We start from the raw sequence: 70,096 nt of genomic DNA, 5'->3' as shown, positions 1-70,096 counted from the left end.
TCTGCCTTTTATTTCGCATTGCCTCTTTCGCTATGTTGGATGAATTTCTTTGATCCACTAATGTCCAGTAGCATTATGCAATGTCCAGAAGTGTTAAGAATGAGTGTGTCACCTCTGAATATGTCAATTTATATTGTGCACTAACCCTCTAATGAGTTGTTTCGAGTTTGGTGTGGAGGAAGTTTTCAAGGATCAAGAGAGGAGTATGATGCAACATGATCAAGGAGAGTGAAAAGCTCTAAGCTTGGGGATGCACCCGGCGGTTCACCCCTGCATATATCAAGAAGACTCAAGCGTCTAAGCTTGGGGATGCCCAAGGCATCCCCTTCTTCATCAACAAATTATCGAGTTCCTCCCCTGAAACTACATTTTTATTCGGCCACATCTTATGTGCTTTTTCTTGGAGCGTCGTTTTGTTTTTATTTTTGTTTTGTTTGAATAAAATGGATCCTAGCATTCACTTTATGGGAGAGATACACACTCCGCTGTAGCATATGGACAAATATGTCCTTGGTTTCTACTCATAGTATTCATGGCGAAGTTTCTCCTTCGTTAAATTGTTATATGGTTGGAATTGGAAAATGATACATGTAGTAATTGCTATAAATGTTTTGGGTAATGTGATACTTGGCAATTGTTGTGCTCATGTTTAAGCTCTTGCATCATATGCTTTGCACCCATTAATGAAGAAATACATAGAGCATGCTAAAATTGGGTTTGCATATTTGGTTTCTCTAAGGTCTAGATAATTTCTAGTCTTGAGTTTGAACAACAAGGAAGACGGTATAGAGTATTATAATGCTTTCAATATGTCTTTTATGTGAGTTTTGCTGTACTAGTTCATCCTTGTGTTTGCCTCAAATAACCTTGCTAGCCTAAACCTTGTATCGAGAGGGAATACTTCTCATGCATCCAAAATACTTGAGCCAACCACTATGCCATTTGTGTCCACCATACCTACCTACTACATGGTATTTTCCAGCCATTCCAAAGTAAATTGCTTGAGTGCTACCTTTAAAATTCCATCATTCACCTTTGCAATATATAGCTCATGGGACAAATAGCTTAAAAACTATTGTGGTATTGAATATGTAATTATGCACTTTATCTCTTATTAAGTTGCTTGTTGTGCGATAACCATGTTTATCGGGGAACGCCATCAACTCGTTGTTGAATATCATGTGAGTTGCTATGCATGTTCGTCTTGTCTCGAAGTAAGGGCGATCTACACCGAGTTGAATGGTTTGAGCATGCATATTGTGAGAGAAGAACATTGGGCCGCTAACTAAAGCCATGTTCCATGGTGGAAGTTTCAGTTTTGGACAAACATCCTCAAATCTCTAATGAGAAAAGAATTAATTGTTGTTGAATGCTTAAAGCATTAAAAGAGGAGTCCATTATCTGTTGTCTATGTTGTCCCGGTATGGATGTCTAAGTTGAGAATAATCAAAAGCGAGAAATCCAAATGCGAGCTTTCTCCTTAGACCTTTGTACAGGCGGCATAGAGGTACCCCTTTGTGATACTTGGTTAAAGCATATGTATTGCGGTGATAATCCAAGTAGTCCAAGCTAATTAGGACAAGGTGCGAGCACTATTAGTACACTATGCATGAGGCTTGCAACTTATAAGATATAATTTACATGATGCATATGCTTTATTACTACCGTTGACAAAATTGTTTCATGTTTTCAAAATCAAAGCTCTAGCACAAATATAGCAATCGATGCTTTTCCTCTATGAGGACCATTCTTTTACTTTCAATGTTGAGTCAGTTCACCTATTTCTCTCCACCTCAAGAAGCAAACACTTGTGTGAACTGTGCATTGATTCTTACATACTTGCTTATTGCACTTATTATGTTACTCTATGTTGACAATATCCATGAGATATACATGTTACAAGTTGAAAGCAACCGCTGAAACTTAATCTTCTTTTGTGTTGCTTCAATACCTTTACTTTGAATTATTGCTTTATGAGTTAACTCTTATGCAAGACTTATTGATGCTTGTCTTGAAGTGCTATTCATGAAAAGTCTTTGCTTTATGATTCACTTGTTTACTCATGTCATACACATTGTTTTGATCGCTGCATTCTCTACATATGCTTTACAAATAGTATGATCAAGTTTATGATGGCATGTCACTCCAGAAATTATCTTTGTTATCGTTTTACCCGCTCGGGACGAGCGAGAACTAAGCTTGGGGATGCTGATACGTCTCCAACGTATCGATAATTTCTTGTGTTCCATGCCACATTATTGATGTTATCTACATGTTTTATGCACACTTTATATCATATTCGTGCATTTTCCGGAACTAACCTATTAACAAGATGCCGAAGTGCCGACTTGTTTTCTCGCTGTTTTTGGTTTCAGAAATCCTAGTAAAGAAATATTCTCGGAATTGGACGAAATAAAAGCCCAGAGGCCTATTTTCTCACGAAGCTTCCAGAAGTCCGAAGGAGAGACGAAGAGGGGCCACAGGGGCGCCAAACCCTAGGGCGGCGCGGCCCCCCCCTTGGCCGCGCCGGCCTGTGGTGTGGGCCCCCTGCGCCGCCTCTTGACCTGCCCTTCCGCCTACAAATAGCCTCCGTGACGAAACCCCCGATACCGAGAGCCACGATACGGAAAACATTACGAGACGCCGTCGCCGCCGATCCCATCTCGGGGGATCCTCGGAGATCGCCTCCGGCACCTCCGCCGGAGAGGGGAATCATCTCCCGGAGGACTCTACACCGCCATGGTCGCCTCCGGAGTGATGAGTGAGTAGTCTACCCCTGGACTATGGGTCCATAGCAGTAGCTAGATGGTTGTCTTCTCCCCATTGTGCTATCATTGTCGGATCTTGTGAGCTGCCTATCATGATCAAGATCATCTATATGTAATTCTATATGTTGCGTTTGTTGGGATCCGATGAATAGAGAATACTTGTTATGTTGATTATCAAAGCTATGCTTATGTGTTGTTTATGATCTTGCATGCTCTCCGTTATTAGTAGATGCTCTGGCCAAGTAGATGCTTTTAACTCCAAGAGGGAGTACTTATGCTCGATAGTGGGTTCATGCCCGCATTGACACCTGGGACAGATGACGAGAAAGTTCTAAGGTTGTGTTGTGCTCGTTGCCACTAGGGATAAAACATTGATGCTATGTCTAAGGATGTAGTTGTTGATTACATTACGCACCATACTTAATGCAATTGTCTGTTGCTTAGCAACTTAATACTGGAGGGGTTCGGATGATAACCTCGAAGGTGGACTTTTTAGGCATAGATGCGGTTGGATGGCGGTCTATGTACTTTGTCGTAATGCCCAATTAAATCTCACTATACTCATCATGATATGTATGTGCATGGTCATGCTCTCTTTATTTGTCAATTGCCCAACCGTAATTTGTTCACCCAACATGCTTGTTCGTCTTATGGGAGAGACACCTCTAGTGAACTGTGGACCCCGGTCCAATTCTCTTTACTTGAAATACAATCTACTGCAATACTTGTTTCTACTGTTTTCTCTGCAAACAATCATCTTCCACACAATACGGTTAATCCTTTGTTACAGACAAGCCGGTGAGATTGACAACCTCACTTGTTTCGTTGGGGCAAAGTAGCTTGGTTGTGTTGTGCAGGTTCCACGTTGGCGCCGGAATCTCCGGTGTTGCGCCGCACTACATCCCGCCGCCATCAACCTTCAACGTGCTTCTTGGCTCCTCCTGGTTCGATAAACCTTGGTTTCTTTCTGAGGGAAAACTTGCTGCTGTGCTCATCATACCTTCCTCTTGGGGTTGCCCAACGAACGTGTGAAATACACGCCATCATTGACATAGTAATCAATATTCATCGGATCCCAACAAACACAACATGTAGCATTACAAATAGATGATCTTGATCATGATAGGCAGCTCACAAGATCTAACATGATAGCACAATGAGGAGAAGACAACCATCTAGCTACTGCTATGGACCCATAGTCCAGGGGTGGACTACTCACACATCGATCCGGAGGCGATCATGGCGATGAAGAGACCTCCGGGAGATGATTCCCCTCTCCGGCAGGGTGCCGGAGGCGATCTCCTGAATCCCCCGAGATGGGATTGGCGGTGGTGGCGTCTCAGTAAGGTTTCCGTATCGTGGCTCTCGGTACTGGGGGTTTCGCGGTGAAGTCTTTAAGTAGGCGGAAGGGTAGGTCAAGGGGCGTCACGAGGGGCCCACACAACAGGCCGGCGCGGCCAGGGCTTGGGCCACGCCGCCCTGTCGTGTCGCCGCCTCGTGGCCCCACTTCGTTTCCTCTTCGGACTTCTGGAAGCTTCGTGAAAAAATAGGACCCTGGGCGTTGATTTCGTCCAATTCCGAGAATATTTCCTTACTAGGATTTCTGAAACCAAAAACAGCAGAAAACAACAACTGGCTCTTCGGCATCTCGTCAATAGGTTTGTGCCGGAAAATGCATAATAACGACATATAATGTGTATAAAACATGTGAGTATCATCAATAAAGTAGCATGGAACATAAGAAATTATAGATACGTTTGAGACGTATCAAGCATCCCCTAAGCTTAGTTCCTACTCGCCCTCGAGTAGGTAAACGATAACAAAGATAATTTCTGAAGTGACATGCTATCATAATCTTGATCATACTATTGTAAAGCATATGAGATGAATGCAGCGATTCGAAGCAATGGTGAAGATAATGAGTAAACAAATGAATCATATAGCAAAGACTTTTCATGAATAGTACTTTCAAGACAAGCATCAATAAGACTTGCATAAGAGTTACTCATAAAGCAATAAATTCAAAGTAAAGGCATTGAAGCAACACAAAGGAAGATATAAGTTTCAGCGGTTGCTTTCAACTTCAACATATTTATCTCATGGATAATTGTCAACACAAAGTAATATAACAGGTGCAATAGGTAATGTAAGATTCAATGCACACAGTTGATACAAGTGTTTGCTTCTGGGATAGAAAGAATAGGTGAACTGACTCAACAATAAAGTAGAAGATAGGCCCTTCGCAGAGGGAAGCATGGATTACTATTTTTGTGCTAGAGCTTTTCATTTTGAAAACAAGAAACAATTTTGTCAACGGTAGTAATAAATCATATGTGTTATGCATAATACATCTTATAAGTTGCAAGCCTCATGCATAGATTACCAATAGTGCTCGCACCTTGTCCTAATTAGCTTGGATTAACACGGATTATCATTGCATAACATATGTTTCAACCAAGTGTCACAAAGGGGTACCTCTATGCCGCTCGTACAAAGGTCTAAGGAGAAAGTTCGCATTGGATTTCTCGCTTTTGATTATTCTCAACTTAGACATCCATACCTGGGACAACATAGACAACAGATAATGGACTCCTCTTTAATGCATAAGCATTTAACAACAGATAATATTCTCATAATAGATTGAGGATTGATTGTCCAAACTGAAACTTCCACCATGAATCATGGCTTTAGTTAGCGGCCCAATGTTCTTCTCTAACATTATGCATACTCAAACCATTTGATCATGAAAATCTCCCTTACTTCAGACAAGACGAACATGCATAGCAACTCACATGATATTCAACAAAGGTGAAAGTTGATGGCGTCCCCAGAAACATGGTTACCGCTCAACAAGCAACTTATTAAGAAATAAGACACATAAGTACATATTCTTCACCACAATAGTTTTTAAGGCTATTTTTTCCATGAGCTATATATTGCAAAGACAAAGAATAGAATTTTAAAGGTAGCACTCAAGTAATGTACTTTGGCATGGCGGAGAAATACCATGTGGTAGGTAGGTATGGTGGACACAAATGGCATAGTATTTGGCTCAAGGATTTGGATGCATGAGAAGAATTCCTCTCAATACAAGGCTAGGCTAACAAGGTTGTTTGAAGCAAACTCAAGTGTAAAAGGTGCAGCAAAGCTCACATATGAACATATTGTAACTATTATAAGACTTTACATTGTCTCCTTGTTGTTCAAACACCTTAACCGGAAAATATCTAGACTCTAGAGATCAATCATGCAAACCAAATTTTAACAAGCTCTATGTAGTTATTCATTAATAGGTACAAAGTACATGATGCAAGAGCTTAAACATGATCTATATGAGCACAACAATTGCCAAGTATCACATTATTCAAGGCATTATACCATTTACCACATGCGGCATTTTCCTTTTCCAACCATATAACAATGAATGAAATAGTCCAACTTTCGCAATGAACATTAAAGATAAAGCTAAGAACACATGTGTTCATACGAAACAGCGGAGCGTGTCTCTCTCCCACACAAGGAATGCTAGGATCCGATTTTATTCAAAAAAAACAAAAACAAAAACAAACAGACGCTCCAAGTAAAGCACATAAGATGTGACGGAATAAAAATATAGTTTCACTAGAGGTGACCTGATAAGTTGTCGATGAAGAAGGGATGCCTTGGGCATCCCCAAGCTTAGACGCTTGGGTCTTCTTAAAATATGCAGGGATGAACCACGGGGGCATCCCCAAGCTTAAACTCTTCACTCTTCTTGATCATAGTATATCATCCTCCTCTCTTGACCCTTGAAAACTTCCTCCACACCAAACTCAAAACAAACTCATTAGAGGGTCAGTGCATAATTCATATATTCAGAGGTGACATAATCATTCTTAACACTTCTGGACATTGCACAAAGCTACCGAAAGTTAATGGAACAAAGAAATCCATCAAACATAGCAAAACGAGCAATGCGAAATAAAAGGCAGAATCTGTCAAAACAGAACAGTCCGTAAAGAAGAATTTTGTAGAGGCACCAGACTTGCTCAGATGAAAATGCCCAAATTGAATGAAAGTTGCGTACATATCTGAGGATCACGCACGTAAATTGGCAGATTTTTCTGAGTTACCTACAGAGAACCATGCCCAAATTTGTGACAGCAAGAAATCTGTTTACTCGCGAGAATCCAAATCTAGTATTGACTTTACTATCAAAGACTTTACTTGGCACAACAATGCAATAAACTAAAGATAAGGAGAGGTTGCTACAGTAGTAACAACTTCCAAGACTCAAATATAAAACAAAGTGCAGAAGTAAAATAATGGGTTGTCTCCCATAAGCGCTTTCTTTAACGCCTTTCAGCTAGGCGCAGAAAGTGTGAATCAAGTATTGTCAAGAGACGAAGCATCGACATCATAATTTGTTCTAATAATAGAATCATAAGGTAACTTCATTCTCTTTCTAGGAAAGTGTTCCATACCTTTCTTGAGAGGAAATTGATATTTAATATTACCTTCCTTCATATCAATAGTAGCACCAACAGTTCGAAGAAAAGGTCTTCCCAATATAACGGGACAAGATGCATTGCATTCAATATCCAAGACAACAAAATCAACGGGGACAAGGTTATTGTTAAACATAATGCGAACATTATCAATCCTCCCAAAAGGTTTCTTTATAGCATTATCAGCAAGATTAACATCCAAATAACAATTTTTCAATGGTGGCAAGTCAAGCATATCATAGATTTTCTTAGGCATAACAGAAATACTTGCACCAAGATCACATAAAGCATTACAATCAAAATCATTGACCCTCATCTTAATGATGGGCTCCCAACCATCTTCTAACTTCCTAGGAATAGAAGTTTCAAGTTTTAGTTTCTCTTCTCTAGCTTTTATGAGAGCATTTGTAATATGTTTTGTAAAGGCCAAATTTATAGCACTAGCATTGGGACTTTTAGAAATTTTTGTAAGAACTTTATAACTTCAGAGATGTGACAATCATCAAAGTCTAAATCATTATGACCTACAGAAATGGAATCATTGTTCCCAACATTTTGAAAAATTTCAGCAGTTTTATCAGTTTCAGCAGTTTCAGCAGTTTTAGCAGTTTCAGGCAATTTTGCACGCTTTGCACTAGGAGTAGAAACATTGCCAACACCAATTATTTTACCATTGATAGTAGGAGGTGTAGCAACATGTGAAGCATTAACATTACTAGTGGTGGTAATAGTCCAAACTTTAGCTACATTATTCTCTTTAGCTAGTTTTTCGTTTTCTTCTCTTTCCCACCTAGCATGCAATTCAGCCATCAATCTAATATTCTCATTAATTCGAACTTGGATGGCATTTGCTGTAGTAACAATTTTATTATGAATATCCTTATTAGGCATAACTTTCAATTTTAAAAGATCAACATCAGAAGCAAGTCTATCAACCTTGGAAGCAAGAATATCAATTTTATCAAGCTTTTCTTCAACAGATTTGTTAAAAGCAGTTTGTGTACTAATAAATTCTTCAAGCATGGCTTCAAGACCAGGGGGTACACTCCTATTATTGTTGTAAGAATTCCCATAAGAATTACCATAACCATTACCATTAGCAGAAGGATATGGCCTATAGTTGTTACCAGAATTATTCCTATAAGCATTGTTGTTGAAATTATTAATTTTAATGAAATTCACATCAACATGTTCTTCTTGGGCAACCAATGAAGCTAAAGGAACATTATTAGGATCAATATTAGATCTACCATTCACAAGCATAGACATAATAGCATCAATCTTATCACTCAAGGAAGAGGTTTCTTCGATAGAATTTACCTTCTTACCTTGTGGAGCCCTTTCCGTGTGCCATTCAGAATAAAGGTACCTCCAGCAGCTGAATCCAATAGGTTCCGCGAAGAAAAATTCAGTCCTGCATAAAAGATTTGGATGATCATCCAAGTAGTTAGTCCATGGGTTGGGCAATTCTTTACCAAAGATTTCATTCTCTCCCATGCTTGAGCAACATGTTCATTATCTAATTGCTTAAAATTCATTATGCTACTTCTCAAAGATATAATTTTAGCGGGAGGATAATATCTACCAATAAAAGCATCCTTACATTTAGTCCATGAATCAATACTATTTCTAGGCAGAGATAGCAACCAATCTTTAGCTCTTCCACTTAAGGAGAAAGGAAACAATTTTAATTTTATAATGTCACCATCTACATCCTTATACTTTTGCATTTCACATAGTTCAACAAAATTATTAAGATGGGCAGCAGCATCATCAGAACTAACACCAGAAAATTGCTCTCTCATAACAAGATTCAGTAAAGCAGGTTTAATTTCAAAGAATTCTGCCGTAGTAGCAGGTGAAGCAATAGGTGTGCATAAAAAATCATTATTATTTGTGCTAGTGAAATCACACAACTTAGTATTCTCAACAGTACCCATTTTAGCAGTAGTAAATAAAGCAAACTAAATAAAGTAAATGCAAGTAACTAATTTTTTTGTGTTTTTCATATGGAGAACAAGACAGTAAATAAAGTAAAACTAGCAACTATTTTTTGTGTGTTTTGTTTTAGTGCAGCAAACAAAGTAGTAAATAAAATAAAGCAAGACAAAAACAAAGTAAAGAGATTGGAAGTGGAAATTCCCCTTGCAGCGTGTCTTGATCTCCCCGGCAACGGCGCCAGAAAATATGCTTGATGCGTGCAGTTAACACACGTCCATTGGGAACCCCAAGAGGAAGGTGTGATGCGTACAGTAGCAAGTTTTCCCTCAGAAAGAAACCAAGGTTTATCGAACCAGTAGGAGCCAAGAAGCACGTTGAAGGTTGATGGCGGCAAAGTGTAGTGCGACGCAACACCAGGGATTCCGGCGCCAACGTGGAACCTGCACAACACAATCAAAGTACTTTGCCCCAACGTAACAGTGAGGTTGTCAATCTCACCGGCTTGCTGTAAACAAAGGATTAAACGTATTGTGTGGAAGATGATGTTTGTTTGCAAAGAACAGTAGAGAACAATTGCAGTAGATTGTATTTCAGATGTAAAGAATAGGACCGGGGTCCACAGTTCACTAGTGGTGTCTCTCCCATAAGATAAACAGATGTTGGGTGAACAAATTACAGTTGGGAAATTGACAAATAAAGAAGGCATAACAATGCACATACATATATCATGATGAGTACTATGAGATTTAATCGAGGCATTACGACAAAATACATAGACCGCTATCCAGACATGCATCTATGCCTAAAAGTCCACCTTCAGTTATCATCCGAACCCCTCCAGTATTAAGTTGCAAACAATAGACAATTGCATTAAGTATGGTGCGTAATGTAATCAACACAAATATCCTTAGACAAAGCATCGATGTTTTATCCCTAGTGGCAACAAGACATCCACAACCTTAGAACTTTCTGCCATCGTCCCAGATTTAATGGAGGCATGAACCCACTATCGAGCATAAATACTCCCTCTTGGAGTCACAAGTATCAACTTGGCCAGAGCCTCTACTAGCAACAGAGAGCATGCAAGAACATAAATAACATATATGATAGATTGATAATCAACTTGACATAGTATTCAATATTCATCGGATCCCAACAAACACAACATGTAGCATTACAAATAGATGATCTTGATCATGATAGGCAGCTCACAAGATCTAACATGATAGCACAATGAGGAGAAGACAACCATCTAGCTATCGCTATGGACCCATAGTCCAGGGGTGGACTACTCACACATCGATCCGGAGGCGATCATGGCGATGAAGAGACGTCCGGAGATGATTCCCTCTCCGGTAGGGTGCCGGAGGCGATCTCTGAATCCCCGAGATGGGATTGCGGCGGCGGCATCTCGGTAAGGTTTTCCGTATCGTGGCTCTCGGATCGGGGGTTTCGCGACGAAGGCTTTAAGTAGGCGGAAGGGCAGGTCAAGGGGCGTCACGAGGGGCCCACACAACAGGCCGGCGCGGCCAGGGCTTGGGCCGCGCCGCCCTTTCGTGTCGCCGCCTCGTGGCCCCACTTAGTTTCCTCTTCGGACTTCTGGAAGTTTCGTGCAAAAATAGGACCCTGGACATTGATTTCGTCCAATTCCGAGAATATTTCCTTACTAGGATTTCTGAAACCAAAAACAGAAAACAAGCTGGCTCTTCGGCATCTCGTTAATAGGTTAGTGCCGGAAAATGCATAGTAACGACATATAATGTGTATAAAACATGTGAGTATCATCAATAAAGTAGCATGGAACATAAGAAATTATAGATACGTTTGAGACGTATTGATACGTCTCCGACGTATCGATAATTTCTTATGTTCCATGCCACATTATTGATGATATCTACATGTTTATACACATTATATGTCGTATTTATGCATTTTCCGGCACTAACCTATTAACGAGATGCCGAAGAGCCAGTTGCAGTTTTCGCTGTTTTTGGTTTCGAAAATCCTAGTAAAGAAATATTCTCGGAATTGGACGAAATCAACGCCCGGGTCCTATTTTTGCACGAAGCTTCCGTAAGTCCGAGGGAGAGTCGAAGTGGGGCCACGAGGTGGCGACACACCAGGCGGCGCGGCCCGAGCCCCGGCCGCGCCGGCCGTGGTGTGGGCCCTCGTGACGCCCTTTACCCGCCCTTCCGCCTACAAATAGCCTTCGTCGCGAAACCCCCAGCACCGAGAGCCACGATACGGAAAGCCTTACCGAGACGCCGCCGCCGCTAATCCCATCTCGGGGATTCAGAGATCGCCTCCGGCACCCTGCCGGAGAGGGGATTCATCTCCCGGAGGACTCTTCACCGCCATGGTCGCCTCCGGAGTGATGAGTGAGTAGTTCACCCCTGGACTATGGGTCCATAGCAGTAGCTAGATGGTCGTCTTCTCCTTATGTGCTTCATTGTCGGATCTTGTGAGCTGCCTAACATGATCAAGATCATCTATCCGTAATGCTATATGTTGTGTTTGTCGGGATCCGATGGATAGAGAATACTATGTTATGTTGATTATCAATCTATTACCTATGTGTTGTTTATGATCTTGCATGCTCTCCGTTATTAGTAGAGCTCGGCCAAGTTTTTGCTCTTAACTCCAAGAGGGAGTATTTATGCTCGATAGTGGGTTCATGCCTCCATTAAATCTGGGACAGATGACGTAAAAGTTCTAAGGTTGTGGATGTGTCGTTGCCACTAGGGATAAAACATTGATGCTATGTCCAAGGATGTAGTTATTGATTACATTACGCACCATAGTTAATGCAATTGTCTGTTGTTTACAACTTAATACGGGAAGGGGTTCGGATGATAACCTGAAGGTGGACTTTTAGGCATAGATGCATGCTGGATAGCGGTCTATGTACTTTGTCGTAATGCCCAATTAAATCTCACTATACTCATCATATCATGTATGTGCATGGTCATGCCCTCTCTATTTGTCAATTGCTCGACTGTAATTTGTTCACCCAACATGCTATTTATCTTATGGGAGAGACACCTCTAGTGAACTGTGGACCCCGGTCCATTCTTTTACATCGAATACAATCTACTGCAATACTTGTTTTACTGTTTTCTCTGCAAACAATCATCTTCCACACTATACATCTAATCCTTTGTTACAACAAGCCGGTGAGATTGACAACCTCACTGTTTCGTTGGGGCAAAGTACTTTGGTTGTGTTGTGCAGGTTCCACGTTGGCACCGAATCTCCGGTGTTGCGCCGCACTACATCCCGCCGCCATCAACCTTCAACGTGCTTCTTGGCTCCTCCTGGTCCGATAAACCTTGGTTTCTTTCTGAGGGAAAACTTGCCGCTGTACGCATCACACCTTCCTCTTGGGGTTCCCAACGGACGCGTGCTGTACGCGTATCACGTATCAGTGGCCGGCCCACTTAGGTGGAGTCCACCTGGGACTCCTCCTCCCTTTGGCTGGCCGGCCAAGCTTGGTGGAGTCCCCTTCCATGGTGATTTTTTCCGAACTTTTCTAGAACCTTCTAGAACCTTCCATAAATACACTGGATCATTTTCAAACTTAGAAAATGACTTCCTATATATGAATCTTATTCTCCGGACCGTTCCGGACCTCCTCGTGATGTCCTGGATCCCATCCGAGACTCCGAACAAACATTCGAACTCCATTCCATATTCCATATCTACTTAAAACGACATCAAACCTTAAGTGTGTCACCCTACGGTTCGTGAACTATGCAGACATGGTTGAGACTCTTCTCCGACCAATAACCAATAGCGGGATCTGGAGATCCATAATGGCTCCCACATATTCAACGATAACTTAGTGATCGATTGAACCATTTACATACGATACCGATTCCCTTTGTCACGCGATATTTTACTTGTCCGAGGTTTGATCATCGGTATCTCTATACCTTGTTCAACCTCGTCTCCGACAAGTACTCTTTACTCGTATCGTGGCATATCATCTCTTGTGAACCATTCACATGCTTGCAAGCTAATTAGACGACATTCCACCGAGAGGGCCCAGAGTATATCTATCCGTCATCGGGATGGACAATATCCCACTCTTGATCCATATGCCTCAACTCATACTTTCCGAATACTTAATCCCACCTTTATAACCACCCACTTACGCAGTGGCGTTTGATGTAATCAAAGTACCTTTCCAGTATATGTGATTTACATGATCTCATGGCCGAAGGACTAGGTAACTATGTATCGAAAGGTTATAGCAAATTGAACTTAATGACGTGATCTTATGCTACGCTTAATTGGGTGTGTCCATTACATCATTCATCTAATGACATAACCTTGTTATTAATAGCATCCAATGTTCATGATCATGAAACTATGATCATCCATTAATCAGCAAGCTAGTTATACAAGAGGCTTACTAGGGACTCCTTGTTGTTTACATAACACACATGTATCAATGTTTCGGTTAATACAATTATAGCATGGTATGCAAACATTTATCATAAACACAAAGATATATAATAACCACTTTATTATTGCCTCTTGGGCATATCTCCAACAGTGCGTCCACGCCTCGTAGTTGTCGGGCCAGAAGCGCTCCTCCGCGCGCTGCTCGTCACTGAGAGTGACGAGTACCGCGTCGATCTCCGCCTCCAGGGCGGCGCGACCGATCGGCGGTTGCGGGATCTGGACGCCGCCCGCGCTGAGTCGCCATTCTCCGAGCGCACGGAAGTCCGGCGGCGTTGGTTAGCCCGCCACGTGGAGGAGCCACCCTCCCATTGGTGGAGAGAGCGTCGGCCGAAGCCACTGTATGTCACGCCATCGTTCGCCATTGATGATCGCCGCTAGCTCTCGCTCGATGAGATTGGGGAAGATTGGTGGTGTGAGAACAGGGAGACGGCGTGGTGAATGCGGCCAGACGCGGTAGTTCGGAGATAATAGAGGGCAACACGCGTGAAACCGAGGCGACGGCATTAACTCGCCGCGTGGAAGCTACGTGTCCGGCGAAGACTGACCGGCGGCTGGCTTTTACAGCGCGCGGAAGACAATGCGATGAGGACGACGATCGGACTTTCTCACCGACAAGTCGGGGCCACCAGCCAAGCGGGAAGTTTTATGCCGTTTCCCGCGCTTTCGTTTCGTCCGGAGTCCCCGAGCGCTCCCCGGGGGCCGGGGATTACCTGGGCTCCCCGGATGGATGAAAGCCCAATCCGGAAGAAAAACGAGGATCCCGGGGCGCGACTGGGCCGTTTTCGTCCATCCGGATAAAAAAAAGGCGTCCTGGGGGCCTTCCCGGGGAGACGGCTGGAGATGCTCTAATTGATTGCTCGCATGTTTTTTCGCGTTTCTTTCTCTCTCATGCAACTTGACCCAACAACTATGTATGAGTGGAAACGAGGCTTAGGCCAACTTTGTCACTATGTTTGGATGACACCAATTCACTTCGGTTCGTTGGAGAAACCAGAGGCAGTTCGTTTGGTAGGCTTTTTTGTGCTTGGAAGAAATATAACAACGTGTTTGGTTATGTGTGAAACGAGAAATGTGATAACCTCTTTCCTAAATGGTGAGGATACCACCCCTTTACAGCATCAACCACACATTCTTCAGTGGCACACACCAAACATTCTTCAGCGGGACATAGCACACATTGTTCAGAACGACACAACATACATTGTTGAACACGACATAGCAGACACAGTTCATCACGAATTTAAGCAAGGCACGAGACAATACAAACACAGATTATAGTCGTCAATCATGGCAAAGGCTGGATGATGTTGTGGGCACCTCTGGACAACCTCCGTCATGGAGTAGTCAAAGATGGTGACCTTGAAGACGTCGTTCCTCATCACGTTGAAGGTCATGAAGTAGCATATCTTCACCTGGTGGGGAAATGGCAAATCCAGGCCACCCCTGATCTAGGCAGACAGTGTCCTTTGACGTCCCTCAGCTTCACCTTCTAGGAGTAGCCGGTGTTCATCTTAAGGGCCAAGGTAGGGGCGAAAGCCTGTGGGAATTGGCAGCATTTCCAACTCGAGAGACAACACCACTTTGGTAAAGTGGGTTGGTCTGATGAAGTCGTCCAGTGTCCAGGTGTTCAATAACAAGCACACATCACCCTCAGTGATCTTCCAAAAGATAAAGTTAGAAGCTAGTCTTTAGGTGCTTTTGGGAGACAAATGTTTGAGTAATTTGATATCGCGAGAGTACTGTTCTTTGTATTCAGGTGCCTTTGGGTTTTTTGTAAAAAATCTCTTCTCAATTAATGGAACTAGTAAAGGTGCACGTGCAATGCACGTCTCTATAAGGCTCACTTTCATCTAGCCGAATGCCATCTCTTACATACACAATACAATACAATACAGAGTACATGTAAGTTTTACAAAAAGAATATGCATATAAACCTTCATCCACAGGCCCATCTTGACAAACTGTTTAGGTAAAGTTTATTTGCAGGTGAATGAATACGGAGGAATTTTCAAGGATGCACCTCACGTTCTCTATCAGAATAGCATACAAAATATAACAGTGTAGGTGCTCATTTTTCTGGAAAGAAATACACCAGCGTTGAGGTAGTGCTTACTGCGTTGCGTCCCTGAAGCATCCTTGTCTACATCACCATCAGCAGAACATATACAACCCAAAATATTTAGTGAAAAAATACGACCCAAGAGCTATTACATTGACCTTCACAAATCGTTTATGAACAACATTTTACAAAAGGCCATATTGACTACTCCCTTCATCCGGAGGTGATTATGTATGTATGTGTAATCATCATAAGACAATATTACAAGATACATAAGAAATGAGGTAATGTGCAATTGATGTAACATCACAGTAATATACGATCATATCCATGGTTGATACATTTGAGTTGAAAACATCAGCCTATATGTTCATGTCAACAGAAATGTATAGTTAAATAGGAAAGCACTTGTATCTTCTCACTCAGCCAATATCTGGGGAGCATAATGCAAAGGTAATAGAACAAACAGAGCTATAAGAACATAATGAAGTCGGTATTTACATTTGATCCAAGATAGAGCCATACCGACTTCAAATGTAAATACCGACTTCATTATGCAAAAAGTTAGATAGTTGAATACACCACTACACAAAACCGATAACAAGAAAAATTTATGTCAGTTCTAAAGTTCGCGACTTCGACACTGTGGCAATTCTGGTGCATTGGAGGATCTGGAAGGAGCGGAATTCACGCATCTTCCAGCAGGAGTGTAGCACGGCTGACCGTGTGTTTGAGCTAATCATTGAGGATATTCATTCCTGGAAGGCCGCCGGCTGTATTTCTGAGTTTTAGGCTCCTGAGGTTTTTTGCTGTTGATGTAGTTTGTTGCCTCTGTCTCTTCATCTAGAGTTCTGTTGGGACCAGGATAGGTCTTCTTTTGCTCGGCCATCTTGGGCGTGATTTGCCACGCTGTGGCTCTCTTGTAAAAAACTTTCTCTTCTATCTTAATGAAGTTCGGCCTAAGGCCCTTCGAGTTCTAAAGTTCAGCAGCAGACAGAACCAACCAATTTATGCTTTAGTGAACAGACAAAGCAGTGATGCAAGATAGACATTATTTATAATCGCAAGCATGTACTCCCTCCGTCCATAAAAGGATGTCGGACATTTGTCTATATTCCGATGTATCTATATACTAAAGAGTGTCTAGGTACATCTAAATTTAGACAAACTTACGACATCTTTTTATGGACAGAGGTAGTAGTATAATCATGGTTTTACAGCACACAAGCTTAGATTCACTTAAATATTCTAGGAGGTCATGCTACTAAAACGAAGTCTGGGAAGTGATCACCATCTTAAGCTTCAATATTATGAAAATGAACATGTCAAAAAAAAAATCTGAAACTAAGCGGCAAAAACATACTCATAATCCATGTCTGAAACTTCCATTTAAACTTAAGGTTGTATCTTATACTAACCTAACCATGTTTTGCACATGCATCTGTCAACTATTAGGAGGTAGTATTAATTTGGTCTTACAGCCATAATTGCACAGAACTATATTTATGCAAGACATAAGCAGAAAACAAGGACCAAAGAATCTATACAACGAACGTGGCTAGGTGTTGTGTGGTCAGGTTACAATTGCCCTGTGCAAACCATTGTGGTTGAAAACGTGCACAATTCCCTTGTCCAAACCATGGCTAGGTAGGATTAAAAGTTCTGGAAGGTCATGCTGCTAAAATGAAGTCTGGTAGGTGAGCACCATCTTAAGTTTCAATATTATGAAACTAAACATGTCCAAAAAAATCTGAAACTAAAGGGCAAAAGCATACTCATAATCCATGTCTGAAACTTCCATTTAAACTTAAGGTTGTATCTTATACTAACCAAACCATCAGATATGGCACATCTCATCCTCCTTGAAATTGAGCTCCAAGCATGCGCAAATAAATGCAATGGAAGACATGGGGCGTGGGGTACCTTGTCAGTCAGCTGAATCGCTCTTGAGTAGCTCCAAGAAAACAAGCCAGTCATTCCCCATCTCCCCTCGCTACTGTGTCATGCGCCTTCCACTGGTTCTCCGTCACATGGATAAAGTAGCATTGGCCCCTGGTTGAAAACACAGTACATGGAATGTATTAGTATGAGTACAATATCTTAAGTGTCTCTCTAAAATAAATAAGATGTGTAGAAAGAAAAACCTATATTGCGCTCATATAAGAGATTCTTATATAATTTGTTGGTTATAAGATGAGCATGTCTCTTAGAAGAAGCACATATGACAGGTTTTGAATGTTAGATCGGAAAAGCTAAGTTTTTCCAGTTGTGCCTTGGTGGGGAAGGGGGTGTCCCTAGCTAGATAAGAATTAGCAAATCAATTGATATCTGATTTCAACATAAACACCAGAAACTTTTAGTACACATAGCCTCATTCAAGTTGGTACATTTGCCAGAACTGTAATTAGGTTTAAGACAAATGCTTGATGTATGGATGGAGTTCAATACAACACGTGGCTAGAAGAAGACGATCGAAGCCCTTGACACAGGGACAATCAAGTTTGTGTGATCCTCAGCCTGGGGCCTTGGCAGCAGCATAAGGAGCAAATATCAATCACCGTAGAGCTTTACATTAAAATTGCAAAAATAATTTATATATGACAACCCAGATTCAGTTCATGATTGAAATACGAAAATACACTACATGAATGGTGCGCTGCGCCGACGGCCGTGGCGTACGCCGACGGCCAAATGTCGGGGCCGTCGGCGTACTGCCTGGCCAACCCAGCCGCTCGACGTGCCCCTCGGCGTACAAACACCCTCCGCACATGACACGCTATGCCGAGGGTGGCGCTCGGCATAGGTTGAGGGTGCACCCCCGGCCCGTCGCCCCGCAGCCGGCCCTCTCCATCTACGCCGACGGGCGACGCTATGCCGAGGGCCACGTGGGCTCCGCCGAGGCCAACCTTCCCCGAGGAGCTACGCCGAGGCCCCCGTCGGCGTAGCGTACGCCGAGGGCGAGGTGGTGCTACGCCGAGGGCCGGCGGCCGTCGGCATCTCGCCAGATTCCTGTAGTGATAGAATGTGACGCATAGTTGTAAGAAAGAAAAGCCATCAGACTTGGCGTGACTGGTCATTACCCTTTGGCAGTGAGATATTCTTGCAGATATAGACTTGGGTATCATGCCAACATAATTCCATGGTCATCTCCTACTCGAACAAATGTATTTTGACTGGTCATTACCCATATTCTTCATTGAATAATATAGATTCTTTTTGCGAAGAGAATAATATAGAATTTAATGTCTCGCCACTGGGAAGTATAAGAGAAAAAAAGATTGGAACCGAAAGAAGATGAGTAGTGTCCATGGAAAAAATTAGAAACAAACTCTAGGAAACAAAAGGGCATCAAGGATGCAGGGACGACCAGATCAGACTGATAATACACAATTTTGTTGAGAAAAAAATTAGATCCTCAAACCAAGAACTTAATTTACCTCTCTAGTTGTAGGTATAGATCCATCATCACAAGCCAAAGGAGTGGGGCAGACAGGGGGGTACTTGGAGCAGACCATAGTTACATGTTCAAGTTCCAGTAGTCAAGAAGATATATCATCTAGTGTAGAGCATTGTATGCATCCACTTGTGCAGAAACTTCAGTCTTTGAGGCAGACCTACTATTCAACCGATGCGGCAGCCCGACACCGGATGATTCAACTTCCACTTATGTATTACCAAATTGTGTCTCCTCATCTTTGACACAAGACAATCCTCAACAGAATTGATATACACCATACAAACTATAGGTGGGAAACAGCCTGAATGGATAAATTCAACACGCAAAGAAGTTCATTTGCATGGCTAGCAATAAGTATCCTAATTCTATTCATTTCTCCAATTAAGTACTACTGATATTATAAGGTTATTACCTTGCAGTAGAATGCAATATAGATGACTAATGAAATTTGCTGTCATCCTTCTAGGAGGACCACAAACCTGACCAAGAGAAAACCATGAAATTCAAAAGGACTCTGAAAATGCAACAATAACAATGAAATTAATGATATCCAAAGATGAGGATTAGCTATATAGAGATAACAAACAAGCTAACATGGGCAAAATTATTTGAATGTCTACAATCAGATCCATTCTTAATATAACTCTTAAAGAAAAGAAAAATTCAGAAACTACTCACAAGAATAAGAGAATCCTCCGCTTGGCCTGGAAAACCTTTCGATACCATGTTTTTGATATGTTGACAGCGCATCACCGTCCATCCCATAATTTCCGTAAATATGCATTAAGAGGCCTAAGCATCAAAGGAATGCATGGAAGTCTATGTAAAGAAGCAAAATTGTAATGACAACTTACCTGAGTGTTGTCATCAAACTGACAAGACACGCTTTATTGGCTTTTAAGCAAACAGACGTGACAAACTTTAGCCTTTTCACTTATACATATAGAACATATTTTTTGCACATCCAGATTGAAAGCGTGAAAAAGGAACATGTAAATAAGATCAGATCCAACCCTGCATTACTACTTGCAGTATGCTAAAAGAGACTCGAACAACATCTCAAGATTCGTAAATGACAAGCAATTGGAGCATGCCAAGTTGTACTGGGTGCATGATAAATCTCCCAATGTCGGCATCCCTTTCACCTATGTCTCTATCGCAATAGGCAAAACAAAAGTAATGAGAAATTTCAGTATTTATTTTTGCTGGGGGAGTAGCAATTGAAGAGTTAGAGCATCTACCTTAAGCTGTCGAGGGAGGAGAGGCTGTCTAATCATGAATCAGTATGGATTATTTCCTTGCTCTTCCTTTTTTCTGTCTTTGAAAATCACTATGTTGTAGTACTGTTCTACCTTTCTTTTCTCGACCTCCATCTTTCTTTTGCAAGTTCTAATCACTCGTCTAATGTCAAATCATACATAGCAAAGTCGAGTGCTTCTAACTGCAGCAGTTTCGGAAACAAGAACTACAGCTGGTTCAACATCAAAACCATATGAAAAATCACCCAGAAAAGGAATGTGTTGTGCACATCACCGTGGGATTGAAGTCTATGGCATAGAACACGCCAGCACCGCTAGCGACCTCGCCGTCGGGTGGGGAATAATGGCGTCGTGGTGGCCAGGGCCGTGGTGGTGGCCTGCGCGATGACGGCGATGCCCTTGGGGGATCCCGTCTGGCAGGGGCGGGGGGTTGCAGGGGCAGTAGCGTGCAGAAGATGCTGCCTCCCTGGCGGCGTCCGCGGGGGGCGGCGCGACGGCTTGCAGCAGCATGCGAGGGATCCTGTCTTAGAGCAGGATGTTTTCCAGCGAAGTTCCGGCGCTGGTATGGGACGGGCAGAGGAGACCGGGTGTGTGGTTGCTGGCGTGCGACAGGGCAGACGCCGCCGGGTGCGTGTGAGAGGGCCGCCGGCGTAGCAGGGGACGGGCGATGATTGAGGGGCAGGTCGGCGCTTGCTGGGGGGCGGCGCAGCGATTGCGGCGGGTGGCGGGCGGCGCGGGGTGGGGATTGTGGGGGAGCGGCTTGCAGGTCGTGCGCGGGGCGGGGATTGTGGGTGTCGAGGGAGGCGGACTGCGCGGGGCGTGCAGTGGGAGTAGCAGTTTGATTTGATGTGTTGATCAGGCGTGGGGGTGGTGGGCGTCTAACACTGTTTTAACATAAAATCTGAACCATTGGTTTTGGTGATTGTACGGTCAAGATTATTTGGATCTACCGCTCTGGCTCTTTTAATTTTACTAGTAAGCGTGCACGTGCAATGCACGTCTTGTCCTATGTCATAAAAACATATATTGTGATCGTTTGTCATATATTTTACCGAACCATTTATGCCTAAGAGGTGTGAGAGCGCCTAAAACACACAATCCACACTTACATAAAATTTACAATCACATAAATGTATTTAGAATTAGTTGTAAAAATACTTTAAAACATAAACTAAGCAACAATATGTATTATGTTTCTTCTTGAAGGTCCATCTATGTATTCTTGATATATGGCGAAATATGAGTGACAGATAAAATAACTAAGCAACATTGTATCTTCTATTTATTCGCGGATGACGGTTCTTTCTTGAAGGTCCACTTTTTTATGCGATCAATAAGGCTTCGTGCAATGGCTGGGATATTGTTTAAAGCTTCATTTGCTTCATACTTCAGGATGTGAACCAAAAATCGCTTCCTTAGTTGAAAACCGTCCTATATATATGCATTATACAACATTGTTATAAAAAAACATGTGCAAAGTGTATGCAAATGAACATGTGTAAATACTCACCGTGGGTACTGGAAAATGTAGCAATCCATCGTACCATGAATGCATGAACTCAAAAACCAAATAACCCGACAGAGCACTGCATGCATATAATGTTACATTGCGGGTCGAATAAATACGTTAAGATTGTAGCACATTGTTAAAATTCTTACTCGTCTAGATTTGTTGGAACTTTGGGAGCCTTGCAACCCCATTTAGTTATGTCATCCTTTGATGCAGGGTTTGCAACTTCGAGGGCAGGATTAAAATTATCGGCCACATTTTTGAGTATAGTCTTCGCCAAATATGGTATTGGAAGTGGGTCCAAAAAAAAGATAACTTTTTTGTGCCGATCCAAGACGAACAACTGGAATAACCCAACAATATCCCAAGGCAATAAAATCTGCACCGATACATTTAAAAATATAGCAATCATTATAACAGATAATTGACTCTTAAGAATGAAGGATTGAATTCTTACCATATTGCATTCAGATATATGATACTCATTGCTGTCAGGCCAGCTAAGAAACAACTGAGCCAACCGAGCAACATCAGGATAGTCACTACGACTTGGATCTCGTGCACATTGAGACATCAACTATAATAATAATAATAAAAATCATTAGTATATGCCACAAATGAGTCACATATAAATAGATAGATTTAGTATGTAGTTATAGTAACTTACACAGAAGTTCAAGTCCATGTAGTGGACTGGGACATCCCTAGCAAGCTGGATGTCGTGCCACGCCAGTATCCGTACAGCCATATTAAAGCAACTAACGTCCATATTTTCATTCATTTTTAGTATGCTACTTATTTGTCTTAAATTAAGACTAATAGGATAAGGACTCGAACTTTTAACCCATTCGGTCCTATAAAATAAGAATTATGTCAATTACAATTACAAGTATGCTATCGCAATTTATTAGAACAATACAATAAAATGAAAAAAATGTTGCTTACTCTAGTGAAGGGATATCATCAACTGTGCTGATGTAAAGGCAAAGTTCATCTATTAATTCCTGGTCTGTTGGATTGGCAGATGGTAACAGAAGCAATGATTGCGAGATGAACCCAATTTCCGACGCTAGTTTCGATGTTTTGTTGTTTTTAGGAGGTCCATCCACAATGACACAATCAGTAGGATCAAATGTATATTCTTCATCATCTTTCAAGTCTCGATTCCTTATATTATCATCGTTCAAATGTGAATCCACTAAAATTATGGCTAGTTTGTTTCTAAAATCTGTCATATTGACCTATTAATCAAGCAGTAAATAAAGTTAGTTTTCAAGTAATAATGATACAACCTGGAATAAGTATCGCGATATGGAGCAAATATACCTGTTCAGGAATGTCGGATAAAATATCCCCCGTGAAATATTCCATGAAATTTAACATCCATAGACCACACGATGACCTGCATGATTATAATTTCTTAATGATACATAAATTAGTATTTATTCAATAAGGATAATCATTCCTCACCAAAAACGACCTTCAAAATCATTAAAAATGAAAATTTGAGGGCAATTTGTTTTTCTGAATTGTAGCAGAGACAAGAGCAGTCCACGGCCCACGGCCCACGCACACCCGACGGCCGACAGGCCCGAGATTAACTCGCCGACCTCACTCCTTGTCGTCCTCTCATCACCGTCAAAAACAGAAATTCGCACACAGTACTCGCTGGCTCTCCCCCCGCCCCCACCCACCGCCGTCGATCGGACCCCCGCTCTCCTGCCTCGCCGCCGATGGCCTGGACGGCAACCTCCTCCGTCCTCTTCGTCCAGGCGACCTGAAGCCAACGGAAGGCCAGGGCACCCAGCGGGAGGGGCAAAAGGAGGTGGATGGGCGCTCCCCGTCTCCACTGGATCCGCAGCCGCGGCCACCCGCCTTCGCCACCGGGGCCTCCCCGTCCCTCTATTAACCATGGGTCCTCTTCACTCGGCGGAATCTGAGCGGGGGATGAGGGTGCTGGAGGTCTACGTGGGGGCGCTGAATCGGGGGCTCGAGAAGGCCATCGCCGGCGCCAGGTATCCCCTTCACCATTTCCTTCCTCGCCACAGTTTTTTTTTTACCTGTGCATGCTAGTTAAAATATGGAATACGTATAGGGTGAACTTATTTATCTTCTTAATACTTTGTAATAGAGTTCCAAATTCGTGAATTCTTACTGCCACAGAATATTGAGAAAACAGAATGGCAAGATAAACATACTACAAATGCATTAGAAGATGACAATAAAATTTAAAGAACAGACATGTATAATGTAACTGCAAGTTTGCAATACAATATTCTTTGTATGAACAAAGGCTTAACACCGTGCTTTTATATATAGCGGCATTACAACAATTTTCTTTTCCATTACTTGGTATCAAGGTCGAATATTTTTTGCTTGTGTGACGTAAATGTGTGAACTGAACTATGAAGTAACTAATCTTGGTTATGAATGATGTCCTTGTATAGTTTATTTTCTGTAGGGATGGATGATGAGGACGATCCATCAGCAACTCTTGATCAGGTCCTAAATGACACAAAGAGGGTTGGTTTCTTCAAAGCATATGTTGGTGCGGTGGCAGAAGCGATAAAGTAAGCCTGTTTCTGTTTGGCCCATAACTGGTACCGTGTAGTCAAAACAAGTGATGCCCACTAATTTTGATTATTATTGACGTACAGGGATGGTGCCGATGTTCGTGGATACTTTGCATGGTCATTCTTGGATAACTTTGAGTGGGCAATGGGATTCACCAAGAGGTTTGGGCTTGTCTATGTTGATTACAAGAACGGGCTCTCCCGACACCCTAAAGCATCAGCCATGTGGTTCTCACGCTTCTTGAACGGCGAGGCTGCTTACAACAAACCTGACACAAATTAAGCCCGCTTTCACCAAGGTGCATTAAACTTTAGTTGTTTCTAGCAATGCTATATCTATCCAGTATTCACATTAACTTTCAGAACCGTTATTTGTTGGTGTGCCATGCTGCATGTATTTGATCCAACGTTTACTCAATATAATGCTTAAAAAATCACGAGCCCTACCAATATGTTAAGGCCTTCTGGGTTCTTGTCAGACAATGCTTCATTGCTGATAACTTACACATCTAATCTGAACCCCACCAATATGTTATCTTCAAAAAATAAGCAGTAATTTTGTATGTAGCCGTTCGTAGACCCCAGTAAGCAATTACCAAAGAGGAGGTTCGTTTCTGTTTGAGGTTTTAGCATATAACACCACTTGTTGGTGCCCTTTTTGCACCAAACCACAACCCAAACTTTTTGTTGCAAGGAACACCAATGTTTGAGTTAATTATTTGCATGGAGCACAAACACCATAGTTAGCTACTTTAATGAATAATTAGATCGTTGGGCCCACTGTTAGCAGACGTGGCATCACTTACCGCCCAACCCCGCCGCCTATGTCATTCACATCCAGCCCTGTCGCCTACTAGCATAGCTCTTCAGCCTCGGTCACCTGCGTGACCCCTGCTGCACCTGGCCCTAGCCAGCCTCGGCTACTTGTCGGCGAGGAACCGCACAGGTCTCTGCCACCCCGCCTGAGGTGCACTCCCAACCTAGATGTGACGCCGAGCCGTTGTCGTGGTATCGTCAGGGCATATGCCATAGGGTGGCTAAAGAGAGTGGTTCCTACTATGGTCTTACGGTGGTATCCGGATGCGGGTATGGGCACGAGCGACACGGCAACATACCAGGTTCGAGGCACTCCTATGGAGGTAACACCTCTACTCCTGCTATGAGTGTATAAGAAATATCACGTTATAATGGTGCTCCTTGAGCTGTATCCGGCTGCTCGGGGAGGCTAAGGTAGACGAAGGTCTCTCTCCCAGAGTAGCGCTAAGACTAGAGTGGCTAAAGGATCGATCGTCCCCTCGCACGAGAGGGGTGGCCCAGCTTATATAGGCGCTGGCAATATACAAAGAAGTCCCTATGACCTAGTGGCCGGCTGCGCCGGCTTCAGCTTCCCGCTCCTTCCCGAGGTGCTGATGTCAGGAGCCGTTGAGGCGTTGAGGCCCGTCCCATCCTGCTGCCAAAGTCAGCGGGCCAGGACGTGCCAGGCGTCGTGGGTGAAATGTCTCCATCGCCGTTGGTAGCCTGTAGCAGTACGGCGCAGCGTGAGCCATGATGGCATGTTCGGCGGGGGCACTGTTGCTCCACAGTGCCCCTTACTTTACGGAGGATGAGATCATCGTGGACTTTAGCAGCCGGATCGCCCTTCCAGTTCCTTCTCCTGCAAGGCTCACCAGCTTCGAGCCGGTCAGGGGAGAGACAAACCAAGCCGGATATGGCAAGTAGAAATCGGCCCAGCCACAGCGCAGGCGGCCATGGCCAGACCAACGTAAACTTTGAACCAGCCGGCTCCCAAGGCAGCCGGCCACGGCTCCAGCCGGCTGCTCCTCAGCCGGCCTTTGCCGCGGGCCAGCCGGCCTTGAGCCAGCTGTTCCCAGTCTTTTGCCCTACCCGGGGTCTTCCCCCCGACAGCCGTGAGACGACACCTCTAGGTGCATCTCCGCTACGCTTGCGTCGCCCAGCTAGTCTCCTCCATCTCCATCCTCTGCACGAGCCGAGCGAGCCTCCTCTGCCACCACGAGTCTAGTGCACATGCACACTATTTTAAACCTTGTTTGCAACCAATGCGAAGGCGTCGGAGGAAAACACGGCACCCCGTACAAGCTTTTGATGTACACAACATGCAAAAACACATGAATCACTGAGAATCAATTGATGGCCACACTCGGCACTCTCCTCCATATTGGCCAGCACCTTGTCCTCGCCCGCTTGATCTATTCAGCCAATATGTGGTCTCCGTCCATTGGCATGCCGTAGTTCACCGCCATTTCAGCTTTGTCCCCTTTCTGTCCTCCTAGCCGTCGGCAGGCAACTACCCCCGCCACTGCAATCTACCACTGGAACGAGGCTCTGTTTGTCGAATTGGTTCGCTCGACCACAGTGGCTGCCACATATGTCCTAACAGTGGGTCCGGCGAGCTAATTATTTGTCAAACAAGCAAATTACACATTTTGTGTTCTGTGCAAATAATTAACCCAAATGTTGGTGTTTCTTGCAACAAGAAGCTAATGTTGTGGTTCTGTGCAAAAGGAGCACCAACATCTGGTGTTATATGCTAAAACCTCTTTCTGTTTGCAACTGATGCAACTACCTTTTGCTACAAGGATGGCATTGATGTTTGTAGATAGTTTGTCATTCCTTGACAACTTTGAGTGGACTACAGGATACACCAATAGAGGTTTTATAGTGTCCATGAATTGGCTTTTGTGACATCCCAAAGTATCATCCCTGTGGTTATCACGCTTATCATTGAAAACAAAGCTGGCATGAACTGAGCCACCCCTAAACAAGTAAATAAACATTACACAGAAATTGTTTTCCCTGTTGTTGTATTATACTGCAACTGACAGCGTATCTACTCAAAATATAGTTGTATCCCATCTCTGATGCTCTTTACAGCCTGTCATTGATCCAATTATTATGTTTTCTGCGTAAGTGCTGCTGATGTATTAACCGTGTAGATTGGGCCTTAATATGTCCCAATAGTTACCAATCACCGGAAAGTTTGTTTCTGTTTTACTTAAGTTTTCACCAGGGGAGTTCAACTGTCTAGGGTAAAAAATATATGAAAATGGAAATAATCTGTTGATGAGGATGGTGAATCTTGGCCTAGCTCCTGGTACTGCCGAGTTCAACTTTGTTATTTGTCTAAAGAGGGAGCATTGTAGGATTTAAAGGCTTTGATAGGAGAGCCCAGGATGGCCTCCTCGTGTTTATATTTTTTCAGCCTTTACAATGCCATTAAATAAAACTCCATGCTCGAAGGTAAATGATTCAGCTAGAATACCTAAAAAAAAAAACTAAAATCACATGACATTAGTGTGATCTGCACCGCGGAGATATAAATATTCTTTTGAATTTGCATAAGTACAAGCCAAAATAGATGAAAAGGGAGCAGTTTCAGAAAAAAGACAGAGTAGGCTTCAGACAAATTAAAAACATCGATAATAGCCAGGTCAATGAGACAAAGAACATGCTTCCATTAACAAGATAGGATGCTCGTATAAGCAAGCACTGCAGTATTTACAAAACCTGATATTTCCTAGTGAAATACCGAGACGTCAGATTCATCATCCAGGACGGTACCACAGTAAGTTAGCGACAATGCATACTCACATCCACTGAACAGGAAAGATACTTTTTTAGTGCAACATAGATCACATATAGTGCTTTACTACAGATAGGACACATTCCAGGTAGTCGTCGGCCCATGGTTCAGGCAATACGAACTTCGGCGGAACGAACGAAGTGAGGTCACCATCTCATCATAAGCAGGTTGAGTAATTCAGCACCACCCAAAACAGAGAAAGCTCTGTCCAAGAAAGAAATTTTGTGAGGTGAACAAACCAGAAATATTGTTTTGCACAACCATAATAAATTTGCTACTGAAATGTACAATAATATAATAAACGAAATGAACTCAAACTCACACATGCATTTGTTGTAGCATGTAAATTAAAATCCAGTTTAATTACACCGGTACACCTCTTTAGAATTTTATAAATCTTTCAGGCATGTGGGAAAGCTCCTATGTCATAACAAAGTCATAGAACTGTTGAAGCTGCTGCATAACATGAATATTCATAGATCCGAAAAAGAGAAATAGCAGTATATAAGAAGATTAAATAAGAAGAAAAGGCCAGCCTAAAGGATGAACAAACCTGTTCTATCCCTCCAATACATCCCTGTACACAATGTTCTTTGTGCTTTTTCCGGTGGGATCTATGTCTATATTTGGCTTGGCCAAAATCCGAGTGGTCTGCCTTGACACACCCCTTGAAAGTGCAACATAAAGTTGGCCATGGGAGAATACGGGCTCTGGGAGGTAAATTCCAACAGTTGGAATAGTTTGCCCCTGGGCTTTGTTGATGGTCATTGCAAAACTCAACCTGATGGGGAATTGTTTCCTCTTAAACTTGAAAGGAAGTGAAATATCCTCCGAAGGCGACAAAGGGATCCTCGGTATGAACACTCTATTTCCAGCATGTTGTCCACCAACAATCTCGGCATCGATTGCGTTATCCTGGAATGCTCTAATCATCAGTCTTGTTCCATTGCACAACCCATTGTGCGGATCGAGATTCCGGAGAAGAATGACGGGACAATTGATTTTGAGTTTCAAATCGTGCGGGGGCAGGCCATTTGGAGTGAGAGAGTTTAGATAGTCAAGTGGGTAGTTATTTCGTGCATCATCCTCGACAGAGTCAAAGCTATAATAAACTCTTTCTTGGCCAGGAAACCTACCAATCATCTTTTTATTCAGATTGTCCACATGCTCATTCTTGGTTGAAAGAATGGCACGTGCGCTCATGTATGAGCCAGATGTAGCATTATCATGAAGCAACGGGAAGACATCTTCAATAAGTTTATCTACTGGTTCTTTGGTGGCAGTCCAAGGAATAACAATGTCATCCGGAAGACGCACGTAGTCAGCACCAATCGTCTCTTCTGTTCCATTACCTATTCTTAGGAGGTAACTGGAGAACCACTGATCGGTTTGTGCCCTCATATTACGCGTGAGGCGTATTTTCCTAATCTTCTCCCATAAATAAGACCTCTGTAGCGTAGCGTCAGTGATTTGAGCTCTTGTACCACGTGTTACAACGGGAAGGACCTGCCTAAAATCCCCTCCAAACACCATGACTTTTCCCCCGAAAGGCAAAGCTGATCCCATGATGTCCTGGAGGGACCTATCTAGCGTCTCAACAGTTTGACGCTTTGTCATGGCAACTTCGTCCCAGATTATTAAAGATGCCCTACGGAGCAGCTTTGCGGTACCACTCTGCTTCGTAAAATTGCATGTGCTACTATCTGTGAGCCTAATCGGAATTTTAAACCTGGAATGAGCGGTGCGCCCACCAGGCATGATCGATGCTGCTATGCCAGATGTAGCTGTAGCAATAGCTATTTGACCCAGAGAACGGACCTTTGCAAGGAGTGCTTTGTATAGATATGTCTTCCCCGTGCCACCCGGACCATCAACAAAGAAAATCTGGCCCTTTTTGTTGACAACATGAGAGAGGATTTCATCAAAACCAACACGCTGCTCTTTGTTAAGAGATGTAAACATGTTTATGTCTTCTTTGTCAAAACTAACCGACAACTCCTCTTGTACCTCTCTCGAATCTCCATTGGAACACTCATCATCCACCGGATCCAAATCTGGGAGGCCATAACTGCCAATATCTTTTCCCATGGAATGCACCAGATCCCTAATGTCTCTAAGGACCATCTGCTCTAGTGCGACCTGGTTGGACTGGTTACGACGGTAGTCCTCAGACATTGACTCAAGGTGTTTCTCCCACAATGATCGAATTTGGGTCACCTCGCAGAATACCAGAATAGTTGCAAAAAGCCTTCTTAGAGCATACGGCATTTGGAAAGTAGCTGCCTCAGTCAAGCAGTCATCAAGTGACTTGTCGGTCTCTATGAGACCTCTTCGCTCACATGATTCTCTAAAATTCGAGCACAGCCTGCCATTTACAATTTTCAAATCTGTAAATGATGTTGCACCTCTCACATGATTCATGAGCACTCTAAGAAAGTACCTCTCACCTTCAGCAGGATGTGCATACACAATTCTTCCAATCTGACCCCGCCCCTTTAATTTTCTTCTTTGCCACTTCTTTGTACCTTTCATCCACCGGTAGAACTCCGAGAACTCTTTGTACAAGAAGTTCCTCGCATGAGGATCCACCAGGTTCATCTTGAAAAATTCAGTGAGCATGGTACTGGAAGAAGAGGGCCGATTGACGACGTCATCTAGATTATCGCCCTCTTTGAATGTGATAGGCTGCATATCTTCAAGATGAAGCTGGAGTTGGAGAACAGAGGGAGAGACACCGAACATTGGAAAACCGCAAATCCTGTGGATAGACTCCTGTGGCCCCACGAACCTAGCATCTCTGTATTGTTTAATCTCATTGATTACTTCACCATCATTCTCTAGTGCTGGATCGACTGAGAATGAGGCACGATCATGTCCTTTGTAGATGTACTTGAATAAATATTTCACTGCCTTGATGCTAGAGCAAGCTTCAACATTGATGTGACAATTATACCGCATAAGCAAACCAGGGTTGTATGGGACAACCCATCTATTATCCAGCTCCGCTCCTCTGACCTTCACTTGGTGACCATCATGCCTCCTCCTATAGATAGGATAGGAGTCCTTTCCTTGCTGCGTAGCATCACAAAATTGCCGAGGATAGCGAAATCGACATTCACCATCTATCATGCAAGCACAATTTTTCCTAAGAGCACCACATGGACCATGTAGCATATGTTTAACCACCAGAGAGTGCAACAGAGGGTACTTGTCCTTGTTAGGAAGTTCTGCTGATATCACCTTGTCGTATCCGTCTGGGTTTGTTAGTTTGCTATCCGAGCGCATGATCAAAAGCATGTGCTCATGTGGCAACCCCCTTTTTTGAAACTCGGTAACATGGACATATGCAGCAACCTCTCCAAAGTACCTTTTTTTTATCAAGAGATCCTTCATACTTCGCAATTTGGCCCTGTATACTCTCGCCACAAGGTCTGGACGGTCTTGTGGTGTCTGCCCGGGTTCAAGTCTGGACGTAATCTCCTCCCAGTGCGGATTGCAAGTCATTGTGATAAAGTAATCAGGCTTCCCAAACCGCTGGACTATCGCCATCGCATCAAGAAATCTTCGTTGCATGTCTCGATCACCTCCTGGAAAAGTCCGCGGCAGCACGATTCTCTTACCAACCTGAGAACCACGTGTCTCACCAGCATCCATGACGTCAACAACACCCTTAAGAAATAAATATATCAAACCATTATTATGCGGTAATTTTAAATGCGTACCGGCGATGCGCTCTCTTCCTAGGAAATGGAGAACATTATGATACCTGGTATAGATCAGCACAAATGAGCTTTTGATTCTTAGGCTTTGAGAAGAAATCAAGTCTCATAGTCTCCATCTTGATGTACATGTCGACTGCCCATTGCTGGAAACCGCGTGCACCGAACAATATAATGTTAAAAAGTCCTTTCCTGACTTGTAGCTTGAAGCAATAGTACTCCCTCGCGCTCACGAACTTTCTGGACCCTCCGGTTTCATCATCATGCTGGTCCTCTTCATCATCTGGAACATGGATTAAAAATGATTAATGGGTGATCTACACTAATAATGAATAATATGTGTAACTTGTTGAAAGCACGGGGATAATTACCTCCTTCCTCATCTATGTTCTGTTCCAGATGTACATTTGAACTCCGATCTTCACCTTGCCAGTCTTCAAGTTTCGTGCCATCCTCATTGTCCTCTTGAGCGACTTTAGGTGGTGTCTCATATGGTATCCGACGATTCCATCCCGTCTCCCCTCTCGGGAAGAATAATGGATACGCCAAAGGATCATAGCAACCATAGTAAGCTCTAATAAATATAGGACGGTCCCCTTTGCCATACACGACAACTTGCCTATCAAAAGTGTTCTGTGGGTCACTCCCTTCAACCCACATTGCGGCCACCTGGGAAGCAGTTGGGGCGTTGTACCTTCGCTGGTCCAGTCTTATATCCGTGTTAAGGGATATCCTATATTCTTCTAGATTCGGAACAGATCCAATTCTCTTAAAGGTCTGCACATATGGGTTGTCCTCCAGTATCTCCAGAATCTTCCGTATGATATTGATATCAAGATCTGGAGATCGCTTCACTCTATGTTCCAAGGTATCATCTGTATCATAGAAGTAGAGCTGGAGATTTCTAGGCCCTTGACCACCAGGCACCAGATCATCCATTTTATAATACATTGCCCCGTGTGCTACAAATGTATACACACCGGTTCTCGCGGCATTGCTGACCTTCTTATCAAGGGTGACTCCAAGTCTTGTGAAGGAGAAGTGGGTGTTGAAATACCGTATGTGCTTTCTGAAATATTTTGCATCAGCATCGACCTGACTTGTAAACAGACGACGCAACTCTTGAGGAACTTCAGTGGTAGCTATGTTGACTTTTCCTTTTCTGCAACAGAACGCGGGGCCCTCATATTGTAGCCTCATTGCTCCACAGTGTACGCAGTCATTTACTGGCTTCAGAACATGATGCTTCTGTGGTAGATTATGGTACACGTAGTCATAAGGATCAGCATTCTCATTCTGTTTACTCGGGGGAACAGCACTTGTGACTCGCCATGAATCGAACACGTCGCCTGCCAAGACAAAACAAGCAGTAACAAATTAGATGGAGAAAATCTAATATAATATAAATAGGAATAAATTAAATGCACCAAATTTACCTGTTCCACGAAAAAGCCTGCACTCATCGTCATCATCATCATGTATTGTTTGTTCCTCTTGTATATTATCTATATCTATTTTGAAAACATGTTAATTTTATTGAACCCATTTGAACCTGGCAACATTTGTATATTTGAAGGTTTTATGAAAAGCCAGCACTATTTTTTTTCATTTTACCTTCAAATATAGAACCATGTTCAACCGGCTCAAAAATGCTTGTAGTACAGTCATCATCACTGTTTGTGTCTCGAAGATCTGCAAAAAAAAGCATAAACAAGTCTTACATATAGGAAGTTAATGGACAACTTTTGCAAAGCGAGTACTAAATACCTGTTTGATTATTTTTAGATTGTTGTGTTTGTATGACGGGTGTGCACCATCCGTTGATGAAGGGTGACTTGTGTTCCCGGACCAATTTCTTATACTCACGGTTATTGTGCAACCATACGTCCTTCTGTCCATCCGTCATTGAGGTGTACCGTTCCCTTTCACGCTGTCGCTTTCGCTCAGAGGATTCAAGTTGTCGTTTCTTCTCAGAATATGCACATTTTTCAGCGAAGCTCTCTTGCCAATGCAACCCTGCAGATGTGGACAAATTTTGCCGATCTTTGACGGATCTCACATCTCCCAGGTAAGTAAAATTACTGTGTAGCCAATCAGTTGTACGTTCGCCGCTCATAACTGAATCACTGCATGCCGTGGTAAGATCGTTGGTAATGCCGGAACCTCCATATCTAATCCCCCCAGTACCTACAGTAAAATATGTAAAACAGATAGGTTGCCCAGTCAGATTATGGCAATAGGTAAAAACCATACTATTGAGGTTGTTAGCAGGTGTATCCTGAGGAGTGCATGTTCCTGGTAATATACCGCATTCACCAGGATCGGTACTCTCCGGGGTTGCATATGAACGTAGCCCTGCAGCCACACATGCTACAATTAATCCATATACCAGTTTTATAACGTTGAGTCGAATCAGGGCTATGTACCATTTGCATCTGTCTTGGTTATGTTGCTCAATGGGATATGCTGTGAACCCAGTGAGGGCACCGCTGTTTTTTCAGACAATTCTTTACAATTAACACCACTCTGGGCTGCAGCCATCTTCTTTTGCTGGCGGGATATACGCTGTCTCTGTATGTAAACCGCCTTTTGCTCGACAGACAATCTAGAATACCAGCTTTGGCCACTTAGATGTGTTTTGCCTTGTTGAATCTGTTCATCCTGATTGTTTGTAACTGGCCCAGAGTTATCATAGTGCAAAGTGGACGTGCCTGTTGATCGAGAGAAACAGTACTGCAACCCACAGTAGACTCACCACCTGGACAATGCAAACATTGGTACAAATAAGATTAGAGAGCAACATATCTATATTGCATACATATATATAGTTGCATTACAAAAAATATGACACAAGTTCGGAGCACATGACCTCGTGCAGGTGTTCTGTTTTGCAGCTGGGTGAATCCAGATTGTCCAGTACCAGGTGTATGACATACTGTGCTATCGCCAACTGTAAAGGTCGTTGTCTGTTTTTTAAGCTCCCGTGATTGCCGTCTGCGTTTTGAGATTTCCTCTTTATTTTTTGCATACCACTCTCTCTTCCTCTGTCTCTCGGCCTCTTTTGGATCTGCATGTATGGCATATGTTTCTGGAGATTAGTACATATATATTTCCAATGATAAAAAGCGAGTTGAACGCAGCCACTTCCTTAATTCATTACCATTGTTTTGCTCGTTCGTTATGTCTTGAAACGGGGTGCGCTCGGAGGATGACATGTCTGCAAAAAGATACTGTTGATAATGTCAATAATGTGTTGGTAAATCCATTTGTAGCACAGTGATGGAAATTGCATGAGTTCAATTTTAATAGCAATAGCAATGTTGAACCATTGGTGTATCTGAGTTTCTGGTTAGAAATGGCCATCACTCAAACCTCTCAGCTGAAGTCGAGTCATTCTTTAAATTGATAAAGCATCTGTTAGCACGAAGATCTGAAGTTTTGATCCTGCCTATCCTAGTACTGAAGTTTTGCAAGTAATACTGATTACAGTGTATCAATTGGCATGTATTTCTCCTGTGAATTCCTATGTAATGCTTTCGTTCCTTTTATTTATTGTTTCAGGTTTTGAGGAGAAAACAATATGCTATGATCGTTGCATGACTATGACAGTTGCATTAGTGAAGTCCAAAGCACGGTTGAAATCACCTTGAAGAATCGGACGTGAAGTACTGTACTACTAATGACAGTAGTACTTCCGTGGCTGCATTCAAGAGTCAATTAAATTCGCTGTCCCACTGGTTTCAAGTACATATCTCCAGGAAAAGGGAGGCCGCAACCCGAAAATAGTTGTTCAAAACAAAACAGGAAAAGGCACAATTCCCACAATGTCGTAGAAGAGCATATTAGAGCATCTCCACTTAAAATCGTAAAGACCCTCTCAAGTAGGGCTGGACAAAAATCTCGAAGCTCAGCGAGTTAAATGAGTGTTCGTTTGCTCGACTCGTTTGAGCTCGGCTCATTTTGTTAACGAGGAGCTGAGCAGTAGTTTTTGCTCGTTCAGGTTAACGAGCTAAACAATCGAGCTGACTATGTTCGTGAGCTACTCGTTAAGATCGATAACAAGCTAGGCTTCACCGGTTTTGAAGCGAGTCACTTTAGTTATCTCAAATAAGATGCCATGCAAAATAGTGCTCTTTAACCATGCTTGAAACTTATACAATAGGATCTAAAAACCTATGTTTAATCCACACAGTTTTCTTTGCATTGCCTCCTTAACGATCCTTAACCAGCTGCTTAGCGCTCGCAAGAACATAACGAGTTGAGTCGAACAATGATTCTAGCTCGTTATTCTTAACGAGCTTCGAGCCTTAACAATCACGAGCTTAACAAGCCAAGCCTTAACGATCCGAGCAGCTCGTTAGTCCACCCCTACTCTCAAGGCTTATGGGGGTGATGGGGTCGAAAATTGCTCCCAGCCGGTTCTTCAGTTTTGTTTTGGCACTGACGTGATCCAATTACTAATCCGACGCTTCCAGACCGAATCCAACCCACAGGGACTAGCGGAGCGTTGGATGAACTAAAGTCTGCAGAAAATACTGCAGGAAATCATCTGGGAAGCGGCTAGTTATCGTGGGCTAGCACTGTCAGTGGCTAAGGACCGGCCTAGTTGTCTTCTTCCTCCTCGCCTTCCGAGCCGTGTTAATGGCCTTCTCGCGGCGACAACCTTTGCATCAACGGCGGCAGCAACGCGTCTCGTTGATGGGGCATGCATCGGCGCTAATGCCCGCCCACGCTTGCCAATAGCCTATCGCCGGCCTCCCTTTCCCGCTATAAAACCGCCCACTCGCTGATGTTTCTTCCCCGTGCAAGCCATTCCTCTCCATCGAGCAAATCATTCCTCTTCACCGCACAAACCTCCCCCCCCCCCCCGCAATGGAGCTCTACGAAGCAGCGCAACAACCCGCAATGGGATCCCGACAACCATCACGCGTGGATCGAGTTCTTCACCCAACATCGCTAGGGTCGGATCGCCGACTACCACAACGATGGACCGCTGCCGGCAAACAACAACGCCTCTGTAATATCCCAGTATTTGGGGTTACAAAAATAGAGGAAACAGATGTGTGCATTGCATTCATGCATAGAAAATCCGGGAAATTTTCGCGCTTTAAAGTAAAATAGTCACAGTAACCGAAGTTTCACTTGATATTGGTGGAATTGAAGTAGCTCATCAAGTCAAGCGCTATAAACCTCAATGTGACTTTTTTAAAACCTTGTTTTTGGGTAGAAATGATTTGATCTAAGGGGTTAGATCAAATGGAATTAAATCTAACACAACAACACTTCAATCAATGATCCCTTGCTTGATCTTATAACAGATCATAATATGGTAATCATTGCCATAACATAAGAACATCTAATCAATTACAAATCAAGTAATAATAAATGGAGAAACTGTTCTTACCCTATCTTCTCCATGTCTTAAACTAATCCATGATCCTACCATGAGCCTCATGGTATTCATTGTATTTCAATCTTGGATACAAGACCAGGAGATCAACTTTAGAAGTATATATTCTTCTCTATTCCATATTATTGTACATCAAACCTAGAGAGGTGAGAGTTCTATAATAATTATTAGAGAAGAAATAACAAACCTTGAGCTAAACCTTGGATATACATCCAAGTATTCAAATCATCATCCTTAAGAGAAACCCAGGGTATTATTCAAGACATTCCTAGAGAGAGAAACCATTTATGTTAAACATAGATATTGATGATCACATCAATCCCTATGGAGCCTAACCTTAAGTTAGAATTGAAGTCCTTCCCAAATGAGAGAGACCATTCATACTAATCTTAGCTCTGTTTATTTAAGAATAAAGAACAACCTTTGAACTAAAGTATTAGGTTGTAAACCATTTCCCTTGGAGTGGTGAGATAACCTAATATCACATGGAATAATACCATATCCATGAACTGATAAAGTAAGGAGGAGATTAATTCAACCAAGATAGTCAAGTGGAGTTTTAGACTTGATATCTATTGAGACATGGTGAATACACCATAAACCCTAGAATAAACCATTCCTTCAAAAGAGAGCCCAAGCTAAGGTGTTACCCACAAGAATGTTAAAGCCAACACTTGGATGTGAGGGAGAGAACTATCCATATACCCAGATGGTAATATCAACATTATTTAAGTGGAACCTTAACAGAATATCTCAGGCATTCTCCTGGGATATAATCTATAGAGACAACCATAGCCATGTCCACCTAAGAAACTATGAGAGAGATATTATGCTTAGCTGATCAAGACAACACTTGAACATGGAAGTGAAAACCATCCCATTAGAAATACTTTAGGAAACCAAACCTTGAACATTATAAATTGAGTAATGATCATAAACCTTAATTAGATAAACCAATAAAAGGTAACAACCCTTTGTGTAGTCAAGCCTCTATATAACTCTAAGTGATACTTGAAGAAACCATCCTATGAGTGGTGAGGAAGAGCAACCCTAGATAATTCAACAAGATGTCCACTTACATTTAGAACCAATGCCCCTATCCAAAACCTAACTTGCGTATCACATGGGGATCACAAGTATAAACCTAAAACCATGCTTAAGTTCAAATATGAATAAGGGGATTATTTAACCAACCCTGAAATAAATCAAGATAGCAACTTAACCTATCTTTCAAGCCATGCCTATGTGGGTGTAACTAACTAGTGTTTCCAAATAAATAGAAGTCTTATGAGAGGAATAAGATCCACCTTAACCATATTAAACTAAAGGTTTAGAAGATGACAATAATACTTTAAAATAGCCTTAAACAATTTTTACAAATCCTTAACAACCATGAGCACATAAAATAATGCCATGGGAACATATTCTTAAATGAGAAACTAAATACTAAACTCATGCCTAAGTGAAATTTGGAATAAGAGCTCACAAGGATACAAATAAAATCATGCATTAAACATTTGTTTTGGATAACGAAATAAGGCAATGAACATTGTTATTAAACCCTAGTTAAAATAGTTAGAAACCTGCAAAAATAACAAAGTTAAACTTTGAGATTAATAAACAAAAACCAAAGTGGAAAATTGAAAACAGAAAAAAGAAATGAAAGAAAAAGAAAAGGGAGATAAGGGCTTACCTAGACCTTACCAGCCGACGCAGCCCACCTCGGCAGCCCAACACACAGCCCAGGTCCAGCCCAGTCCACCGCCAGAACCAACCCAATTACTGTTTCACGATTAAACGAGCGAGGAGACGAACTCGTCTTCTTCCTCGCAGGCATGCTCGACACCACGGCGTCTCCACGTCGCCGGCCGCCGTTGTGGACCTCCAGCACGCCGTTGACTGCCACCGAGGCTTTGCCCTTATCCTCCACGCACCTATCCTCATCCCAGAACTCGCCAAGATTCGCGCCCAGACATAGCACCAACATCACCGTGCATCCCGGCCAGTCGCCGCCGTCGTGTCGCCACCTCAATGATCGAATGGAGCTATAAATAGACCAGGAATACCTCCGTGAACTCCTTGTTCCGCGACGCCACTCCATTCTCTCTCAATCCCTCTCTATTCCCCGCAAACCGCCATGCTCTGTCGCCGGAGTTCATGACGCCACCGTCGGAGGAGGCCACCCCATGGACCCAGAGGTAGTCCAAGAGAAGCGCACGAGTGAGAGGATCATCCTGGTAGAAGGAATCGAGAAGGGGCGGTCTCAATCGGGCGATTTTGAGTGTTCCCTTTCTCAGATACTTTTGGGATTTCTCACCGGAGAGCTCGTCTCCGGCCGTCACTGCCTTCGTCGACCACACCAACACAACCAGGGTACATATGTGCATCTCGAGAGCTCTTATTTGCATAGTTTCATAGCCTGTAGCTCGCCGTAGCTAGTTCGCCGGCATTGCTCCGCCGCGGGCTTGTTCTCCGGCGACGCTCCGGCAGTCATTCGGAAAAACCAACACCACCACGGCACTCAACGTGTCGCGGGGGTTCGGGAGAACCTATCCGCGCGTCCTGGGGCGCCAGAAATCGGCGGCGCCGCTCGCAGTTGACCGCCGGCGTTTAACCGTCGGCGAGGTCAAACGCCCGGTCAAATCTGACCATCCTTCGTCCGCTTGGCAGCTGACATGGACGATGGCCCACCAGTCAGCCTCTCTGTGTAGATTCAATCGTGTACCTTTAGTCGTTTTTCATTCCAGAAAATTACTGCAACTTCAAATGAATTTAGAAAATTTAATTTAAGTCAGAAAAGTAGAAATGAGATATTAAAATTCTTAGAAAAGAAAACTCTATCCAATAAAAATATAATATGAAATTTTTATTTTTAATAAAAATTTAAATGTTTTAAACTTAATAATTAAGTCTTTTCTTTTATTCTTAATTGAATAAAAATTCAATAATTAGGAAAACCTTCTAAAATAAATAAAAACCAGTAAGAAAATAAATAAAACATTAAAAGTAATTTTCTTTATTTGTTATTTTGTTAAATCCTTATTAGAGGGATTTAAACCCAGACTAATAATTGTCTTAATTATTAATTCATTAAAATTAATAAAATATCAAATCCAATATTATTTTTATTTTAAAGTTATTAACTTCAACTTTATAATGAAGTCATTAACTTAATAACTTTATGGTAGATTAGGAAATCCTAATTACATGTTGAATAAAGATTACAACCTCACCATTTCATGTGAAACCCTAAAAACCTAAATTCACTTAGAACTCTAGCTCCATTATTACATGTGAACCCTAATTTGCTTCCAACCCTAACCCTAGGTTAGAATATGTGATCATAATACTTTCTTTTTATTCATAGAACTATAATTGCAACTAAATACTTGTCATGTCTTCATAAAATAATAGAGACCTGCCACTAATAAAATGGTATCCCATATGTTCATATTCATTAGACCTAGATGAACAAATAGGGTTAACCAAGTGCAAACCATTGATCCTATTCTTAGAGATATCAACCTTAATGGACCATGATTAGCATCACACCATTGTGATGAACCCTAATAGCAACCATGCCAATATTGTGTATCATATTACATACACACTAAACCCTACTAGTGTGAGATACTTATGAACCATCCTATTTAGGAACCAACTATTCCTTACTTAGTAGATCCAATAGCAAACCCTAGACAACCTCAACCTTAATTGTGATACTTCTTATTCCTTAAGAAGTATGTTCTTCAAAAGTTATTCTTTTGAAGAAAATAAAGAATAGTCATCAACCTTGCCTAATAGGACCTATAAACCCTAGCTATCTATTACCAGTAAGATATATCACCATGATAGCAACCATTAATTGCTTGAGATACTTATACTTCACTAAAACCATACAAGCCTTAATTGTTGATGAATCCAACTTTGTTGGGATCCATCTAATACTTACTCCAGAAACCAATTGGAACCATAGGAACCCATAGAACCCACCAACCCAATTATCATACTTGTTCTTTATTAAAGAACATGTTCTTCAAAAGTTATTCTTTTGAATTATATAATAAGTAATCATCAACCATGCACTATAGGACTTAAACTTGACAACTGCTCTTTACCTCTTATACAACTATTATCCCTTGGTGTGTATGATTGTTACTATGCATTTTACCACTTGCTTATGATTCTAAAACAACACAACCCTGAATAAGAACCTTGTTTGTGAATCACTCTAAAAGTGCAACACACCCTGAACCAATCATTACAACTCACTGATCCTAAATCATCGGGGTTAGGTCACGCGTAGAGCGATTGCATCTCATACTTATGCATTATTGCATCCTTGCCAATCTTTTAAACATCGTCCTTACCGGACGATGAAGCTATTTCAGAATTTGGAGTTATTGCGTATCGAAGACCTTGCCTGCATAATCTTGCAGTCAAGAAAGGCAAGTTCATCGCTTGCTCATGTCATTTGAGTATTTTTACCAAATTACTTGAAAAGTACTATACTTATCACTCTTGCATAAAAAAATCAAAAATACTATTTTCATAACTATGAATATGACTATGTGGTGGGCAATGGAACCATGGTATGTGTTGATATGGTGGAGGTTCCATTGCACGGGTTTATATCCATCTAGGATTAAACAACAAATATCGTCCAGTGATTCTTGTGCCGTAATACCCGTGTTAACCATAAGATCTGGAGTGGGACAAAGTAGTCAAAAGTGTTTCCACCTCTCGTTCATCAACGGACGCGCTTTACCGTAGACACTTGTATCTGTCGGGGGCAAGCGGTGGGCTGGGGAAGCCTTAAGTCCCCACGGCATAGTCCGTAGACACTTGTCGCCCGAGGAGCAAGCGGTGGGCTGGGGAAGCCTTAAGTTCCCCACGGTATTGCGGTCTATGATGGGTTGCAGCTACCGACGAAGGAGTTTGGTTAACGAGTCCCAAACTGTTGTCGTGGTCGGGGTCCACCCGTGAGTGGGAATAATGGGACCGACGAGGACCCAGGGTCGGGGTATGCAACAAAGGGTGGGTGTTTGAGGTAGCGGAGGAACATGATTGACTAGGACCTTATACCGGGCCTCACACCAAAGGAAGTGTGGACGGGGAAATTGCCCGGTTGGCACCAAGGTTAAGATCTCTTATGGGTAAAGCAACACACCTCTGCAGAGTGTAACGAATCGTGACCAGTCACTCCCTGTTTCGGGATATGGAACTGCGAACGCTGCCGGAAAGGAACTCCATGAAGTTTAGTAAACCGGTGAAGGATGACGGACATAGTTCTTCTGAATAAAAGCAACCTTTTGAAGAAGTGATTATAAAAACCTGCATTGGTATTAGACTTTCTGGTCTAATGCCGTAGCTAGTGCATTAAACACCTCTTTCCTATAATGAACTTGTTGAGTACGCTCGTACTCATCCCACTCTTAAATCCCCTGCTTAGATATAGAGGCATCAAAGGAGGATCTACAGTGCAACTCGAAGACCGAGGAGTCAATAGCTACTTCACGGGACAGGATCCGTCAGAAGAGTCCGATACCACATCCCTTTACAGGAGAAAACCTAGATTAGCTATAGAAAGGAACTAGCTTCCTAAACTTAGCTCCTATTTAGCTAGAATCTATTCTTAGCCTCTGTAGCTAGTTAAATACTCTACAAATAGAGTTCGTGATAGGACTAGACTACGAGTCGTTCTTCTGGAGTTTAGTTGCAGATTTTCCTCTTTGTAAAGTAGGAGGTTGTGCTGATCTTCTGTAACAGAGTCGGAGTTGTAATTCTATAGACATGCCTTGGACCCGCATATGTTTCTGTTGTACCACTCTGAGCGATATAATACTAGTGGAACGGTGTTTCATTGGTGTTATATCAGACTTGCATACTACACAATGCAGTGGTATGCCGGGTAGCCACAGCCTCCAACCGGCGGCGTTGGTGGAGCGCCCTAATGAAGTCACTCGCATAGGGTCCTCGACTACATAGTCGACGACAACAACCCGCGGCTAACGATGCTCCTGCCACGGCCGCACATATAGAGGTGGGGCGCCCACCGCTAGTAGACGCCAGGCTCGTCCTCATGCTCGCCGTCGTCTAGGTCCTCCTATTCACCAGCGAGGTACTCCCGTACTCCATGCCTTCATCACGCTATGTTGCGCCGGCGAAGGACGAGCAGGAGGACAACCCTCCTCTCCCCAGGCGCACCGCGCCAGCCTTCTCCTCCCAACGGCCATCTCCGCCTCGTCAGGCCAAAGTGCGAAGTGAAGAAAGATTTGACGCCGCCGCTGGAGTACAAGGTGGCGGCCTTTCAGCTGAAGATCGACGAGGACCCGGAAGAATATCTAGACCAGCGCATCGCGGAGCGCGCCTCCTTGGAGGCCAGGGATGTAGCCGCCACCCACCGCTGAAGCAGGAGCCCATCGACGACGACGAGGACCTTATGGACTAACGGCATCCATGTACTGTCGCCTTGGCCTCGGCCGTGGCCGCCATTAGTTATTTTGTGTTTTCAGATGTTTTGTTTTTAAATTTTAATGCATACTATGTATGCAAGCCCGAATTATCTATGCAATCATTTTTTAAATGAACTGCGGTTAAATTTGAAAGTTTGTTCTTTTTCTGTGGGGGCACGACTGGGAGCCAACCGTCCTTATTTTCATTTTTGCGCCGGCGGCTTCCATACGGCAAATAAAACGGCTGCGCCGAACGCCGTATGGGGGCACTAGTGGAGATGCTCTTAGAAAGTTTCAAATTTAAGAGTCCTTTTCTGAATGTACTGTACTTGGAGAAAAATCAATAGATTTTTTGAGTCAAGTTCCTTTCCATGAAGTACAGACTGTGTACAATGTTTGGATTTCAACAAGGGAAGTGACATATGGACTACTGCGTAGTAGTAGTACAAGTTTTCATCAGCTAGTAACAATGCGAAAACTAATATCAGTTCTTGTGCTTATCTCGCTCCAGGAATGTCAGAAATATTACCAGCTACCGTGGATGGCAAAGAATGCGAGTTAAGCACCACCTGGTTCTGCATTAGAACCAGCATGTTGACACTTCGGTGAGCTTCCGATAACTCCGGGAGCGGCGTGTTACCATCAAGGAACTGCATGATCTGCCGAATGCCCGGCCGCGCACTGGGCAGAGGGTGCGAGCAGAGCAAGCAGAGCGTGAGCACGAAGCTCGCTTCTTGGACGGCGAAGTCGCCTCGGAGACGTGGGTCGACTGCGTCGGTGATCGTCCCCTCGCGCCAATGCTCGACCACGCGATCCACCAGCAGGAAGTGATCGCCGTGCTCATCTTGGGAGATGGGCCGCCGCCCGCACGCGACCTCCAGCATGAACACGCCGAAGGCGAAGACGTCGGACGCCTTGGAGGCCTTGCCCGTGTGCCCGAGCTCCGGGGCGAGGTACCCCATGGTGCCGACCACGTGCGTGGTATGCGGATCAGTGCCGTGATCGTACATCCTCGCGAGGCCGAAGTCGCCCAGCCGTGCGTTCATGTCGGCGTCGAGAAGGACGTTGCTCGCCTTGATGTCTCGATGCAGAATCACCTTCTCCCAGTCCTCGTGGAGGTACAGCACGCTGGACGCGACATCGCTGATGACTCCCAGCCTCTGGCTCCAACTGAGAACCGGCATGCTGTGATCATAGAGAAATTTGTCGAGACTGCCATTTGGCATGTGGTCGTAGACCAGCAGGAGCTCGCGCTTCCGGCGGCAGTACCCAAGCAACCGGACGAGATTCCGGTGCCGGATCTGGCCGATGCTGACCACCTCAGAGATGAACTCCCTCATGCCTTGCCTCGACTCGTGAGACACCTTCTTCACCGCAACCACCGTCCCGGACGCCGGAAGCACTCCCTTGTAAACCCTCCCGAATCCTCCGATGCCTAGCAGCCGCTCGTCGCAGAACCCGTTGGTGGCATGGAACAGATCCTTGTAGGAGAAGCGGTGCGGCCCGAACTCCGTCTCCCAGTCCTCTTTCAGCTCTGCGTACTTGCGCCGCCTCCGATCAATTACGATCACTGTGATAGCCAGTGCCAACACCAATGCCGCAGATGCTATCGGCAACAAGATCTTCAGCATCTTCGACGAGCGCTTGGGGATCGTGAACGGCAGACCCGGCAGCTTCTGTGTGTTTAGCGGCGGGGCTAGCCCGTCCATCCTGAAGCTCCAGGCAAGCACGTAGTGGCGGCTCGATACGACGCCGGTGGACGACGAGAAGCCGACGTAAGCTTCGTCTTGGATAACCGACAACAGGTTCACAGTGGTGGAGAGCAGGGGCAAATAGCTCACACGCGACGTTTCTCACCGCTATTGTCTCTCATGCGACATAGTTGACGGGAATAGCTGCCATACGACGTCTGTGAGCAGCAAAATAGCTCCGACCCACCCATGTTGATGAAACGACCGTGTCACTTGTTTGGGCTGGTTAAGGAGTCATGAATTAGGGTTAGGGACTGCGGGACCCACTCCTTTAGGCCGGTTGAGTCAAACCATCCCCGACCGACCGAGCAGGAACCAACCGTGCCGAAACGGAGCGCGCCATCTGAACGGCAGATCCCTCTTCGACGGCGGCGGCGGCGGAGCTTCCCCTCCTGGGCGTGGCGGTTCTGGCATCGGCGGTGAGTCAAATGGAGCCCATTCTCATTACTCTGACCCAATTTTGGCGAGGAGCTTCCGAATCTGACCCAATTTTGCCCTACACGCAGACATTTGAGGGGGAGGGGCGGCGACGGCGGTGGTGGCAGCGGCGAGGCGGGCAGGCCGGCAGCCCCGCATTGGATGGAGCCGGAAGATTCAAATTCGAGGTAATCCATCACCCTCGTGCTGATTTAGCTTTTGATTAGAGCTCGTTCGGTAGCATTTCGTCTCACTCCCGCGCGCCGAAAACAGGGGAGATGGCCGGCGCCCGCGTAGCTTCGAATTGTCAGTCAAGTTCTTTGTATCTACGGCGAAGCTAGCTGATGGTAGCTTGAGGAACATCGAGAATGGCAGATTAGTTAGTTGGGAGGTTGAATTAGAAGAGATGGATCCACAAGAACTAGTTCTCCAACAAGAGCAAGCGGTGAGGAATGTTGTGGAGAAATTAGGGGAGAGTATTCCTTGGGGTCCGGCGCAAGAAGTGGCATTGCTATGGTACAACGAGAGTAAGGGCGAGTATTCAAGAATTGAGGATGGCGGATCGCTTGTTGATGAAATTGATCGGCAACAGGGGTGGGAACGCGAAAGTGCTACATTTCGGGCCGAGCTTATTGATCTAAAACCAGATTCACCGGTTGGATATGTGCCATCAAAGTTTGCTGTTCAGATTGAGGAGGATGAGTGGGCTGCAAGTAGACAGATAATGCCCATTGTAACCGAGCCGACGGTGTTAGCTGATGATGCACAAGAGGGCTGTGATGGTGCTGCAAATGGGGCTGTTGTTGACTGGAATTCAGTAGAACTCGCTGAACAAACTGATTTGGTCATAGCACCAATGGATGATACCGAGATGGCCAATCTGTTTGGAATTCCGGTAGATGAGAAAAACAAGAAGAACAAGAAGAACAAGAAGGGGAGGGATGCAGCTGATAGTTATGAAGATGTGGATCCGGAGTTGATGAAGGAAGTCTGCAGATGATGTTGATGATGCAAATGTTGAAGAGATGGTAAATGTGTATGACGAGAGATAACCCTATAATTGAAGTTGGAAAATATTTTCCAACCATGGCTGAGTTTCGGATGTGTTTCAAGACTTATGCGAGTGAAGAAACAATTTGACACCAAGACCCCGTGGACGGATAAAAAGAAATTTTATGCGAAGTGCGAGAGGATTTGATGGGGGTGCCGGGCCTTGCAAGTGGTACATATCCGCCGGACGCCAAACGGATGGAAGTAGCATCGGGGTTAATCAAATCCCTCATGAACATACTTGTATTACAAGCTCACGGAATGTATCAACCATGACATCACAGGCCCGGGTTGCACAAAAAATCACTCCAATTTTGGCCAAAAAACCAAACACTACCGCAAAACAACTGAAAGTAGACATGGAAAAGGAATACCCTATTAAACTCAATTATACCACGGTGTGGAAGGCAAAACAGAAGGCAATGAAAGAACTATATGGTGATTGGGCAAATACCTTCGGGATGCTGTATAGTTTCAAGGCAGAGGTTGAGAAGAGATCACCTGGTAGTGTTGTGGAGATAGATACCGAGGTTGCACCTGATGGCAAAGTTTATTTCTCCAAAAATTTTATGGCTTTAAAGCCTTGCATCGATGGCTTCAAAGCAGGGTGTCGGCCATATTTGAGTATAGACTCATCTTTTTTGACTGGAAAGTGGAATGGTCAATTGGCAGCATGCAATGCTCTAGATGGACACAACTGGATGTTTCCTGTTGCTGTTGGCATGTTTCAATCGAGAGACGAGGCTTCATGGACATGGTTCATGATGCGGTTGAAAAGATGCATTGGGCCGGTGACACCTTTGGCTATACACACGGATGCTTGTAAAGGCCTAGAAAATGCGGTCGAATTGTATTTCCACATGCGGAGCGAGAGGGAGTGCTTTGGTCATATGTGGATGAATGTGATCAAGAAACATAGAGGAGAAGAATTTGGGCGACTTTGGCCAGCAGCCGAGCTTACCGTAAAGAGACACATGATTATCACCTTCGCAAAGTTCTTGCGAGCAGATCCGGAGTTTGAGCATTGGCTAAATGCATACCATTCTCTTTTGTGGTATAGGTCGGGATTTAATACGGCCATCAAGTGTGATCACATCAACAACAATCAGCGTGAAAGTTTTAACAACAAGGTGAAGGACTTGAAAGACTTGCTCGTGCATGATATGGTTGACCAAATCAGGATCATGATCATGCGGTCGTGGGAATTGAGAAGAAGATTAGCTGATGCTCGCAAGGGATAAGCTTCCAGCTGTGGTGCGGCAGGTGGTTAACAGAAGCAGAAATCTTACACATTTGGTAGTTGACTCCTCTTCATTGTGGGGTGGTGAAGTGAGAGATACCAAGCTTAGTAAGAGGCATGTGGTTAATACAAGTACAGAAAATTTTGAGGATTGCACTTGCACTTGCCTGGAGTGGCAACACACTCTGGAAAACCATGTGGCCATGCCATAATCTTCTTGGCTTCCAAACCAAAATTAAACATGCACCCTTATCCGCATGAATATTACTCGGTAGCAAGATTCAAGGCTGCCTATGCAACTCCAATACCAGCACTTACGGATCGGTCTCGGTGGCTCGAAGTGGATTTTGAGTTTTCTATGTGTCCCCCTCTTGCCAAAAGAAAGCTCAGCGGACCTAGAGTGAGCGGATACAAGGCTTGGTTTGAGAAAGGTAGGAGTAGTAAGAAGGGGAAAAAGAAAGATGTAGAACCAAAACGATCTCGGAAAGGCAACAAAAATAGATGCAAGTTGTGTCGGGAACTTGGTCACCGAGCTGGATCTCCCAAATGTCGTTACACTCCGTGAAAAGACAAAGTAAGTGAGTTTAAATTGTTGCTGATATGTTACTCGTTTTATATTGTTATACTCGATATGTTACTCGTTTTCGAAGAAAGCGTGGAAGTGAGCTCTCTGTTGTTGAACCCCTTGTTCTTGAAAAGTGTTGGCCAACAAAAAAGGCAAGACTTAATGGGCGTACAAAGAGAAGTCACCGGGATCTGGATGTTCGATGCGATCTGATTCCGTTTTGCTTGATGTGATGCGATCCGCTTCGTTGTGCTCGATGTTGTGCCATCCGATTCGGTTCAGCCTTGATCAAGTGCCACCTGAAGCTGTTGTGCCACCTGAAGTTCGTTGTGCCACCTGAAGCTGTTGTGGTGGCATCTGATTCTGTGCGGCTTGATGTACTGCCATATGACTCAGTTTTGGATGATTGGGTTCAGCTTGATCAAGTGCCACCTGAAGCTGTTGTGCCACCTGAAGCTGTTGTGCCACCTGAAGCTGTTGTGGAAGATGTCATGCAAAGTGAACTGAAACTCGTCAACTCGTTGAGGCATCAAATGAAGGAGAACAAGAACCTGCGTGTGTTGACGATGTGCACAAGATCTTGCAAGCTGTAGGACATGATGTGCGGCGGCCAAGTCCATCTGATGCGAAGAAAACCAAGAGCATGAGGGTTTTGTGTGGCGTGCCGGCACCATCTAGTGGTAAGAAAAAGAAAAGGTCAAGTGCTAGGAAAACCAAGAGCATGAGTGTTTTGTGAAGCTATTTGTATACTTTGAACCGTGACATGTATGCCACTTACTTGTATCTGCCACTTATTTGTATCTCGCCACTTTTAAATTTGAACCGAATTTGAATAATTTGAAATATTTCAAATGTATGCCACTTATTTGTATCTCGTTTTTGGATTAACCGTGACATGTATGCCACTTAGTAGATGTTATGCTCCAAAGGTATGCCACTTGGATTAACCGCGATGTGTTCTCCAAAATGAGCTTAAAAAGAGCCCCAAAGGTAGCCCAAACAGCCCCATTTCTAATTGGACCATTTTTCGACCTTCTCCAATTGGCCTCAAACTCTAGAGTTAGCATCTATATGACCTAAGAAGACAATGTGCACAGGTTTTCCATTTTTTTGATTTTTTTTGAATTTTTTATACTCATTTGAAAATTGGTCAAACCTAGCTTTGACCATGAAAAGCAAGAGTTTGGCACATTGAAATGAAAAACTAAGCTTGGATCCATCTTAGTCACTCCAAAAGGAAGCCATGGCCATGTTTTGGGAAGTTTTCATGATCCAACCCAACATCACCTTTCAAACCCTCGTGACTTAGTACTGGCAGGGGTTCACTATATGGCACCCAACACATGGATTCTCATTTGGCTAGTATGTAGACCATATATATCAACATGAATGCTTGCTATATGACCTAAGAAGACAATGTGCACAGGTTTTCCATTTTTTTGATTTTTTTTGAATTTTTTATGCTCATTTGAAAATTGGTCAAACCTAGCTTTGACCATGAAAAGCAAGAGTTTGGCACATTGAAATGAAAAACTAAGCTTGGATCCATCTTAGTCACTCCAAAAGGAAGCCATGGCCATGTTTTGGGAAGTTTTCATGATCCAACCCAACATCACCTTTCAAACCCTCGTGACTTAGTACTGCGAGGTTCACTATATGGCACCCAACACATGGATTCTCATTTGGCTAGTATGTAAACCATATATATCAACATGAATGCTTGCTATATGACCTAAGAAGACAATGTGCACAGGTTTTCCATTTTTTTGATTTTTTTTGAATTTTTTATGCTCATTTGAAAATTGGTCAAACCTAGCTTTGACCATGAAAAGCAAGAGTTTGGCACATTGAAATGAAAAACTAAGCTTGGATCCATCTTAGTCACTCCAAAAGGAAGCCATGGCCATGTTTTGGGAAGTTTTCATGATCCAACCCAACATCACCTTTCAAACCCTCGTGACTTAGTACGGCAGGGTTCACTATATGGCACCCAACACATGGATTCTCATTTGGCTAGTATGTAGACCATATATATCAACATGAATGCTTGCTATATGACCTAAGAAGACAATGTGCACAGGTTTTCCATTTTTTTGATTTTTTTTGAATTTTTTATGCTCATTTGAAAATTGGTCAACCCTAGCTTTGACCATGAAAAGCAAGAGTTTGGCACATTGAAATGAAAAACTAAGCTTGGATCCATCTTAGTCACTCCAAAATGAAGCCATGGCCATGTTTTGGGAAGTTTTCATGATCCAACCCAATATCACCTTTCAAACCCTCGTGACTTAGTACTTAGCGAGGTTCACTATATGGCACCCAACACATGGATTCTCATTTGGCTAGTATGTAGACCATATATATCAACATGAATGCTTGCTATATGACCTAAGAAGACAATGTGCACAGGTTTTCCATTTTTTTGATTTTTTTGAATTTTTTATGCTCATTTGAAAATTGGTCAAACCTAGCTTTGACCATGAAAAGCAAGAGTTTGGCACATTGAAATGAAAAACTAAGCTTGGATCCATCTTAGTCACTCCAAAAGGAAGCCATGGCCATGTTTTGGGAAGTTTTCATGATCCAACCCAACATCACCTTTCAAACCCTCGTGACTTAGTACGGCGAGGGTTCACTATATGGCACCCAACACATGGATTCTCATTTGGCTAGTATGTAGACCATATATATCAACATGAATGCTTGCTATATGACCTAAGAAGACAATGTGCACAGGTTTTCCATTTTTTTGATTTTTTTGAATTTTTTATGCTCATTTGAAAATTGCGTCTAACCTAAGGTTTGATCACCTTACGAGCAAAAACGGCAAAGTGAAAAGAAATTCCAAACCCAGATCCTTGTTCCTCACTAAAAGGTGAAGATATTGAAATTTGAAAATTTTGAAAAAGCTTTTGCAACCCTTCAAACGGTCGAATATACCCAAAACCACTCAAAAACCTTCAAAACCGTGGGCGATCCGTGGGAGCCTTCGTTCGCAACGTGGACCGTCCATCCACTGATCCTCGACCGTGCGATCTTGTCTTCTAGAAGGTTGCTCACACTGATCCGTGGATAGGCCGTTCTGCAATCTGATTGGTTAGATTTGTAAGGAGCCGGGTTGGAAAGTGGTGCACTCTATAAACCGTTACACGCATGCAAACTCTCTTTTTTTATCCTTCGTGGGCCCCGCTCCCATGCATGCACGCGCGCAGCAGCCCACATGCATTCGGACGTCGCAGCGAGGCTATTTTTCCGGAGATGCCCTGCGCCGCGTTTTTCATAGAGATGCCCTGCCTCCCCGCTAACCTTTATTCGGAGAGATGCGAGATTCCATGCGTCGCGTCGATTCGGAGAGATGCCTCGCGTCGCGTCGATTCGCAGAGGCGCCCGATTCAGAGAGATGGCATCACGGGAGGGAAAAGACGAGCACGAACGACGTGAATACACGGCCGACGAAGCGGCACACGCGTGAGTGACACGTACTATGAGGGCTATTAATTCACCATTGTTTTGATGACTCGACGTTCCGCCGTCCCGCTATAAAACAAGCACCCAAATCAACTCTATCTCTCACACCGCATCCCATTGCCTTCTTGCCTCTTGCCCTAGCTTCTTCTCCAAAACACATCTCAGCCGCCGTAGCCCCTCTCCGCCGTAGCCCACCATGCGGTTCAACGGCCCGACGTTCCGCCGTCCCGCTATCACCGACGAGCGGCAGCACCCACCGGGCAGGCTCGTGGAGAACACCTTGAGGTGCTGGTCCATCTCTAGGTGGAGGCCCTGCGCACGAGTTCGCCGGATTCTTCCTCACGGCCTGCTTCGCGCACCTCCCGGAGGGCACGCCGCCGATGTTCTACATCACGCAGGTCCGCCCGGGAGGCGGCGGCCTCCGTGTCACCTTCACCAACCCCTTCGACGCCTACCATCTGCTCGGCCAAGCATTTTGGTGCGGCTGCGAGTTCATCGCCTTCACCATGTGCAACATCTTCACCCAGTGGGACTACATCTTCCCGCACGCCAGGCACATGCACAGCCTCCCCTACATCCATCCCGACGAGGAGTGAAGGGCGGAGAGCGACGACGAGGAGCGAGGGCGACGAGGAGTCCGAAGAGGCGGTTTCGTACAAGTTGTTTAATGTCATCGAGTCGGTAGTGTTATCGTGTCATCGAGTCGGTAGTGTTATCGTGTCATCGAGTCGGTAGTGTCATCGTGTCATCGATCGAGTCGGTCGTGTCATCGAGTCATGTATCCTATTATGAAATATTTGCTATATTTCCTATATTTTATTGTCTATATGGTCTACTCTTCCATACACAAACTTGTCTTATTTTGTGTGCACCAAACTTGAATGATCTCCCAAATACCAAATACCAACAAGAAATATTTTCCATACACAAACTTGAAAGAAATGTGCTAAAATATATAAGAAATGTGCTAATGTGAAACTTCAATAGAATTTGTTCGTTTTTAGAAGAAAATTATTCAAAATGTGCTAATATATATAAGAAATGCCCCACTCACACCATTTGCCCCCTCTCAAAATTTTGTCGGGCTCCGCCATTGTTGAAAGATGCCTTTTGTTTAACTTGACACGTACACACATATGTCTACGTGATCCATCACAACACCACAATAATATTACAGCCAAAACGGACGCAATATGATTGAAACGAAAACAAAAGAAAAACAATTATTCACTAAGCCAAAATGACAAACAAAAAATATATCGGGTAGTACTCACGGCTTGGCCCAATAACGGGCCCAACATAGAGCCCATGAACTGCTCATGAAATTGTCACTCTTTCTATTTCGGAATGTGCTAACTGAATTTGGATTGGGCAGACTTGATAGATTCATAGCTAATTTTATTCGAATTCATTTTACAAACAACATCCTACAAACAGCAGGCCCGCAATCCACAACTCCTAAATTCAAATTGCTAATCCGAACGGAATAGAAACAACAAATAAATGGCAATAATACACATATAGAATGCTCCTGCCATCATGTTTGACTGCTTCTTCAAGTGCACAATTTCGCTCAATTGTTTGTTCAATTTCGCAACTCTCCGTTCAGCGCTCCATTCACCGCAAAATCCTCCCGAACCGCTCCGTTTGAGATCACCTCCTCCACAACAGATGCGGGAGCCCGGATTGAGGGGCAGCACTTCAACTTTAAGTCCTCGAGTTCGAATGTACTTATCCATCCACTCGAAATGGCCGCATTCATCCAATTCCTGAAAAGAAGATCGGAAACCCTAATTCCCAAATTCCCAAATTCCCAAATCCAAATTCCCAAATCGAGTCAAATCGAGACGAAACCCTACCTTTCCATCCCGGCCCAGGTATGGCTTGCTTTCGCATTTGACGAACTCGCGACCGACGTTGCCCCTCTCCGAGCGCACACATGTCAACCGCTTCGGTAGGTCGACGCGAGGGCGGTCGGGGCATCTACTCATCGCGATTTCTCCGTAACGGGGCCATGACCTCCGTGAGCCGGATGCGGAGCTCGACATCCCTCGCCGCCGCCGCCACGGACCGTTGCTCGGGAGGAGCGGGAGGAAGAACTGGGAACGGAGGAGCTGGGAGCCGGAGGAAGAACGGCGAAGAAACAGGGAACGGAGGAACAGGGGATCCGTGCTCGGGTCCTTATCCGAGCTGGCGAGCTGTGGGCCCTGCATAGCAACGGTCCACCGGTGGGTCCCGCGTGGATATGTGCTGGGTCCTTGTCCGAGCCGGCGAGCGATGGGCCCCGCATAGCAACGGTCGACCGGTGGGTCCCACGTTCAAACAGATCAGCACAAGTAATCCGGATTCGTTTATTCCTTCGCTATTAATGGGCGTGTCGGGCCGTGGCTATTTGGGCCGTTCAGTCTGTCGTGCGCTAGCTATTTCGTCGAACGACGTCGTTTTCCAGCGAATAGCGGTGAGAAACGTCGTGTGTGAGCTATTGGCCCGGAGAGCAGAGGCCTCTTGGGCTTGGGCACCTCCAGGGGCGCCATGGTGATGTTGACCAGCGAGGTGAGCGCGTCGAAGTCCACCCACACCTGCGCGGCCGTGCGGTTTAGCAGGCTCATGTTCCTGAACGCACCGGTGCCGTCATCGTAGTACCCCGCGTTGTCGGCGACGACGGACTTGAGGCCGTCCACGTTGATCCCGACGTGGTTTCCGCTCATGTCCCCGAACTCCGCGTTGACGACGGTGTCTAGCTCGACGGCCAGGAAGTGGTTGCTGGCATTGCCGTTGTTGGCCGCGTTGGCCAGGCCCATGTACTGGCTCTGCAGCGCCGTCGAGAAGTTGCTGCTCTTGGAGACCACGAAGGCCAGCCCGGGGCTGCTGATGTCGGCGTACTCGCTGAGGATGCCGAACACGAAGGCCGTGGAGAAGGATCGCGGGGTTGAGGCGGCGGCGTGGAACCGCAGAATGGAAGAGTAGAAGGCGTGGCCTTTCAGCAGAGTCGTGCCGTTCGTCAGCATGAGGAGGCCGTCTGCGGTGACCTCCGCAGTACCGTCGAGCAAGAGGTTCGCGCCCGCGAAGCCATCGAATGTGAACTGGTCGACAGCCGGAGATGCCAAGAGAAAGCCATGATGGAGAGTTAAGAAGAAGAGCAGAGAAATGACGCTCATGGTTGGTTGGATTGGATTGCTATCGCCGATGCCCGCTGGCGCAGGGCTTTCGCGCCTAACTACTAGTAGCCTGAGGAAGAAAATTCTATACGACCTGGGTCGTACAGTCCCGATGGCTGGACCCAGTCCAGCGATCAACACCTGGAAAAACGAATCTCAACGCAACTGATCCCCTGTTTCTTTCGATTCACAATTCAACTGTGTCCGATTCTTCTCCTTCCATTCACAATTAATTTTTGAGCGACTTATGTTAGGGCCGTGAGCCCGTGACGGCCGTCCGACGAGGGCAATCACACGCTGCTGCCGGTTCCGCGAGCGGCGGCGTCGCTGACAATTTCTGGTCCGCCAACAATGTCGCGAGCGGGGACGTCGAGGAGGGTGGCCAGTCCGCCGGAGGTGTGCTGCGAACGGGGGAGTCAAGGATGGTGGCCGGTCCGTCGGCTCCTCTACACAGCTCTGGTGGATGCGCCGCTGGGCGATTGGCGATGGACGATGGTTAGCTGCGGCATCCAATTCTGTAAAGAAGGAATCGATAGGATTTTTTATGAAGAGAAATTAGGGAACCAGTTGCTTTGTGATTTGGACGCCAGATGTCGCGCACTGGAGGTGATCCACCGATCTGGGCAGTGCGACCCGGTCGCATAAGATTTTCTTCCGTAGCCTGAGGTTGTTTCCACGAAAAAATGGAACAACCAAAGGAATTTACTAGTACTATCGCTGGACGGAGAAGTACGACTGACTAGGCTAATCCACGAGAGATCTGTTCTGTTAAACACTTCAACTTGTACAATAAACAATAAAATTGCTACATCTCACTAAACCGTTTCGTTTTCAATCTTACTGTCGCTAAGCATACAATCATTGACTTGACCCGCAGTTGTCAACTTGCGTGGAAAAATTGTAAGAAATTGCCAGTACTATCATTGATTTGAACAATGGAACCCGTCGATGACGGTGTGCCCCGTGCTTTATAAATAAAGCAACACACCGCTAAACCGATACAAATTACTAGTGAGGAGAACCATTTATAAAATATATACAAAATAGAAAATAAGAATAAGAGTTGCCACCCCCTCCAAGATACAACCGATACAACTGACAGAAGGTGAAACTCCGCCTCCTTGTGAAACCACCAGACAACGTCGTCTTACTCCAACTTTTTGTTGGGTGATCTGTAAAGATAAACACAAGATAGATGAGCGTTAATTCACTTTTATTTTTCGTATTTGCGTACTTTTTTCCGTGTAAATGTAAAGTTCCATCATTGCTGATTTGGCACGATGAACTTGCATGTTGTTCCTTGCCTTGCTGCATATTTGACAGTTTTGGCAAGTCAATGTCCATGTTCTTGTTTATATGTATTTACAGTTTATTGTCAGATTTCCATACCTTAGCTTTGTGTACCTATTGATGAACTGTTCGGGATTGGTTGCCCCTGTCATTCTCATCTAGACCCTGGTTAACATAATCTCCATGGCAATTTACTTTTCGATGTAGATTAGAAGTTCCCCGAATCTCTCTGCACAACAATCTTTATTGGACAAAACCAGCAAATAGAAATCATAATCACTATCAGTATTTTAATAAAATCTTATTTTCTATTCATTTTTTCAGTAATGTTTTTGTACCTTCATACTATGAATAAATGGAGAGTAAGTTGAGTCGGGATCACCATGCAGCAGTTCCATTTATGAAAAGTTTGGTTGCATGAGTGTCTTTGGTCAGTTTTGTAATATGAAAAAAACACGATATTGATTATGCTAAAGAAATCAGATCTTTATTTGTGTAAGTACATGTGCATTGATATGATCATTTCCTACATTTGTGCTGCAAGCCTCTGCACTGCCATCATTTAGTACCTGCAAAATAAGAAAATGAATCATGAGTATTGATTTTGGATATATGTCGGTGATTGCTTTTTCATATTGCCTCATTTTATATAGTTTTTATTTCTATTGATGGTAGTATGTGTCATTTTTAATCATGCTGATTCAATCAGTGTGTGGATCTTGACTTTTACTATGGTATTCAAGTTTCATGATTCAGTGTGTGTCATTAGACAGCTTGGCGTTATTCATGTTGGTTGAAACGATAGCCCCGGTTGAGGGGATCGGTTACGTGTTTATAAGAGATGGAAAAGCCCCATCAGTGGCATTACAAGGAAAGTATTAATCGGTGGTTTATATTGTACCATAACGGCTAATACAGAAATAAAAGGAAGGTACAACGGTATTGTCTAACACATAAAAGGAAGTTACAATGTTATTGTCTAACACCCCCCTTAATCTAAGTCTTGGAAGAAATGGAAAGGTTGAGATTAATTTCGATATGTTTTGTACGAGCGTGAAACACCGGGTATAGAATGCTGAGAAGTCCTTGATTGGTAATGCCTTAGTGAAGTCGTCTGCAATTTGATCTTTGGTAGAGATGTGCCGAATGGCAAGGAGCTTCTTGGCAACCCGCTCGCGAACAAAATGAAAATCAATTTCGATATGTTTTGTACGAGCGTGAAACACCGGGTTTGCTAATATGTAAGTGGCACCAAGGTTATCACACCATAAACATGACTTTTCTCTGAAAGCTTCTTTACTTTTGCAATACTTTTGATATAGAAAATAGAGGACCATCCCAGACCAAGCACCTGCAAACAATATAGCGAAAGTATTACAAACATAGATTTTATGGCAAACATAGATTTTATGGCAATCTTGACACCCTACTATCCTAGTTTTTGTCCTGTAATAAACAAAAAGTACTACAGGTGTTATATGGTTTCATCTAGCATTAATCTTCTACTGAGCTAGTATAGAACATATATACTTATATACTATATATAAAAGCTGACCCTTTTTGCTGAGATCTTAGAGCTTTGGCTTTAAACACTGTTCACAGTTGCTTTTTACCCAATCAAAGTTTGACGCGTGGGCAATTTTTACGGACGATGGGTAATCTGGATTCTGGAACCTCCTAGCTGAGTTCCGTCGGTCAAAGCGGTGCAGCCCACGATCTTTTTTTCTTTGATTGATATCTGCCCGGTTTCTACGGAGGCAGAAGAGACTGTGTCCTACCCTTTCATCGAGAGGAGCTGTAGACGGCCGGGAGTATATGGAGTTGGGCGCCGGCTGAGAGGTAGGCAGCAGCAGCTGGCGTTGCATCGGCGGCGGCGCGGTGGAGGACCTCGGAGCCCTCTTTCATGCCTTTCCCCACCTCCACCGCTTACCCCCATCTCTATTCATCTTTCCATCCGCATCTTCACCGGGGGCAGCTCCATCCGCAGCCATGGCTAGGTCTTCAGATTGGACTTTATTGAGCAGGATGCGGGCGTTCCAGCGGTGCCTCCGCGGTTCGCGGCGGCAGAAGGGGCACCACGTGAGACTTCACCCCTTCCCCGCAGTCCCTACTTGCTCACCTGCCTCCCAGGCCTCCGGCGCTTCTCTCTCATGCTCTCTATTTCCACAGTCCAGAGCATGCGAACGGTTGGAGTGGCGGCGCCGCCTCCCTTCTGCATCGCTTTCTCCCCCCTTCGCGTAGTCATTCGTGCTCGCCTATATGCCTTTCTTGGTGCCTACTTCCTCAGGGCTGTGTCTTCGTTCCGATTGCCGTTCCTCCCGTTCCGGGCATGACTGCCATGTTTCGCAAGGTGCTGCAGTTGGCTGTGCGATCAGGTCTGAGCTTGATCAATTATGGATGTTGGCTCTTTTTGCTATTTTTTGCTTTTCTTTGATCAATTTCGTGCCTATTTCTCAGGTTGTTGTTTGTGCTTTGTTTGACGTCAGAGCTTGGAGACCATAGATCTGGCAAGGCAACCACCCGGCAAGATACCCTTTGGCAGTTCCAGTGATTCCTGGATCGATAAGGTGAAATCTTGATCACTCTATTTGTGCTCTTTTTCTTCCTCTATATCTTTTTTCTTTTATCTTTTTATTTCTATCTACTAACCGTATTATGCAACTGCCACTCTCTGTTTGCATTACTGCCTGATCTAAAAATCAATAATTGCAGGCAGATCGGAAAAGTAAGGACGCACACACCACCACTTACACAAATTGGATTTTGTTGTTGTCGACGTGAGATATCCCTCGAAAATTCAAACAATCTGTTTACTCGCCCTCTGTTAGAGACCACTTGAATTGTTAAAACCAATATCTAGCCTCCTTTCCCCAACAAAAATATTGCTATCTGATTATCTACATTTGCTGTAATTGAACTTCACAGATGACGGTCTTCCTTTTATCATTATACAATGCTACACTTCCATAAGTACTTAACCTTATTCTCATTCAGGTATGAATAGACCAACATTTTTTACTCCATCTTTGTAAGCTACGGAAAATTAGACCTGACAATAATCTGGTAAAGGATTAATGACAAATGGTTCTGCCACCGCAAGATAACACCTGATCTGTGGATTACATCTATCCTGATTAGTTTTTATTTTCATGCTTCAGTTAATAGACCTGATGGTCGTATTTTACTGCTTCAAGATTGTTTTAGATGAAGTGCTGCTGAGTGTAGAGATGGCAGAGAACTCCGAAAAAAAGAAGATATTTTATACACTGTTTTCAAATATTGTCTGGATAGAATGTACTTCAACACCTGATTCTGGGAAGCAGAACAGTATCTGCCAGTGATGTTTCCTTGAAACATTGTCAAATGAACTTGATCTATCCAGAGCTATGTTTACAGGTTGGTCTGCTGAATTTTGTTGAGCTTTGTGTACACAAATTGGGTGTTTATATTCAAATAATGTGAAGTACGTTTGGTGGTTTCGGGTCTAGGGAAAGGTACGAAAGGTTGTATGGCTCCTTCCAATCAGGTAGTCGGGTCTTGGTAGGCTGGTGTCAAGGTTCAGTTCACCATCGGCCACTTGAATTGTTAGAACCAATATGTAGCCTCCTTTCCCCAAAAAAATATAGTGTTATCTGATTATCTCCATTTGCTGTAATTGAACTTCACAGATGACAGTCTTCTTTTTACCATTATAATGCTACACTTCCATAAGTACGTACCCTTATTCTCATTCAGGTATGAATAGATCAACATTCTGTGAAGTATGTTCGGTGGTTTCAGGTCTGGGGAGAAGTAGGAAAGGTTGTATGGCTCCTTCCACTCAGGTGGTTACAGACAAGCCGAGTTTCGGGTGCTCTGTGGTGTTGAGTACTCCGAGGTGGCTGCCCCATTATGGATAATTAGAGAATGCTTGCAAATATTTTTGTTGACTCTCACCGCAAGAGAAGGTTAATACTTATGATCAATTTAGATTTATTACTCTGCCATGTAGTTTCGAATGCTGCTGCCAATATTTTTTTTCAAAACCAGTTATCTGTGGAGTTTTTCTTGATAACGGTGTTTTTATCTCAGGATATGTTGGCCTACTTCTGGATCAAGGACAACTAAGGTTGCGCAGGTAACACAACATGCGCACACAGTGACATGGATATTACTTAAGCAAGCAGTGTGGCCTTGCCTTGCCTTGCCTTGCCATAGCGCAACCCGAGACATGGACTCGACGGTTGTAAGATTAGTATGCCTTTATGCCCTTTTGTAAAGGATACCACTATTCGTGGTATGCCTTAACGCGATATTACTTAAGCAAGCAGTGTGGCCTTGCCTTGCCATCCCATAGCGCAACCCAAGACTTGGACTCGAAGGTTGTAAGATTAGTATGTCTTTATTCCCTTTTGTAAAGGATACCACTATTCGTGGTATGCCTTAACGCTATAGGCTTTATAGTGTATCTCTCATTGAGCTGAGAGATACTTATGTCTACTGTCATGTACAACTCAATAGTTGCCACTTTACTAGCTTACATAATGAACTGTATTTGTTAGAGTGGTGTTTTCCTTCAGAAAAAAATGCATGCAAAATGGGGTATTAATGTATTATAATTCTTTGTCGTCATATATCGATGCAGCAAGGTAGATTTATCTTCCCCCTTCTAATTCAGTACAGTGCCATAGATTCAGGTTTAACCACCAATTCGATATTTCTGTAACCTACCCGCAGGTTACCCTCAGGATAAGCCCAATAAGAAATTTCCATAATAGATAACTTTTCATCATCAGTTCAGTATCGTTGCCACTAGACGTATGACATGGAAGAAGGTTCAGGTTGGAGACATTTTTGTTCCGCTATAACAATGTGTTAGTACAACCTTATAAGAAATAACTTACTGTTTTGAGGATTATTCGTTTTGGTGTGTCGATTGCTTTTGTTCTGCTTGCAGTTCTCATATTATTCTATTGAAAGTACAGTGCCTCATATTTGTTGAGTGCTGATGCAGCACATAGATTACTTTCTTGGCATTGCAATCAGAACATAGGTCTATAGTACCATACAACATATAGTTATTCACGTTTAGTGCATTGCTGATACTACAAAATGTTGTCTCTGATTCTTTGTTCTCCCCCCTTTTTTAGAGTAAATAGTGGGAGAGTTTCCATCTGCATTTTTTTTAATAATTAATAAATTTACAAAGTTACAAGTGTGTGTAAGAAGGATTAAAGAACAAAAGGATCTTGGTCTGAGTCTGTAACCACATGCCAAGCTATTCTGCATTTTTTTTTATTCTGTACTTCAGCTAATTCACCGAGTCATCACGACCCCGATCTTTCCAGATGGCAAATATAAATGTCCTTTGCTTGATGTGTTTGTGCATGCTGATGCAATCCTAAACGTTGTGTTTTCTAGCTAGATGTTCTACAGTAAGTTTTTATAAATTACTCAATGTTTGATTTTTAATGTTTTGCAGAAAATAGGGGCTGCTTATTTGAACTCCATCGAGGGAGCAAAACTATGCTCAGCGGATTAACCTGTCATATCTACAGATGTCAGCTGCAAGTGTTTGATGCTTAAGTTGGCTACAGCAGTTGACGCAGGTCATGGATAGAGCGAACTTACTTCAGATGGAGATGTTGCCATGCTACTGCCAGCCGGTTCTACTTTGTGGCAGTGTTTTATTTTGTGTTGTCTATGTTATTAATTGCGAAAGACTATTTCTATTACCTAGGTTTGGTTCTACACCTATTGGTTGTTTACCCAGCATTAATCTACAGCTCCATGCATGTGATGATATCTTTTCTTTCGTTTCCAGTCTCCAATATTATGCCAAAGCCTTGGCAGAACAATAACCTCTTCAAATTGTCTATATTTGGTTCTATTGATTTACTTAGTATGAATACACACTCTCCATAGTTAATCTTTTCTCACCTCTCCGGTATTTCGTTAAGTTATTGGTCTACCAATCACTCAATGGAGGCAGGCTTTAACGAATGGAGCTAACTGAATATCAAACTAAATCAAAGCCGCGACAGAACAGAAAAAAGGTTCATCTTCTCTTCTTTCCATAATTCATTTGCCCTAAAGAGAGGAATGGACCACCAAAATGCTTACGGTATAATGTCTTCAGATTTGATGAAACCATGTGTGAGTCAATCCTATTTTCGATAGGACTGGTTAACAATTAAATCCAATTTTTCCTATTATTTGAGAAAATATAGAGCAAGATTCCATAATTCATGGAATGGACCACCAAAATGCTTACGGTATAATGTCTTCAGATTTGATGAAACCATGTGCGAGTCAATCCTATTTTCGATAGGACCGGTTAACAATTAAATCCAATTTTTCCCATTACTTGAAAAAATATATAGCAAGAACTAGCGTACCAGGCCCCACGATCCGACTCCATTCCATGGAGCTCCACGACCCGACTCCATTCCTTGGAACTCCACTTTGACCAAGCGTTGCAAGAGCAGAACACCGAAGCGCCGCCCACGCCCAGTCGCCGCCCTCTTTTCCCATGCTTCAAGTTTGGGCATCCTTTTGCCAGCGCGCGAGCTGGTGTGCCCGCTGCGAGGCCGTCCATGGCCAGCGCGGCATCGCAAACAGAGCACGCCCGATCCTCACCCATCCCGCAGCCTCTTCTTCTTTCTCCTCCGCCATGTTCAATGGCAAGGAACAAATTTCCGCCAACCGCCGCCCGCCATAGATCCAGTGGCGAACGAAGGAAGAAAAACAGGAGTAGGTGACCGCGCTAGGTACCAACCGAGGCCCCTTGCAGCCTCCGTGCTTAGGATTTTCTCCTGCTCCGCTCCTCCACTCCGGCCATGGCTCCTCCAGCTCTGTTTTTCCGCCCCAACGTGGCGGCCGCGGCTCCTCCTGCTCCGCTCCTCCGCTCCGGCGTGGCTACTCCGCCGCCCTGGACCCGCTTGCCTCACTTTGATTTGTCCTCTTGCTCATTTTTGTTGCTTTCACCTCTAGAAGGTTCAGAAGGAGAAGAAATGGTCGAAATTGCTATCAGAAAACGTATGGAACAAACTCACTAACATAACCCATCTATCCAGTTGAAAAAACCGTTCAGTTAACCTATCGATCAAAAAGGAAATAGGTAGAGTTACTAGAGCACCCCGTCGAAAAATAGCCCAGTATGATACTATTTGAGGGCGCATATTCCAGTGACGATAATTTCTTAACGGTGCAAGGCGTGTTTTGGCAGTAATTTTTCATGACACGGCAACTACCTATATTTTTTTAGAAAGTAATTTCTCAGTAGACATCTTAAACATTGCCGATGTTAACTATGAAACACACCGTTAACTACCTACTATTAATTATTTAAGGCAGCATATTTCTCCCCTATTTATTTTGCAACGACACACAAAAGTAGTAATTTTTACACTAACATTCAACCTCAAATGTGGTTCTCTATTACCCGCCGATATTTTCTTAGTAGTGCATGATTTTTCAAGGTGATTCCAAAAAAAACCAACATCCGCCCCCTCTTTTACTCAGGAAATATAATGTTGCGTAACACCGAAAAAATATGCTTACTCTACATTCGTCACATTTTCACTCGGATGATTTTCTTCTACGGTAACTTTAGAAAGATAGATTTACTTCATCACCCGTTGCCTCTTCCGGCCGGAGAAGTACCATTTTCTTTTGTAGCAACATCTAAAACAAAAGCACTCCACCATCCGCCGCCAATTTCACTGGCACTTTCGCGGTACTTCAACACCCTAGATATTGTACTATTTCTACAAAATTGTAACCAGCGATCTTGCTACCAAGGGCGCGGTCGAGTTTTACATGTTTCTTCGGCTGTTTTTGAAAAGGAACCCCGCACTGTTAAACCTAAAAACATCGTTTTGAAAAAAATTGCACCGTAGACAACACGGGCGCGGCGTGCGCCGCGCCCCATACTTCCTAGTAGGATGTACAGTTACCTTCAGAAGGAAAGCTGAAGCACATAGAGGAATGCATGTTCCCGAACCATTGCAGAATATCTGCAGGGGTATTACAAGCAATGAGTATAATTTTGCTTATTCAGTGTAATGGGCGCCAATAAGTTTGAAAGAGTGCATACCACTTGTGGTCTGATTCTTATTATTAGCCACATAGCATGTAAAGCAGCAAGCAGTGTCGTTGCGATGGAGGTAATGTAAGATTGGCCTACTTCACGGCTACGATATATCTGCATGAATCGAGCACTCTCAGTGATCTTCTTTCTATCACCCTAAAGAAAGGTATCATTAGGGTCATATTCATAACTGGAAATATTTGCAAAAACATCATATTTCGTGTAGTAATATAATGAGCTCGACCTGAATCAATGACGTCTCATAGACCTGTGTCTTCTGAAGGATCATGTTGTTAGTAAGTGCAGCTACATAGCACCTTGGCGTAAACCTATCCTTCTGAAGCTTTGCTATAATATTCATCATTGCTGCAGTATGCCCCCTGAGAAAGAAACACGAAAACTAATAAGTCAACATAATGTTACATTCATTTGCGGAAAGTTATGATTGTAGGGTTTAGGAACTTAATGTTTTCCCAATTGCGTGGAATGGTAAAGTCCAATAAATAGAAATAATATTGTTGAATACACTATGTGAGTACAGTGTCATCAGATGTACATAACCAAACAGGACAATATATGCACTCATGATTGGGCTGACAACGGGCACTTGGCCTGGTTCCACCGGCCCCTATGCCGGTCGAGTCTGAGTCAGTCTCGACCAGATCCCGATCTGGGTCGGTTTGTATCAGTTATTTCGACCTCTAGTCATCCTGAACCCGTATATAAGTGCTGAGGATGCCCCCAAAATAACTTTAGACCATGTTTAAGATAAACCCTAGTTCATAGTTGATTGCTTTGCAACACTATTGAATTCTATACACCGATTCACATCGACCTGGCGTTTTGCTACTGAAAGTTTGTGTGATCTATCGTTCCACTAGGAATTGGGAGATTGCAATTTACCTCTTTGTGGTTGGCGGCTACATGCGCAAGTGTGTGGAGTTGCGAATATCTTGCAGGGTTGAGAGCTGTTGCATTGGCGATAGGGATCGATCGAGAGACTCGTCAGCGTCATACAAGTTATCATCCACTTCATCGTCGTGTATCTCCGCTGTGTTCATCACGTGTTCATCACCATCCACCTCGCTTACTGAGAAGATCGGGCAACCCCTTATCACAAGGGTTGTGTCGTCCTCAACCTCCCAACCTAACCTCCTAGGTTTCTCTCCGCCGAGCGACTCCGGAGGCGATCTTCGTCCTCACCGCCCATCCTCCCCCTCTAGCGGATCCTGGCTCGCGCCTCCACCGAGGCCTACGATAGTGGCGGTCCCCCTCTTGGCAAAGTACGGAGGGGAGGAGAGGGTTTCACAACGGCATCTCCACGGGCGGTTGGTGGGACACCGACGATTGTACTTCATGTCGCGGCCTTGACGACCGAGGCCTGTAGCTGGGGTGGTGATAGGCGGCGTATGTCGCGAAGCTCTGGCGAGATCCTCGAGCGGCATGGAAGCGGGTCAATGATCTGGGCCTTAGGCCCAATATGGACTAGCCAACTGTCATGGATGGATTTTGTGGACTCTTCTACGGCTACCTACTCCTCTGTTGCTCCATCCGGTGCATGAGGGCCTGCTGGTGTGTTCAAATAAGGACGCATTCCTAGGGTTGTTCTCCCGCCAAGACGAAGATCTGTTGGATGCATGTCCTCCTTGTTCTAGCTGGAGGTTTGAGTTCCGGAAGGCTTCGCCATCGAACTTCCTTGGGCGACTCATGCGTGGTGATTGTTGGATCGGATAGGATTTGATCGTGCGCATCCATGTTTTTTCCAAATCATTTGGTTTCAGGAGGAAGCGACATGAAACTCTGCTATCTGTTGTGTAAGGGTATATTGCCCCTATGTGTGGTTTTGATAATTAATGACAACCCCTATGGATTAATGTTTTCATTGAGTTTATATGAAGGAATATTGCATAAGAAATACGTGTTGGATTCAAGTATGGATGCCATGAAGATAAAAGATATACCTTGAGTATTGGCTTCAAGATCATCGATTTGAAGAGATATATGTGATATGATCAAGAAGAAGAAATGAAGATGGAGTTCTTATGTGGAACTCAATATTATTCATGCTCTAGCTTATGTGTTAAGCAATGAATGATTAAAATCTTGAGTGCTTGATTCCAAGTGAAGAATTCAAGATATGGCTCTAAATCGGTGTCATGATAGTATCATAAGTTGATCTATGGTTGACTAAGATTTAGAGCATGCAAACAAATGAAGAGTTTTTATACACCTCAAGATAGTATGATAGAGCATGAGAAGATACAAAGGTTGACCAATATGAAGAGAGAGGAATAGATTCAAGTTTGGTCAACACATGAAGCATAAAGAATGTGCCACATGAAGTCATGTGGTATAGTAAGCTTTGTCAATTATGCTTTATGAACTAACCCACCATATGTGTGCCTTTGTGTTGTCTATACGGGTTAGGTATCTTTCCATGAGCGTGCATCAAAAGTGAAATTTAATATAGCCCATGAGAGGATGAGATCAAGTGGTGATCATCATCAAGGTTAAGTTGGTCAAGTTCAAGATGAGCATCTCAAAAGGATCATATGCTTGAAGCTTTGACATCCATTTGGTGATAATGGACATGTGAAGATGTGCATCAATGGAGCTTTCCCATCATGGTGTATGTGGGGCATTCCAGCTTGAGTGGAGCTTGAAGAGTTATCATCAAGAACAAGCGGGATGCGCAAGGCAAAGGTATGACCTTGCTAGGTTTTCCTTTTACCTATCTCAAGGTGGTTGTTGGGAGACCGGGTTATAGGATAGATAGCCGCACTATCAAGAGGGGCTTTCGGTTGGGTAACTTGATCACATCGTCTTAGGGAACTCAACCCTTTTCATGCTTTGCATTACATAAATCTTGTTTCCTCTTGGTGTTTCTCTGTGTGAGGTTCTTGAGCTTGTTGCTATCTTTTCAACAAGCCCAAGTTCATCAAAAACGGAATCCGCATGCATCTTCTATCGCGTTTTCATGTTTGGAGGTTTTACCGGTTTGATGTTTTGTACACAGGCCAAACCTTTTATATTATTTTTATTACTCAATGGTTGTACTATGATGTTTCTATGCATAATGTTGTAGAGCTCATTTTCGTGCTTCCAACGAGCCCAAGATCATCGAAATCGGAGTCCGGATGCAAAAGTTGTCACATTTTCGGCGTCTGGCTCGGCATGCTGAGTGATGCTACCGGGTAGGTCGGCAGCCAGCCCGGCAGGGGCCGGGTCCAGTGCCGGGTGGTTCGATTTGTGTCCCAAACGGTCATATGTTGATGGGATATAAAATGGGCCTTCTTCCCAATTGTTCTTAGGGTTCTTAGGCATGTTTTTTACCACTATTTTTTTGACCTTCTTGAGCTTCCTTCCCCTCCCATTCCTCCCATTATTCTTACATATTGTTGAGGGGTTTGGAAGAGGAGATCTAGATCTACAACCTCCACCAATCTATTCCCCCCTCTAAGTGAGGGCAATTCTTGGGATCTAGATCTTGGAGTCATTTGTTAATTTCATCAATTGTTCTTCCTCTCTAATTTCATCCTAGCATTTGTTGCTTTGGTGGAATTTGAGTGTGAATAATTTGAACACCATTGATGTTCTTGCTTTGCATCATTGCAAAGTGTTGAGTGATACGACTCAAACGTATCTATAATTTCTTATGTTCCATGCTAGTTATATGACAATACTCACATGTTCTATATACACTTTATATCATTTATACGCATTTTCCGGCACTAACCTATTAACAAGATGCCGAAGCGCCAGTTCCTGTTTTCTGCTGTTTTTGGTTTCAGAAATCCTACACAGGAAATATTCTCGGAATTGGACGAAACAAAATCCCGTGGTCTTATTTTCCACGGAGCTTTCCAGAAGACCGAAGGAGATACGAAGTGGGGCCACGAGGTGGCGACACCACAAGGCGGCGCGGCCAAGGAGGGGCCCGCGCCGCCCTATGGGGTGGGCCCCTCGGGCGCCTCCCGACTCTGCCCCTTCGCCTATAAATTCCCTGCATCGCGAAAACCCTATCTCCGAGAGCCACGATACGAGAAATGTTCCAGAGACGCCGCCGCCGCCAATCCCATCTCGGGGGATTCAGGATATCGCTTTCGGCACCCTGCCGGAGAGGGGAATCATCACCGGAGGGCTCTACATCACCATGCCCGCCTCCGGACTGATGCGTGAGTAGTTCATCCTTGGACTATGGGTCCATAGCAGTAGCTAGATGGTTGTCTTCTCCTCTTGTGCTATCATGTTTAGATCTTGTGAGCTGCCTATCATGATCAAGATCATCTATTTGTAATGCTACATGTTGCGTTTGTTGGGATCCGATGAATATTGAATACTATGTCAAGTTGATTATCAATCAATCATATATGTGTTGTTTATGTTCTTGCATGCTCTCCGTTGCTAGTAGAGGCTCTGGCCAAGTTGATACTTGTGACTCCAAGAGGGAGTATTTATGCTCGATAGTGGGTTCATGCCTCCATTGAATCTGGGACGATGGATGTAAAGTTCTAAGGTTGTGGATGTGTCGTTGCCACTAGGGATAAAACATCAATGCTTTGTCTAAGGATATTTGTGTTGATTACATTACACACCATACTTAATGCAATTGTCTGTTGTTTGCAACTTAATACTGGAAGGGGTGCGGATGCTAACCCGAAGGTGGACTTTTTAGGCATAGATGCATGCTGGATAGCGGTCTATGTAATTTGGCTATCAAAGCTCCCAAGTTATAAGTCCTATTACCTTGTAATGCAGCAGCTAGAAAGGCTAGATCCGGGATAGTTACTTTACCTCCATTCTTTCTCGCTAGAACGCACTTGGTAATGAAATAAGCGAAGTAACGAATAGCTGGGAAATGAATACTACTGATTTTACCATCATCCTCTGAGAAGCTTCTTCCATGACAAATCATCCTGAAGAGGTCTAAGAGCTCTTGCGGCGATCCCTTTATCTTCTCGCATGATCCCCATTGCGGCACTCTAATTGCTGCACAAAAATCACCGAATGGCAAGTTGACAGCTCTATTATAAATTTTGTACTCGAACCATGGGGTTAGATTGTGACCAATTGAATTTAAAATCTTGCACTACTGACATAGTCAGCTTCACATATTGGCATGGTTCCCCATCAACAAAATCATCCAATCCTGCACGAGAGATTAAATTTTGGACGTCCTGCAAAATCCCTGCACTTCTCATGAAATCCGCACAAGTAAGTGGGATATACTCCTTCTTCTCGGTGAACTCTCATGACCTGTGGTACCTCCAACTCTTGTTGGTTGAGTTGGTGCCTACCTCCTTCCATTTTCTGAAATTTTTCAACAAACAATATAAAACTTGATTTGATGACATATAATTGAGGGGAACTACCATAGGAA

The 70,096-nt window shown here is 43.8% G+C and overlaps 3 protein-coding genes and 2 long non-coding RNA genes across 9 annotated transcripts; 2 read left to right on the top strand and 3 right to left on the bottom strand.

The window, feature by feature from the left end:
* Positions 1-21,816: 21,816 nt before the first annotated feature.
* Positions 21,817-22,165, bottom strand: LOC124689070. The gene is made up of 3 exons (XR_006998706.1): positions 22,098-22,165; positions 21,949-22,024; positions 21,817-21,869 (listed from the first exon to the last, which is right to left on the bottom strand). It is a non-coding gene; the product is annotated as an uncharacterized LOC124689070 (long non-coding RNA).
* A 1,694-nt stretch (positions 22,166-23,859) lies between these two features.
* On the top strand, positions 23,860-24,815 carry LOC124690252 (beta-glucosidase 4-like). The gene is made up of 3 exons (XM_047223662.1): positions 23,860-23,963; positions 24,396-24,518; positions 24,606-24,815. The coding sequence occupies exons 1-3, from the start codon at positions 23,860-23,862 to the stop codon at positions 24,802-24,804; spliced, it is 426 nt and encodes a 141-aa protein (XP_047079618.1). The 3' UTR covers positions 24,805-24,815.
* Positions 24,816-44,203: 19,388 nt separating this feature from the next.
* Positions 44,204-55,355, bottom strand: LOC124687547 (L-type lectin-domain containing receptor kinase SIT1-like). Its single transcript, XM_047221322.1, has 2 exons — positions 54,686-55,355; positions 44,204-45,522 (listed from the first exon to the last, which is right to left on the bottom strand). Exons 1-2 carry the CDS (start codon positions 55,353-55,355, stop codon positions 44,204-44,206), a joined length of 1,989 nt encoding a protein of 662 aa, XP_047077278.1.
* A 2,524-nt stretch (positions 55,356-57,879) lies between these two features.
* LOC124690251 (UDP-N-acetylglucosamine transferase subunit ALG14-like) lies at positions 57,880-65,089 on the bottom strand. The gene is made up of 4 exons (XM_047223661.1): positions 64,961-65,089; positions 64,723-64,872; positions 64,583-64,642; positions 57,880-57,996 (listed from the first exon to the last, which is right to left on the bottom strand). The coding sequence occupies exons 1-4, from the start codon at positions 65,078-65,080 to the stop codon at positions 57,880-57,882; spliced, it is 447 nt and encodes a 148-aa protein (XP_047079617.1). The 5' UTR covers positions 65,081-65,089.
* On the top strand, positions 58,879-62,377 carry LOC124687548. Of its 5 annotated transcripts, none has more exons than XR_006998246.1 (5): positions 58,879-59,020; positions 59,132-59,212; positions 59,358-60,592; positions 60,717-60,762; positions 62,107-62,377. It is a non-coding gene; the product is annotated as an uncharacterized LOC124687548 (long non-coding RNA). The 5 variants fall into 5 exon arrangements; XR_006998243.1 differs by having other exon boundaries at positions 59,103-59,212; XR_006998245.1 differs by having other exon boundaries at positions 59,103-60,041; positions 60,426-60,592.
* Positions 65,090-70,096: the final 5,007 nt, after the last annotated feature.

The sequence above is a fragment of the Lolium rigidum genome, chromosome 2, assembly GCF_022539505.1.
Source record: "Lolium rigidum isolate FL_2022 chromosome 2, APGP_CSIRO_Lrig_0.1, whole genome shotgun sequence".
Lineage (NCBI taxonomy): Eukaryota > Viridiplantae > Streptophyta > Magnoliopsida > Poales > Poaceae > Lolium > Lolium rigidum.
Note: the sequence above shows the minus strand (reverse complement) of the source record. Positions and strands in the feature narration are given on the sequence as shown.

Excerpts from the sequence above, each read along its gene's own strand:
- LOC124690252 (XM_047223662.1), top strand. The coding sequence starts at position 23,860 with ATGGGTCCTCTTCACTCGGCGGAATCTGAGCGGGGGATGAGGGTGCTG. Across the intron at positions 23,964-24,395 it reads AAGGCCATCGCCGGCGCCAG|TTTATTTTCTGTAGGGATGG; the intron begins GTATCCCCTTCA and ends GTCCTTGTATAG. Across the intron at positions 24,519-24,605 it reads GCGGTGGCAGAAGCGATAAA|GGATGGTGCCGATGTTCGTG; the intron begins GTAAGCCTGTTT and ends ATTGACGTACAG.
- LOC124687547 (XM_047221322.1), bottom strand. The coding sequence starts at position 55,355 with ATGAGCGTCATTTCTCTGCTCTTCTTCTTAACTCTCCATCATGGCTTT. Across the intron at positions 45,523-54,685 it reads CAAGAGGCCTCTGCTCTCCG|CCACTGTGAACCTGTTGTCG; the intron begins GGCCAATAGCTC and ends CCCTGCTCTCCA.
- LOC124690251 (XM_047223661.1), bottom strand. The coding sequence starts at position 65,080 with ATGATGAATATTATAGCAAAGCTTCAGAAGGATAGGTTTACGCCAAGG. Across the intron at positions 64,873-64,960 it reads ATGAGACGTCATTGATTCAG|GGTGATAGAAAGAAGATCAC; the intron begins GTCGAGCTCATT and ends ACCTTTCTTTAG. Across the intron at positions 64,643-64,722 it reads TAAGAATCAGACCACAAGTG|ATATTCTGCAATGGTTCGGG; the intron begins GTATGCACTCTT and ends ATACCCCTGCAG.